Here is a 72089-nt window from a genome sequence, read left to right on the forward strand (position 1 = left end):
ATCCTTGCTCATTGAAACACTCATCGTGACGTCAAACGGAATTCGAATAAGTTGAACTCCAAACTCTTATTTTCTTTCAAATATTGAATCTGTATACATTAAAATGCTCTAGTGACTTAATAGGTACCTCGATTGTGGTATTTTCATACAAAAATTCAATCTTTACTCATTAAAACACTCTTTGGGACGTCAAAGAGAACTCGCATAAGTTCAACTCAAAACTCTCATTTTCTTTCAAAGATTCAATCTTTATACATTAAAAAGTTCAAGTGACATAATAGTTACCCTGATTGAGTTAATTTCATTCAAAGATTCAATCTTTACTCATTAAAACACCCTCCGTGACGTCAAAGTGAAATCGAATTAGTTTAACTCAAAACTCTCATTTTATTTCAAAGATTTGATCTTTGTACATTAAAATGGTCTAGTGACTTCATAGGTACCTTGATTGAGGTGTTTTCATTTAAAGATTCATTCTTTACTCATTAAAACATTCTTCGGGACGTCCAAGGGCACTCGAATAAGTTTAACTCAAAACTCTAATTTCCTTTCCAAGGTTCAATCTTTATACGTTAAAAAGGTCTAGTGACATAATAGGTACCCTGATTGAGGTACTTTCATTCAGAAGGACTCAATCGTTGATCCTTAAAACACTCTTCGCGACTTCATAGGGAACTCGAATAAGTTAAACTCAAAACTTTCATTTTCTTTCAGATATTCAATCTTTAGACATTAAAAAGGTCTAGTGACGTAATACGAACCTTGATTGGGGTAATTTCATTCAAAGATTTAGTTTTTACACTTTAAAACACTCTTCGCGACGTCAAACAAAACTCGAATAAGTTTAACTCAAAACTCTCGTTTTCTTACAAAGATTTAATCTTTATACATTAAAATGGTCTAGTGACATGATAGGTACCTTGATTGAGGTATTTTCATTCAAAGATTCAATCTTAACTCCTTAAAACACCCTTCGTGACGTCAAAGGGAACTCGAATAAGTTTAACTCAAAACTCTTATTTTATACCTTAGAAATGTCTAGTGACATAATAGGTACCTTGATTGAGCTATTTTCATTCAAGGATTCAATCTTTACTCGATAAAACACTGTTCGCGACCTCATAGGGAACTCAAATAAGTTAAACTCAAAACCCTCATTTTTTTCAATGATTCGATCTTTATACATTAAAAAGGTTTAGTGACATAATAAGTACCTTCATTCAAGGATTCAATCTTTACTCTTTAAAACACTCTTCGGGATGTCAAAAGGAACTCGAATAAGTTTAGCTCAAATCTCTCATTTCTTTTTTTTCAAAGATTCAATCTTTAAACATTAAAAAGATCGAGTGACATAATAGGTACCTCCATTGGGAACTCGAGTAAGTTAAATCAAAACCCTCATTTTTTTTTTTCAAAGATTCATTCTTTATACATTAAAAAGGTCTAGTGATACAATACGTACATTGATTGAGGTAATTTCACTGAAAGATTCAATCTACACTCAATGAAACACGCATCGTGACGTCAAAGGGAACTCAAATAAGTTGAACTCAAAACTCCTATTTTCTTTCAACGATTAGTGTTTATACATTAAAATGGTCTAGTGTCGTAATAGGAAACTTGATTGAGGTAGTTTAATTCAAAGATTCAATTTTTACTCGTTAAAACATTATTCGGGACGTCAAAGGGAACTCGAATAAGTTTAGCTCAAAACTCTTGTTTTCTTTCAAAGATTCAATCTTTATAACATAAAAAGGTTCAGTGACATGACAGGTACCTTGATTGAAGTGTTTTCATTCGTAGATTCAATATTTAGTCATTAAAACACTTTTCGTGAATTCATAGGGAACTTGAATAAGTTAAACTCGAAACTCTCATTTTCCTTCAAAGATTCAATCATTATACATTAAAAAGGTCCAGTAGCATAATTGGCATCTTGGTTGAGGTATTTTCATTCAAAGATTCAATATTTAGTCATTAAAACACTTTCACGACTTTATTGTCAACTCGAATAAGTTTAACTCAAAACTCTCATTTTCTTTCAGAGATACAATACTTCTACATTAAAAAGGTCTAGTGACATAATAGTTACCTTGATTGAAGTAATTTCATTCAAAGATTCAATCCTTGCTCATTGAAACACTCATCGTGACGTCAAACGGAATTCGAATAAGTTGAACTCCAAACTCTTATTTTCTTTCAAATATTGAATCTGTATACATTAAAATGGTCTAGTGACTTAATAGGTACCTCGATTGTGGTATTTTCATACAAAAATTCAATCTTTACTCATTAAAACACTCTTTGGGACGTCAAAGGGAACTCGCATAAATTCAACTCAAAACTCTCATTTTCTTTCAAAGATTCAATCTTTATACATTAAAAAGTTCAAGTGACATAATAGGTACCCTGATTGAGTTAATTTCATTCAAAGATTCAATCATTACTCATTAAAACACCCTCCGTGACGTCAAAGCGAATTCGAATTAGTTTAACTCAAAACTCTCATTTTATTTCAAAGATTTGATCTTTGTACATTAAAATGGTCTAGTGACTACATAGGTACCTTGATTGAGGTGTTTTCATTTAAAGATTCATTCTTTACTCATTAAAACATTCTTCGGGACGTCCAAGGGCACTCGAATAAGTTTAACTCAAAACTCTCATTTCCTTTCCAAGGTTCAATCTTTATACGTTAAAAAGGTCTAGTGACATAATAGGTACCCTGATTGAGGTACTTTCATTCAGAAGGATTCAATCTTTGATCATTAAAACACTCTTCGCGACTTCATAGGGAACTCGAATAAGTTAAACTCAAAGCTTTCATTTTCTTTCAGATATTCAATCTTTAGACACTAAAAAGGTCTAGTGACATAATACGAACCTTGATTGGGGTAATTTCATTCAAAGATTTAGTTTTTTACACTTTAAAACACTCTTCGCGACGTCAAACAAAACTCGAATAAGTTTAACTCAAAACTCTCGTTTTCTTACAAAGATTTAATCTTTATACATTAAAATGGTCTAGTGACATGATAGGTACCTTGATTGAGGTATTTTCATTCAAAGATTCAATCTTAACTCGTTAAAACACCCTTCGTGACGACGAAGGGAACTCGAATAAGTTTAACTCAAAACTCTTATTTTATACCTTAGAAATGTCTAGTGACATAATAGGTACCTTGATTGAGCTATTTTCATTCAAGGATTCAATCTTTACTCGATAAAACACTGTTCGCGACCTCATAGGGAACTCAAATAAGTTAAACTCAAAACCCTCATTTTTTTCAATGATTCGATCTTTATACATTAAAAAGGTTTAGTGACATAATAAGTACCTTCATTCAAGGATTCAATCTTTACTCTTTAAAACACTCTTCGGGATGTGAAAAGGAACTCGAATAAGTTTAGCTCAAAACTCTCATTTCTTTTTTTTCAAAGATTCAATCTTTAAACATTAAAAAAATCGAGTGACATAATAGGTACCTCCATTGGGAACTCGAGTAAGTTAAATCAAAACCCTCATTTTTTTTTTCAAAGATTCATTCTTTATACATTAAAAAGGTCTAGTGATACAATACGTACATTGATTGAGGTAATTTCACTGAAAGATTCAATCTACACTCAATGAAACACGCATCGTGACGTCAAAGGGAACTCAAATAAGTTGAACTCAAAACTCCTATTTTCTTTCAACGATTAGTGTTTATACATTAAAATGGTCTAATGTCGTAATAGGAAACTTGATTGAGGTAGTTTAATTCAAAGATTCAATTTTTACTCGTTAAAACATTATTCGGGACGTCAAAGGGAACTCGAATAAGTTTAGCTCAAAACTCTCGTTTTCTTTCAAAGATTCAATCTTTATAACATAAAAAGGTTCAGTGACATGACAGGTACCTTGATTGAAGTGTTTTCATTCGTAGATTCAATATTTAGTCATTAAAACACTTTTCGTGAATTCATAGGGAACTTGAATAAGTTAAACTCGAACCTCTCATTTTCCTTCAAAGATTCAATCTTTATACATTAAAAAGGTCCAGTAGCATAATTGGCATCTTGGTTGAGGTATTTTCATTCAAAGATTCAATATTTAGTCATTAAAACACTTTCACGACTTTATTGTCAACTCGAATAAGTTTAACTCAAAACTCTCATTTTCTTTCAGAGATACAATACTTCTACATTAAAAAGGTCTAGTGACATAATAGTTACCTTGATTGAAGTAATTTCATTCAAAGATTCAATCCTTGCTCATTGAAACACTCATCGTGACGTCAAACGGAATTCGAATAAGTTGAACTCCAAACTCTTATTTTCTTTCAAATATTGAATCTGTACACATTAAAATGGTCTAGTGACTTAATAGGTACCTCGATTGTGGTATTTTCATACAAAAATTCAATCTTTACTCATTAAAACACTCTTTGGGACGTCAAAGGGAACTCGCATAAGTTCAACTCAAAACTCTCATTTTCTTTCAAAGATTCAATCTTTATACATTAAAAAGTTCAAGTGACATAATAGGTACCCTGATTGAGTTAATTTCATTCAAAGATACAATCTTTACTCATTAAAACATCCTCCGTGACGTCAAAGTGAAATCGAATTAGTTTAACTCAAAACTCTCATTTTATTTCAAAGATTTGATCTTTGTACATTAAAATGGTCTAGTGACTTCATAGGTACCTTGATTGAGGTGTTTTCATTTAAAGATTCATTCTTTACTCATTAAAACATTCTTCGGGACGTCCAAGGGCACTCGAATAAGTTTAACTCAAAACTCTCATTTCCTTTCCAAGGTTCAATCTTTATACGTTAAAAAGGTTTAGTGACATAATAGGTACCCTGATTGAGGTACTTTCATTCAGAAGGATTCAATCTTTGATCATTAAAACACTCTTCGCGACTTCATATGGAACTCGAATAAGTTAAACTCAAAACTTTCATTTTCTTTCAGATATTCAATCTTTAGACATTAAAAAGGTCTAGTGACGTAATACGAACCTTGATTGGGGTAATTTCATTCAAAGATTTAGTTTTTTACACTTTAAAACACTCTTCGCGACGTCAAACAAAACTCGAATAAGTTTAACTCAAAACTCTCGTTCTCTTACAAAGATTTAATCTTTATACATTAAAATGGTCTAGTGACATGATAGGTACCTTGATTGAGGTATTTTCATTCAAAGATTCAATCTTAACTCCTTAAAACACCCTTCGTGACGTCAAAGGGAACTCGAATAAGTTTAACTCAAAACTCTTATTTTATACCTTAGAAATGTCTAGTGACATAATAGGTACCTTGATTGAGCTATTTTCATTCAAGGATTCAATCTTTACTCGATAAAACACTGTTCGCGACCTCATAGGGAACTCAAATAAGTTAAACTCAAAACCCTCATTTTTTTCAATGATTCGATCTTTATACATTAAAAAGGTTTAGTGACATAATAAGTACCTTCATTCAAGGATTCAATCTTTACTCTTTAAAACACTCTTCGGGATGTCAAAAGGAACTCGAATAAGTTTAGCTCAAAACTCTCATTTCTTTTTTTTCAAAGATTCAATCTTTAAACATTAAAAAGATCGAGTGACATAATAGGTACCTCCATTGGGAACTCGAGTAAGTTAAATCAAAACCCTCATTTTTTTTTTCAAAGATTCATTCTTTATACATTAAAAAGGTCTAGTGATACAATACGTACATTGATTGAGGTAATTTCACTGAAAGATTCAATCTACACTCAATGAAACACGCATCGTGACGTCAAAGGGAACTCAAATAAGTTGAACTCAAAACTCCTATTTTCTTTCAACGATTAGTGTTTATACATTAAAATGGTCTAGTGTCGTAATAGGAAACTTGATTGAGGTAGTTTAATTCAAAGATTCAATTTTTACTCGTTAAAACATTATTTGGGACGTCAAAGGGAACTCGAATAAGTTTAGCTCAAAACTCTCGTTTTCTTTCAAAGATTCAATCTTTATAACATAAAAAGGTTCAGTGACATGACAGGTACCTTGATTGAAGTGTTTTCATTCGTAGATTCAATATTTAGTCATTAAAACACTTTTCGTGAATTCATAGGGAACTTGAATAAGTTAAACTCGAACCTCTCATTTTCCTTCAAAGATTCAATCTTTATACATTAAAAAGGTCCAGTAGCATAATTGGCATCTTGGTTGAGGTATTTTCATTCAAAGATTCAATATTTAGTCATTAAAACACTTTCACGACTTTATTGTCAACTCGAATAAGTTTAACTCAAAACTCTCATTTTCTTTCAGAGATACAATACTTCTACATTAAAAAGGTCTAGTGACATAATAGTTACCTTGATTGAAGTAATTTCATTCAAAGATTCAATCCTTGCTCATTGAAACACTCATCGTGACGTCAAACGGAATTCGAATAAGTTGAACTCCAAACTCTTATTTTCTTTCAAATATTGAATCTGTATACATTAAAATGGTCTAGTGACTTAATAGGTACCTCGATTGTGGTATTTTCATACAAAAATTCAATCTTTACTCATTAAAACACTCTTTGGGACGTCAAAGGAAACTCGCATAAGTTCAACTCAAAACTCTCATTTTCTTTCAAAGATTCAATCTTTATACATTAAAAAGTTCAAGTGACATAATAGGTACCCTGATTGAGTTAATTTCATTCAAAGATTCAATCTTTACTCATTAAAACACCCTCCGTGACGTCAAAGTGAAATCGAATTAGTTTAACTCAAAACTCTCATTTTATTTCAAAGATTTGATCTTTGTACATTAAAATGGTCTAGTGACTTCATAGGTACCTTGATTGAGGTGTTTTCATTTAAAGATTCATTCTTTACTCATTAAAACATTCTTCGGGACGTCCAAGGGCACTCGAATAAGTTTAACTCAAAACTCTCATTTCCTTTCCAAGGTTCAATCTTTATACGTTAAAAAGGTTTAGTGACATAATAGGTACCCTGATTGAGGTACTTTCATTCAGAAGGATTCAATCTTTGATCATTAAAACACTCTTCGCGACTTCATATGGAACTCGAATAAGTTAAACTCAAAACTTTCATTTTCTTTCAGATATTCAATCTTTAGACATTAAAAAGGTCTAGTGACGTAATACGAACCTTGATTGGGGTAATTTCATTCAAAGATTTAGTTTTTTACACTTTAAAACACTCTTCGCGACGTCAAACAAAACTCGAATAAGTTTAACTCAAAACTCTCGTTTTCTTACAAAGATTTAATCTTTATACATTAAAATGGTCTAGTGACATGATAGGTACCTTGATTGAGGTATTTTCATTCAAAGATTCAATCTTAACTCCTTAAAACACCCTTCGTGACGTCAAAGGGAACTCAAATAAGTTTAACTCAAAACTCTTATTTTATACCTTAGAAATGTCTAGTGACATAATAGGTACCTTGATTGAGCTATTTTCATTCAAGGATTCAATCTTTACTCGATAAAACACTGTTCGCGACCTCATAGGGAACTCAAATAAGTTAAACTCAAAACCCTCATTTTTTTCAATGATTCGATCTTTATACATTAAAAAGGTTTAGTGACATAATAAGTACCTTCATTCAAGGATTCAATCTTTACTCTTTAAAACACTCTTCGGGATGTCAAAAGGAACTCGAATAAGTTTAGCTCAAAACTCTCATTTCTTTTTTTTCAAAGATTCAATCTTTAAACATTAAAAAGATCGAGTGACATAATAGGTACCTCCATTGGGAACTCGAGTAAGTTAAATCAAAACCCTCATTTTTTTTTTCAAAGATTCATTCTTTATACATTAAAAAGGTCTAGTGATACAATACGTACATTGATTGAGGTAATTTCACTGAAAGATTCAATCTACACTCAATGAAACACGCATCGTGACGTCAAAGGGAACTCAAATAAGTTGAACTCAAAACTCCTATTTTCTTTCAACGATTAGTGTTTATACATTAAAATGGTCTAGTGTCGTAATAGGAAACTTGATTGAGGTAGTTTAATTCAAAGATTCAATTTTTACTCGTTAAAACATTATTCGGGATGTCAAAGGGAACTCGAATAAGTTTAGCTCAAAACTCTCGTTTTCTTTCAAAGATTCAATTTTTATAACATAAAAAGGTTCAGTGACATGACAGGTACCTTGATTGAAGTGTTTTCATTCGTAGATTCAATATTTAGTCATTAAAACACTTTTCGTGAATTCATAGGGAACTTGAATAAGTTAAACTCGAAACTCTCATTTTCCTTCAAAGATTCAATCTTTATACATTAAAAAGGTCCAGTAGCATAATTGGCATCTTGGTTGAGGTATTTTCATTCAAAGATTCAATATTTCGTCATTAAAACACTTTCACGACTTTATTGTCAACTCGAATAAGTTTAACTCAAAACTCTCATTTTCTTTCAGAGATACAATACTTCTACATTAAAAAGGTCTAGTGACATAATAGTTACCTTGATTGAAGTAATTTCATTCAAAGATTCAATCCTTGCTCATTGAAACACTCATCGTGACGTCAAACGGAATTCGAATAAGTTGAACTCCAAACTCTTATTTTCTTTCAAATATTGAATCTGTATACATTAAAATGGTCTAGTGACTTAATAGGTACCTCGATTGTGGTATTTTCATACAAAAATTCAATCTTTACTCATTAAAACACTCTTTGGGACGTCAAAGGGAACTCGCATAAGTTCAACTCAAAACTCTCATTTTCTTTCAAAGATTCAATCTTTATACATTAAAAAGTTCAAGTGACATAATAGGTACCCTGATTGAGTTAATTTCATTCAAAGATTCAATCTTTACTCATTAAAACACCCTCCGTGACGTCAAAGTGAAATCGAATTAGTTTAAATCAAAACTCTCATTTTATTTCAAAGATTTGATCTTTGTACATTAAAATGGTCTAGTGACTTCATAGGTACCTTGATTGAGGTGTTTTCATTTAAAGATTCATTCTTTACTCATTAAAACATTCTTCGGGACGTCCAAGGGCACTCGAATAAGTTTAACTCAAAACTCTCATTTCCTTTCCAAGGTTCAATCTTTATACGTTAAAAAGGTTTAGTGACATAATAGGTACCCTGATTGAGGTACTTTCATTCAGAAGGATTCAATCTTTGATCATTAAAACACTCTTCGGGACTTCATAGGGAACTCGAATAAGTTAAACTCAAAACTTTCATTTTCTTTCAGATATTCAATCTTTAGACATTAAAAAGGTCTAGTGACGTAATACGAACCTTGATTGGGGTAATTTCATTCAAAGATTTAGTTTTTTACACTTTAAAACACTCTTCGCGACGTCAAACAAAACTCGAATAAGTTTAACTCAAAACTCTCGTTTTCTTACAAAGATTTAATCTTTATACATTAAAATGGTCTAGTGACATGATAGGTACCTTGATTGAGGTATTTTCATTCAAAGATTCAATCTTAACTCCTTAAAACACCCTTCGTGACGTCAAAGGGAACTCGAATAAGTTTAACTCAAAACTCTTATTTTATACCTTAGAAATGTCTAGTGACATAATAGGTACCTTGATTGAGCTATTTTCATTCAAGGATTCAATCTTTACTCGATAAAACACTGTTTGCGACCTCATAGGGAACTCAAATAAGTTAAACTCAAAACCCTCATTTTTTTCAATGATTCGATCTTTATACATTAAAAAGGTTTAGTGACATAATAAGTACCTTCATTCAAGGATTCAATCTTTACTCTTTAAAACACTCTTCGGGATGTCAAAAGGAACTCGAATAAGTTTAGCTCAAAACTCTCATTTCTTTTTTTTCAAAGATTCAATCTTTAAACATTAAAAAGACCGAGTGACATAATAGGTACCTCCATTGGGAACTCGAGTAAGTTAAATCAAAACCCTCATTTTTTTTTTTCAAAGATTCATTCTTTATACAATAAAAAGGTCTAGTGATACAATACGTACATTGATTGAGGTAATTTCACTGAAAGATTCAATCTACACTCAATGAAACACGCATCGTGACGTCAAAGGGAACTCAAATAAGTTGAACTCAAAACTCCTATTTTCTTTCAACGATTAGTGTTTATACATTAAAATGGTCTAGTGTCGTAATAGGAAACTTGATTGAGGTAGTTTAATTCAAAGATTCAATTTTTACTCGTTAAAACATTATTCGGGACGTCAAAGGGAACTCGAATAAGTTTAGCTCAAAACTCTCGTTTTCTTTCAAAGATTCAATCTTTATAACATAAAAAGGTTCAGTGACATGACAGGTACCTTAATTGAAGTGTTTTCATTCGTAGATTCAATATTTAGTCATTAAAACACTTTTCGTGAATTCATAGGGAACTTGAATAAGTTAAACTCGAAACTCTCATTTTCCTTCAAAGATTCAATCTTTATACATTAAAAAGGTCCAGTAGCATAATTGGCATCTTGGTTGAGGTATTTTCATTCAAAGATTCAATATTTAGTCATTAAAACACTTTCACGACTTTATTGTCAACTCGAATAAGTTTAACTCAAAACTCTCATTTTCTTTCAGAGATACAATACTTCTACATTAAAAAGGTCTAGAGACATAATAGTTACCTTGATTGAAGTAATTTCATTCAAAGATTCAATCCTTGCTCATTGAAACACTCATCGTGACGTCAAACGGAATTCGAATAAGTTGAACTCCAAACTCTTATTTTCTTTCAAATATTGAATCTGTATACATTAAAATGGTCTAGTGACTTAATAGGTACCTCGATTGTGGTATTTTCATACCAAAATTCAATCTTTACTCATTAAAACACTCTATGGGACGTCATAGGGAACTCGCATAAGTTCAACTCAAAACTCTCATTTTCTTTCAAAGATTCAATCTTTATACATTAAAAAGTTCAAGTGACATAATAGGTACCCTGATTGAGTTAATTTCATTCAAAGATTCAATCTTTACTCATTAAAACACCCTCCGTGACGTCAAAGTGAAATCGAATTAGTTTAACTCAAAACTCTCATTTTATTTCAAAGATTTGATCTTTGTACATTAAAATGGTCTAGTGACTTCATAGGTACCTTGATTGAGGTGTTTTCATTTAAAGATTCATTCTTTACTCATTAAAACATTCTTCGGGACGTCCAAGGGCACTCGAATAAGTTTAACTCAAAACTCTCATTTCCTTTCCAAGGTTCAATCTTTATACGTTAAAAAGGTCTAATGACATAATAGGTACCCTGATTGAGGTACTTTCATTCAGAAGGATTCAATCTTTGATCATTAAAACACTCTTCGCGACTTCATAGGGAACTCGAATAAGTTAAACTCAAAACTTTCATTTTCTTTCAGATATTCAATCTTTAGACATTAAAAAGGTCTAGTGAGGTAATACGAACCTTGATTGGGGTAATTTCATTCAAAGATTTAGTTTTTACACTTTAAAACACTCTTCGCGACGTCAAACAAAACTCGAATAAGTTTAACTCAAAACTCTCGTTTTCTTACAAAGATTTAATCTTTATACATTAAAATGGTCTAGTGACATGATAGGTACCTTGATTGAGGTATTTTCATTCAAAGATTCAATCTTAACTCCTTAAAACACCCTTCGTGACGTCAAAGGGAACTCGAATAAGTTTAACTCAAAACTCTTATTTTATACCTTATAAATGTCTAGTGACATAATAGGTACCTTGATTGAGCTATTTTCATTCAAGGATTCAATCTTTACTCGATAAAACACTGTTCGCGACCTCATAGGGAACTCAAATAAGTTAAACTCAAAACCCTCATTTTTTTCAATGATTCGTTCTTTATACATTAAAAAGGTTTAGTGACATAATAAGTACCTTCATTCAAGGATTCAATCTTTACTCTTTAAAACACTCTTCGGGATGTCAAAAGGAACTCGAATAAGTTTAGCTCAAAACTCTCATTTTTTTTTTTTTTCAAAGATTCAATCTTTAAACATTAAAAAGATCGAGTGACATAATAGGTACCTCCACTGGGAACTCGAGTAAGTTAAATCAAAACCCTCATTTTTTTTTTCAAAGATTCATTCTTTATACATTAAAAAGGTCTAGTGATACAATACGTACATTGATTGAGGTAATTTCACTGAAAGATTCAATCTACACTCAATGAAACACGCATCGTGACGTCAAAGGGAACTCAAATAAGTTGAACTCAAAACTCCTATTTTCTTTCAACGATTAGTGTTTATACATTAAAATGGTCTAGTGTCGTAATAGGAAACTTGATTGAGGTAGTTTAATTCAAAGATTCAATTTTTACTCGTTAAAACATTATTCGGGACGTCAAAGGGAACTCGAATAAGTTTAGCTCAAAACTCTCGTTTTCTTTCAAAGATTCAATCTTTATAACATAAAAAGGTTCAGTGACATGACAGGTACCTTGATTGAAGTGTTTTCATTCGTAGATTCAATATTTAGTCATTAAAACACTTTTCGTGAATTCATAGGGAGCTTGAATAAGTTAAACTCGAAACTCTTATTTTCCTTCAAAGATTCAATCTTTATACATTAAAAAGGTCCAGTAGCATAATTGGCATCTTGGTTGAGGTATTTTCATTAAAAGATTCAATATTTAGTCATTAAAACACTTTCACGACTTTATGGTCAACTCGAATAAGTTTAACTCAAAACTCTCATTTTCATTCAGAGATACAATACTTCTACATTAAAAAGGTCTAGTGACATAATAGTTACCTTGATTGAAGTAATTTCATTCAAAGATTCAATCCTTGCTCGTTGAAACACTCATCGTGACATCAAACGGAATTCGAATAAGTTGAACTCCAAACTCTTATTTTCTTTCAAATATTTAATCTGTATGCATTAAAATGGTCTAGTGACTTAATAGGTACCTCGATTGTGGTACTTTCATACAAAAATTCAATCTTTACTCATTAAAACACTCTTTGGGACGTCAAAGGGAACTCGCATAAGTTCAACTCAAAACTCTCATTTTCTTTCAAAGATTCAATCTTTATACATTAAAAAGTTCAAGTGACATAGTAGGTACCCTGATTGAGTTAATTTCATTCAAAGATTCAATCTTTACTCATTAAAACACTCTCCGTGACGTCAAAGTGAAATCGAATTAGTTTAACTCAAAACTCTCATTTTATTTCAAAGATTTGATCTTTGTACATTAAAATGGTCTGGTGACTTCATAGGTACCTTGATAGAGGTGTTTTCATTTAAAGATTCAATCTTTACTCATTAAAACATTCTTCGGGACGTCCAAGGGCACTCGAATAAGTTTAACTCAAAACTCTCATTTCCTTTCCAAGGTTCAATCTTTATACGTTAAAAAGGTCTAGTGACATAATAGGTACCCTGATTGAGGTACTTTCATTCTGAAGGATTCAATCTTTGATCATTAAAACACTCCTCGCGACTTCATAGGGAACTCGAATAAGTTAAACTCAAAACTTTCGTTTTCTTTCAGATATTCAATCTTTAGACATTAAAAAGGTCTAGTGAGGTAATACGAACCTTGATTGGGGTAATTTCATTCAAAGATTTAGTTTTTACACTTTAAAACACTCTTCGCGATGTCAAACAAAACTCGAATAAGTTTAACTCAAAACTCTCGTTTTCTTACAAAGATTTAATCTTTATACATTAAAATGGTCTAGTGACATGATAGGTACCTTGATTGAGGTATTTTCAGTCAAAGATTCAATCTTAACTCCTTAAAACACCCTTCGTGACGTCAAAGGGAATTCGAATAAGTTTAACTCAAAACTCTTATTTTATACCTTAGAAATGTCTAGTGACATAATAGGTACCTTGATTGAGCTATTTTCATTCAGGGATTCAATCTTTACTCGATAAAGCACTCTTCGCGACCTCATAGGGAACTCAAATAAGTTAAACTCAAAACCCTCATTTTTTTCAATGATTCGATCTTTATACATTAAAAAGTTCAAGTGAAATAATAGGTACCCTGATTGAGTTAATTTCATTCAAAGATTCAATCTTTACTCATTAAAACACTCTCCGTGACGTCAAAGTGAAATCGAATTAGTTTAACTCAAAACTTTCATTTTATTTCAAAGATTTGATATTTGTACATTAAAATGGTCTAGTGACATGATAGGTACCTTGACTGAGGTATTTTCATTCAAAGATTCAATCTTAACTCCTTAAAACACCCTTCGTGACGTCAAAGGGAACTCGAATAAGTTTAACTCAAAACTCTTATTTTAAACCTTAAAAATGTCTAGTGACATAATAGGTACCTTGATTGAGCTATTTTCATTCAAGGATTCAATCTTTACTCGATAAAACACTCTTCGCGATTGAATCTTTGAAGGAAAATGAGAGTTTCGAGTTTAACTTATTCAAGTTCCCTATGAATTCACGAAAAGTGTTTTAATGACTAAATATTGAATCTACGAATGAAAACACTGCAATCAAGGTACCTGTCATGTCACTGAACCTTTTTATGTTATAAAGATTGAATCTTTGAAAGAAAACGAGAGTTTTGAGCTAAACTTATTCGAGTTCCCTTTGACGTCCCGAATAATGTTTTAATGAGTAAAAATTGAATCTTTGAATTAAACTACCTCAATCAAGTTTCCTATTACGACACTAGACCATTTTAATGTATAAACACTAATCGTTGAAAGAAAATAGGAGTTTTGAGTTCAACTTATTTGAGTTCCCTTTGACGTCACGATGCGTGTTTCATTGAGTGTAGATTGAATCTTTCAGTGAAATTACCTCAATCAATGTACGTATTGTATCACTAGACCTTTTTAATGTATAAAGAATGAATCTTTGAGAAAAAAAAATGAGGGTTTTGATTTTAACTTACTCGAGTTCCCAATGAAGGTACCTATTATGTCACTCGATCTTTTTAATGTTTAAAGATTGAATCTTTGAAAAAAAAAGAAATGAGAGTTTTGAGCTAAACTTATTTGAGTTCCTTTTGACATCCCGAAGAGTGTTTTAAAGAGTAAGGATTGAATCCTTGAATGAAGGTACTTATTATGTCACTAAACCTTTTTAATGTATAAAGATCGAATCATTGAAAAAAATGAGGGTTTTGAGTTTAACTTATTTGAGTTCCCTATGAGGTCGCGAAGAGTGTTTTATCGAGTAAAGATTGAACCCTTGAATGAAAATAGCTCAATCAAGGTACCTATTATGTCACTAGACATTTTTAAGGTATAAAATAAGAGTTTTGAGTTAAACTTATTCGAGTTCCCTTTGACGTCACGAATGGTGTTTTAAGGAGTTAAGATTGAATCTTTGAATGAAACTACCTCAATCAAGGTATCTATCATGTCACTAGACCATTTTAATGTATAAAGATTAAATCTTTGTAAGAAAACGAGAGTTTTGAGTTAAAGTTATTCGAGTTTTGTTTGACGTCGCGAAGAGTGTTTTAAAGTGTAAAAACTAAATCTTTGAATGAAATTACCCCAATCAAGGTTCGTATTACCTCACTAGACCTTTTTAATGTCTAAAGATTGAATATCTGAAAGAAAACGAAAGTTTTGAGTTTAACTTATTCGAGTTCCCTATGAAGTCGCGAGGAGTGTTTTAATGATTAAAGAGTGAATCCTTCTGAATGAAAGTACCTCAATCAGGGTACCTATTATGTCACTAGACCCTTTTAACGTATAAAGATTGAACCTTGGAAAGGAAATGAGAGTTTTGAGTTAAACTTATTCGAGTGCCCTTGGACGTCCCGAAGAATGTTTTAATGAGTAAAGATTGAATCTTTAAATGAAAACACCTCAATCAAGGTACCTATGAAGTCACTAGACCATTTTAATGTACAAAGATCAAATCTTTGAAATAAAATGAGAGTTTTGAGTTAAACTGATTCGATTTCACTTTGACGTCACGGAGAGTGTTTTAATGAGTAAAGATTGAATCTTTGAATGAAATTAACTCAATCAGGGTACCTATTATGTCACTTGAACTTTTTAATGTATAAAGATTGAATCTTTGAAAGAAAATGAGAGTTTTGAGTTGAACTTATGCGAGTTCCGTTTGAAGTCCCAAAGAGTGTTTTAATGAGTAAAGATTGAATTTTTGTAAGAAAATACCACAATCGAGCTACCTATTAAGTCACTAGACCATTTTAATGTATACAGATTCAATGTTTGAAAGAAAATAAGAGTTTGGAGTTCAACTTATTCGAATTCCGTTTGACGTCACGATGAGTGTTTCAATGAGCAAGGATTGAATCTTTGAATGAAATTACTTCAATCAAGGTAACTATTATGTCACTAGACCTTTTTAATGTCTAAGTATTCTATCTCTGAAAGAAAATGAGAGTTTTGAGTTAAACTTATTCGAGTTGACAATAAAGTCGTGAAAGTGTTTTAATGACTAAATATTGAATCTTTGAATGAAAATATCTCAAACAAGATGCCAATTATGCTACTGGACCTTTTTAATGTATAAAGATTGGATCTTTGAAGGAAAATGAGAGTTTCGAGTTTAACTTATTCAAGTTCCCTATGAATTCACGAAAAGTGTTTTAATGACTAAATATTGAATCTACGAATGAAAACACTGCAATCAAGGTACCTGTCATGTCACTGAACCTTTTTATGTTATAAAGATTGAATCTTTGAAAGAAAACGAGAGTTTTGAGCGAAACTTATTCGAGTTCCCTTTGACGTCCCGAATAATGTTTTAATGAGTAAAAATTGAATCTTTGAATTAAACTACCTCAATCAAGTTTCCTATTACGACACTAGACAATTTTAATGTATAAACACTAATCGTTGAAAGAAAATAGGAGTTTTGAGTTCAACTTATTTGAGTTCCCTTTGACGTCACGATGCGTGTTTCATTGAGTGTAGATTGAATCTTTCAGTGAAATTACCTCAATCAATGTACGTATTGTATCACTAGACCTTTTTAATGTATAAAGAATGAATCTTTGAAAAAAAAAAATGAGGGTTTTGATTTTAACTTACTCGAGTTTCCAATGAAGGTACCTATTATGTCACTCGATCTTTTTAATGTTTAAAGATTGAATCTTTGAAAAAAAAAGAAATGAGAGTTTTGAGCTAAACTTATTCGAGTTCCCTTTGACATCCCGAAGAGTGTTTTAAAGAGTAAGGATTGAATCCTTGAATGAAGGTACTTATTATGTCACTAAACCTTTTTAATGTATAAAGATCGAATCATTGAAAAAAATGAGGGTTTTGAGTTTAACTTATTTGAGTTCCCTATGAGGTCGCGAAGAGTGTTTTATCGAGTAAAGATTGAATCCTTGAATGAAAATAGCTCAATCAAGGTACCTATTATGTCACTAGACATTTTTAAGGTATAAAATAAGAGTTTTGAGTTAAACTTATTCGAGTTCCCTTTGACGTCACGAATGGTGTTTTAAGGAGTTAAGATTGAATCTTTGAATGAAAATACCTCAATCAAGCTACCTATCATGTCACTAGACCATTTTAATGTATAAAGATTAAATCTTTGTAAGAAAACGAGAGTTTTGAGTTAAACTTATTCGAGTTTTGTTTGACGTCGCGAAGAGTGTTTTAAAGTGTAAAAACTAAATCTTTGAATGAAATTACCCCAATCAAGGTTCGTATTACCTCACTAGACCTTTTTAATGTCTAAAGATTGAATATCTGCAAGAAAACGAAAGTTTTGAGTTTAACTTATTCGAGTTCCCTATGAAGTCGCGAGGAGTGTTTTAATGATTAAAGATTGAATCCTTCTGAATGAAAGTACCTCAATCAGGGTACCTATTATGTCACTAGACCTTTCTAACGTATAAAGATTGAACCTTGGAAAGGAAATGAGAGTTTTGAGTTAAACTTATTCGAGTGCCCTTGGACGTCCCGAAGAATGTTTTAATGAGTAAAGATTGAATCTTTAAATGAAAACACCTCAATCAAGGTACCTATGAAGTCACTAGACCATTTTAATGTACAAAGATCAAATCTTTGAAATAAAATGAGAGTTTTGAGTTAAACTAATTCGATTTCACTTTGACGTCACGGAGAGTGTTTTAATGAGTAAAGATTGAATCTTTGAATGAAATTAACTCAATCAGGGTACCTATTATGTCACTTGAACTTTTTAATGTATAAAGATTGAATCTTTGAAAGAAAATGAGAGTTTTGAGTTGAACTTATGCGAGTTCCCTTTGACGTCCCAAAGAGTGTTTTAATGAGTAAAGATTGAATTTTTGTATGAAAATACCACAATCGAGGTACCTATTAAGTCACTAGACCATTTTAATGTATACAGATTCAATATTTGAAAGAAAATAAGAGTTTGGAGTTCAACTTATTCGAATTCCGTTTGACGTCACGATGAGTGTTTCAATGAGCAAGGATTGAATCTTTGAATGAAATTACTTCAATTAAGGTAACTATTATGTCACTAGACCTTTTTAACGTATAAGTATTGTATCTCTGAAAGAAAATGAGAGTTTTGAGTTAAACTTATTCGAGTTGACAATAAAGTCGTGAAAGTGTTTTAATGACTAAATATTGAATCTTTGAATGAAAATACCTCAACCAAGATGCCAATTATGCTACTGGACCTTTTTAATGTATAAAGATTGAATCTTTGAAGGAAAATGAGAGTTTCGAGTTTAACTTATTCAAGTTCCCTATGAATTCACGAAAAGTGTTTTAATGACTAAATATTGAATCTACGAATGAAAACACTGCAATCAAGGTACCTGTCATGTCACTGAACCTTTTTATGTTATAAAGATTGAATCTTTGAAAGAAAACCAGAGTTTTGAGCTAAACTTATTCGAGTTTCCTTTGACGTCCCGAATAATGTTTTAATGAGTAAAAATTGAATCTTTGAATTAAACTACCTCAATCAAGTTTCCTATTACGACACTAGACCATTTTAATGTATAAACACTAATCGTTGAAAGAAAATAGGAGTTTTGAGTTCAACTTATTTGAGTTCCCTTTGACGTCACGATGCGTGTTTCATTGAGTGTAGATTGAATCTTTCAGTGAAATTACCTCAATCAATGTACGTATTGTATCACTAGACCTTTTTAATGTATAAAGAATGAATCTTTGAAAAAAAAAAATGTGGGTTTTGATTTTAACTGACTCGAGTTCCCAATGAAGGTACCTATTATGTCACTCGATCTTTTTAATGTTTAAAGATTGAATCTTTGAAAAAAAAGAAATGAGAGTTTTGAGCTAAACTTATTCGAGTTCCTTTTGACATCCCGAAGAGTGTTTTAAAGAGTAAAGATTGAATCCTTGAATGAAGGTACTTATTATGTCACTAAACCTTTTTAATGTATAAAGATCGAATCATTGAAAAAAATGAGGGTTTTGAGTTTAACTTATTTGAGTTCCCTATGAGGTCGCGAAGAGTGTTTTATCGAGTAAAGATTGAATCCTTGAATGAAAATAGCTCAATCAAGGTACCTATTATGTCACTAGACATTTTTAAGGTATAAAATAAAAGTTTTGAGTTAAACTTATTCGAGTTCCCTTTGGCGTCACGAAGGGTGTTTTAAGGAGTTAAGATTGAATCTTTGAATGAAAATACCTCAATCAAGGTACCTATCGTGTCACTAGACCATTTTAATGTATAAAGATTAAATCTTTGTAAGAAAACGAGAGTTTTGAGTTAAAGTTATTCGAGTTTTGTTTGACGTCGCGAAGAGTGTTTTATAGTGTAAAAACTAAATCTTTGAATGAAATTACCCCAATCAAGGTTCGTATTACCTCACTAGACCTTTTTAATGTCTAAAGATTGAATATCTAAAAGAAAATGAAAGTTTTGAGTTTAACTTATTCGAGTTCCCTATGAAGTCACGAGGAGTGTTTTAATGATTAAAGATTGAATCCTTCTGAATGAAAGTACCTCAATCAGGGTACCTATTATGTCACTAGACCTTTTTAACGTATAAAGATTGAACCTTGGAAAGGAAATGAGAGTTTTGAGTTAAACTTATTCGAGTGCCCTTGGACGTCCCGAAGAATGTTTTAATGAGTAAAGATTGAATCTTTAAATGAAAACACCTCAATCAAGGTACCTATGAAGTCACTAGACCATTTTAATGTACAAAGATCAAATCTTTGAAATAAAATGAGAGTTTTGAGTTAAACTAATTCGATTTCACTTTGACGTCACGGAGAGTGTTTTAATGAGTAAAGATTGAATCTTTGAATGAAATTAACTCAATCAGGGTACCTATTATGTCACTTGAACTTTTTAATGTATAAAGATTGAATCTTTGAAAGAAAATGAGAGTTTTGAGTTGAACTTATGCGAGTTCCCTTTGACGTCCCAAAGAGTGTTTTAATGAGTAAAGATTGAATTTTTGTATGAAAATACCACAATCGAGGTACCTATTAAGTCACTAGACCATTTTAATGTATACAGATTCAATATTTGAAAGAAAATAAGAGTTTGGAGTTCAACTTATTCGAATTCCGTTTGACGTCACGATGAGTGTTTCAATGAGCAAGGATTGAATCTTTGAATGAAATTACTTCAATCAAGGTAACTATTATGTCACTAGACCTTTTTAATGTATAAGTATTGTATCTCTGAAAGAAAATGAGAGTTTTGAGTTAAACTTATTCGAGTTGACAATAAAGTCGTGAAAGTGTTTTAATGACTAAATATTGAATCTTTGAATGAAAATACCTCAACCAAGATGCCAATTATGCTACTGGACCTTTTTAATGTATAAAGATTGAATCTTTGAAGGAAAATGAGAGTTTCGAGTTTAACTTATTCAAGTTCCCTATGAATTCACGAAAAGTGTTTTAATGACTAAATATTGAATCTACGAATGAAAACACTTCAATCAAGGTACCTGTCATGTCACTGAACCTTTTTATGTTATAAAGATTGAATCTTTGAAAGAAAACGAGAGTTTTGAGCTAAACTTATTCGAGTTCCCTTTGACGTCCCGAATAATGTTTTAATGAGTAAAAATTGAATCTTTGAATTAAACTACCTCAATCAAGTTTCCTATTACGACACTAGACCATTTTAATGTATAAACACTAATCGTTGAAAGAAAATAGGAGTTTTGAGTTCAACTTATTTGAGTTCCCTTTGACGTCACGATGCGTGTTTCATTGAGTGTAGATTGAATCTTTCAGTGAAATTACCTCAATCAATGTACGTATTGTATCACTAGACTTTTTTAATGTATAAAGAATGAATCTTTGAAAAAAAAAATGAGGGTTTTGATTTTAACTGACTCGAGTTCCCAATGAAGGTACCTATTATGTCACTCGATCTTTTTAATGTTTAAAGATTGAATCTTTGAAAAAAAAGAAATGAGAGTTTTGAGTTAAACTTATTCGAGTTCCTTTTGACATCCCGAAGAGTGTTTTAAAGAGTAAAGATTGAATCCTTGAATGAAGGTACTTATTATGTCACTAAACCTTTTTAATGTATAAAGATCGAATCATTGAAAAAAATGAGGGTTTTGAGTTTAACTTATTTGAGTTCCCTATGAGGTCGTGAAGCGTGTTTTATCGAGTAAAGATTGAATCCTTGAATGAAAATAGCTCAATCAAGGTACCTATTATGTGACTAGACATTTTTAAGGTATAAAATAAGAGTTTTGAGTTAAACTTATTCGAGTTCCCTTTGACGTCACGAAGGGTGTTTTAAGGAGTTAAGATTGAATCTTTGAATGAAAATACCTCAATCAAGGTACCTATCGTGTCACTAGACCATTTTAATGTATAAAGATTAAATCTTTGTAAGAAAACGAGAGTTTTGAGTTAAAGTTATTCGAGTTTTGTTTGACGTCGCGAAGAGTGTTTTAAAGTGTAAAAACTAAATCTTTGAATGAAATTACCCCAATCAAGGTTCGTATTACCTCACTAGACCTTTTTAATGTCTAAAGATTGAATATCTGAAAGAAAACGAAAGTTTTGAGTTTAACTTATTCGAGTTCCCTATGAAGTCGCGAGGAGTGTTTTAAATATTAAAGATTGAATCCTTCTGAATGAAAGTACCTCAATCAGGGTACCTATTATGTCACTAGACCTTTTTAACGTATAAAGATTGAACCTTGGAAAGGAAATGAGAGTTTTGAGTTAAACTTATTCGAGTGCCCTTGGACGTCCCGAAGAATGTTTTAATGAGTAAAGATTGAATCTTTAAATGAAAACACCTCAATCAAGGTACCTATGAAGTCACTAGACCATTTTAATGTACAAAGATCAAATCTTTGAAATAAAATGAGAGTTTTGAGTTAAACTAATTCGATTTCACTTTGACGTCACGGAGAGTGTTTTAATGAGTAAAGATTGAATCTTTGAATGAAATTAACTCAATCAGGGTACCTATTATGTCACTTGAACTTTTTAATGTATAAAGATTGAATCTTTGAAAGAAAATGAGAGTTTTGAGTTGAACTTATGCGAGTTCCCTTTGACGTCCCAAAGAGTGTTTTAATGAGTAAAGATTGAATTTTTGTATGAAAATACCACAATCGAGGTACCTATTAAGTCACTAGACCATTTTAATGTATACAGATTCAATATTTGAAAGAAAATAAGAGTTTGGAGTTCAACTTATTCGAATTCCGTTTGACGTCACGATGAGTGTTTCAATGAGCAAGGATTGAATCTTTGAATGAAATTACTTCAATCAAGGTAACTATTATGTCACTAGACCTTTTTAATGTATAAGTATTGTATCTCTGAAAGAAAATGAGAGTTTTGAGTTAAACTTATTCGAGTTGACAATAAAGTCGTGAAAGTGTTTTAATGACTAAATATTGAATCTTTGAATGAAAATACCTCAACCAAGATGCCAATTATGCTACTGGACCTTTTTAATGTATAAAGATTGAATCTTTGAAGGAAAATGAGAGTTTCGAGTTTAACTTATTCAAGTTCCCTATGAATTCACGAAAAGTGTTTTAATGACTAAATATTGAATCTACGAATGAAAACACTTCAATCAAGGTACCTGTCATGTCACTGAACCTTTTTATGTTATAAAGATTGAATCTTTGAAAGAAAACGAGAGTTTTGAGCTAAACTTATTCGAGTTCCCTTTGACGTCCCGAATAATGTTTTAATGAGTAAAAATTGAATCTTTGAATTAAACTACCTCAATCAAGTTTCCTATTACGACACTAGACCATTTTAATGTATAAACACTAATCGTTGAAAGAAAATAGGAGTTTTGAGTTCAACTTATTTGAGTTCCCTTTGACGTCACGATGCGTGTTTCATTGAGTGTAGATTGAATCTTTCAGTGAAATTACCTCAATCAATGTACGTATTGTATCACTAGACCTTTTTAATGTATAAAGAATGAATCTTTGAAAAAAAAAAATGAGGGTTTTGATTTTAACTCACTCGAGTTCCCAATGAAGGTACCTATTATGTCACTCGATCTTTTTAATGTTTAAAGATTGAATCTTTGAAAAAAAAAGAAATGAGAGTTTTGAGCTAAACTTATTCGAGTTCCTTTTGACATCCCGAAGAGTGTTTTAAAGAGTAAAGATTGAATCCTTGAATGAAGGTACTTATTATGTCACTAAACCTTTTTAATGTATAAAGATCGAATCATTGAAAAAAATGAGGGTTTTGAGTTTAACTTATTTGAGTTCCCTATGAGGTCGCGAAGAGTGTTTTATCGAGTAAAGATTGAATCCTTGAATGAAAATAGCTCAATCAAGGTACCTATTATGTCACTAGACATTTTTAAGGTATAAAATAAGAGTTTTGAGTTAAACTTATTCGAGTTCCCTTTGACGTCACGAAGGGTGTTTTAAGGACTTAAGATTAAATCTTTGAATGAAAATACCTCAATCAAGGTACCTATCGTGTCACTAGACCATTTTAATGTATAAAGATTAAATCTTTGTAAGAAAACGAGAGTTTTGAGTTAAAGTTATTCGAGTTTTGTTTGATGTCGCGAAGAGTGTTTTAAAGTGTAAAAACTAAATCTTTGAATGAAATTACCCCAATCAAGGTTCGTATTACCTCACTAGACCTTTTTAATGTCTAAAGATTGAATATCTGAAAGAAAACGAAAGTTTTGAGTTTAACTTATTCGAGTTCCCTATGAAGTCGCGAGGAGTGTTTTAATGATTAAAGATTGAATCCTTCTGAATGAAAGTACCTCAATCAGGGTACCTATTATGTCACTAGACCTTTTTAACGTATAAAGATTGAACCTTGGAAAGGAAATGAGAGTTTTGAGTTAAACTTATTCGAGTGCCCTTGGACGTCCCGAAGAATGTTTTAATGAGTAAAGATTGAATCTTTAAATGAAAACACCTCAATCAAGGTACCTATGAAGTCACTAGACCATTTTAATGTACAAAGATCAAATCTTTGAAATAAAATGAGAGTTTTGAGTTAAACTAATTCGATTTCACTTTGACGTCACGGAGAGTGTTTTAATGAGTAAAGATTGAATCTTTGAATGAAATTAACTCAATCAGGGTACTTATTATGTCACTTGAACTTTTTAATGTATAAAGATTGAATCTTTGAAAGAAAATGAGAGTTTTGAGTTGAACTTATGCGAGTTCCCTTTGACGTCCTAAAGAGTGTTTTAATGAGTAAAGATTGAATTTTTGTATAAAAATACCACAATCGAGGTACCTATTAAGTCACTAGACCATTTTAATGTATAGAGATTCAATATTTGAAAGAAAATAAGAGTTTGGAGTTCAACTTATTCGAATTCCGTTTGACGTCACGATGAGTGTTTCAATGAGCAAGGATTGAATCTTTGAATGAAATTACTTCAATTAAGGTAACTATTATGTCACTAGACCTTTTTAATGTATAAGTATTGTATCTCTGAAAGAAAATGAGAGTTTTGAGTTAAACTTATTCGAGTTGACAATAAAGTCGTGAAAGTGTTTTAATGACTAAATATTGAATCTTTGAATGAAAATACCTCAACCAAGATGCCAATTATGCTACTGGACCTTTTTAATGTATAAAGATTGAATCTTTGAAGGAAAATGAGAGTTTCGAGTTTAACTTATTCAAGTTCCCTATGAATTCACGAAAAGTGTTTTAATGACTAAATATTGAATCTACGAATGAAAACACTTCAATCAAGGTACCTGTCATGTCACTGAACCTTTTTATATTATAAAGATTGAATCTTTGAAAGAAAACGAGAGTTTTGAGCTAAACTTATTCGAGTTCCCTTTGACGTCCCGAATAATGTTTTAATGAGTAAAAATTGAATCTTTGAATTAAACTACCTCAATCAAGTTTCCTATTACGACACATGACCATTTTAATGTACAAACACTAATCGTTGAAAGAAAATAGGAGTTTTGAGTTCAACTTATTTGAGTTCCCTTTGACGTCACGATGCGTGTTTCATTGAGTGTAGATTGAATCTTTCAGTGAAATTACCTCAATCAATGTATGTATTGTATCACTAAACCTTTTTAATGTATAAAGAATGAATCTTTGAAAAAAAAAAAATGAGGGTTTTGATTTTAACTCACTCGAGTTCCCAATGAAGGTGCCTATTATGTCACTCGATCTTTTTAATGTTTAAAGATTGAATCTTTGAAAAAAAAGAAATGAGAGTTTTGAGCTAAACTTATTCGAGTTCCTTTTGACATCCCGAAGAGTGTTTTAAAGAGTAAAGATTGAATCCTTGAATGAAGGTACTTATTTTGTCACTAAACCTTTTTAATGTATAAAGATCGAATCATTGAAAAAAATGAGGGTTTTGAGTTTAACTTATTTGAGTTCCCTATGAGGTCGCGAAGAGTGTTTTATCGAGTAAAGATTGAATCCTTGAATGAAAATAGCTCAATCAAGGTACCTATTATGTCACTAGACATTTTTAACGTATAAAATAAGAGTTTTGAGTTAAACTTATTCGAGTTCCCTTTGACGTCACGAAGGGTGTTTTAAGGAGTTAAGATTGAATCTTTGAATGAAAATACCTCAATCAAGGTACCTATCGTGTCACTAGACCATTTTAATGTATAAAGATTAAATCTTTGTAAGAAAACGAGAGTTTTGAGTTAAACTTATTCGAGTTTCGTTTGACGTCGCGAAGAGTGTTTTAAATTGTAAAAACTAAATCTTTGAATGAAATTACCCCAATCAAGGTTCGTATTACCTCACTAGACCTTTTTAATGTCTAAAGATTGAATATCTGAAAGAAAACGAAAGTTTTGAGTTTAACTTATTCGAGTTCCCTATGAAGTCGCGAGGAGTGTTTTAATGATTAAAGATTCAATCCTTCTGAATGAAAGTACCTCAATCAGGGTACCTATTATGTCACTAGACCCTTTTAACGTATAAAGATTGAACCTTGGAAAGGAAATGAGAGTTTTGAGTTAAACTTATTCGAGTGCCCTTGGACGTCCCGAAGAATGTTTTAATGAGTAAAGATTGAATCTTTAAATGAAAACACCTCAATCAAGGTACCTATGAAGTCACTAGACCATTTTAATGTACAAAGATCAAATCTTTGAAATAAAATGAGAGTTTTGAGTTAAACTAATTCGATTTCACTTTGACGTCACGGAGAGTGTTTTAATGAGTAAAGATTGAATCTTTGAATGAAATTAACTCAATCAGGGTACCTATTATGTCACTTGAACTTTTTAATGTATAAAGATTGAATCTTTGAAAGAAAATGAGAGTTTTGAGTTGAACTTATGCGAGTTCCCTTTGACGTCCCAAAGAGTGTTTTAATGAGTAAAGATTGAATTTTTGTATGAAAATACCACAATCGAGGTACCTATTAAGTCACTAGACCATTTTAATGTATACAGATTCAATATTTGAAAGAAAATAAGAGTTTGGAGTTCAACTTATTCGAATTCCGTTTGACGTCACGATGAGTGTTTCAATGAGCAAGGATTGAATCTTTGAATGAAATTACTTCAATCAAGGTAACTATTATGTCACTAGACCTTTTTAATGTATAAGTATTGTATCTCTGAAAGAAAATGAGAGTTTTGAGTTAAACTTATTCGAGTTGACAATAAAGTCGTGAAAGTGTTTTAATGACTAAATATTGAATATTTGAATGAAAATACCTCAACCAAGATGCCAATTATGCTACTGGACCTTTTTAATGTATAAAGATTGAATCTTTGAAGGAAAATGAGAGTTTCGAGTTTAACTTATTCAAGTTCCCTATGAATTCACGAAAAGTGTTTTAATGACTAAATATTGAATCTACGAATGAAAACACTTCAATCAAGGTACCTGTCATGTCACTGAACCTTTTTATGTTATAAAGATTGAATCTTTGAAAGAAAACGAGAGTTTTGAGCTAAACTTATTCGAGTTCCCTTTGACGTCCCGAATAATGTTTTAATGAGTAAAAATTGAATCTTTGAATTAAACTACCTCAATCAAGTTTCCTATTACGACACTAGACCATTTTAATGTATAAACACTAATCGTTGAAAGAAAATAGGAGTTTTGAGTTCAACTTATTTGAGTTCCCTTTGACGTCACGATGCGTGTTTCATTGAGTGTAGATTGAATCTTTCAGTGAAATTACCTCAATCAATGTACGTATTGTATCACTAGACCTTTTTAATGTATAAAGAATGAATCTTTGAAAAAAAAAAATGAGGGTTTTGATTTTAACTCACTCGAGTTCCCAATGAAGGTACCTATTATGTCACTCGATCTTTTTAATGTTTAAAGATTGAATCTTTGAAAAAAAAGGAATGAGAGTTTTGAGCTAAACTTATTCGAGTTCCTTTTGACATCCCGAAGAGTGTTTTAAAGAGTAAAGATTGAATCCTTGAATGAAGGTACTTATTATGTCACTAAACCTTTTTAATGTATAAAGATCGAATCATTGAAAAAAATGAGGGTTCTGAGTTTAACTTATTTGATTTCCCTATGAGGTCGCGAAGCGTGTTTTATCGAGTAAAGATTGAATCCTTGAATGAAAATAGCTCAATCAAGGTACCTATTATGTCACTAGACATTTTTAAGGTATAAAATAAGAGTTTTGAGTTAAACTTATTCGAGTTCCCTTTGACGTCACGAAGGGTGTTTTAAGGAGTTAAGATTGAATCTTTGAATGAAAATACCTCAATCAAGGTACCTATCGTGTCACTAGACCATTTTAATGTATAAAGATTAAATCTTTGTAAGAAAACGACAGTTTTGAGTTAAAGTTATTCGAGTTTTGTTTGACGTCGCGAAGAGTGTTTTAAAGTGTAAAAACTAAATCTTTGAATGAAATTACCCCAATCAAGGTTCGTATTACCTCACTAGACCTTTTTAATGTCTAAAGATTGAATATCTGAAAGAAAACGAAAGTTTTGAGTTTAACTTATTCGAGCTCCCTATGAAGTCGCGAGGAGTGTTTTAATGATTAAAGATTGAATCCTTCTGAATGAAAGTACCTCAATCAGGGTACCTATTATGTCACTAGACCTTTTTAACGTATAAAGATTGAACCTTGGAAAGGAAATGAGAGTTTTGAGTTAAACTTATTCGAGTGCCCTTGGACGTCCCGAAGAATGTTTTAATGAGTAAAGATTGAATCTTTAAATGAAAACACCTCAATCAAGGTACCTATGAAGTCACTAGACCATTTTAATGTACAAAGATCAAATCTTTGAAATAAAATGAGAGTTTTGAGTTAAACTAATTCGATTTCACTTTGACGTCACGGAGAGTGTTTTAATGAGTAAAGATTGAATCTTTGAATGAAATTAACTCAATCAGGGTACCTATTATGTCACTTGAACTTTTTAATGTATAAAGATTGAATCTTTGAAAGAAAATGAGAGTTTTGAGTTGAACTTATGCGAGTTCCCTTTGACGTCCCAAAGAGTGTTTTAATGAGTAAAGATTGAATTTTTGTATGAAAATACCACAATCGAGGTACCTATTAAGTCACTAGACCATTTTAATGTATACAGATTCAATATTTGAAAGAAAATAAGAGTTTGGAGTTCAACTTATTCGAATTCCGTTTGACGTCACGATGAGTGTTTCAATGAGCAAGGATTGAATCTTTGAATGAAATTACTTCAATCAAGGTAACTATTATGTCACTAGACCTTTTTAATGTATAAGTATTGTATCTCTGAAAGAAAATGAGAGTTTTGAGTTAAACTTATTCGAGTTGACAATAAAGTCGTGAAAGTGTTTTAATGACTAAATATTGAATCTTTGAATGAAAATACCTCAACCAAGATGCCAATTATGCTACTGGACCTTTTTAATGTATAAAGATTGAATCTTTGAAGGAAAATGAGAGTTTCGAGTTTAACTTATTCAAGTTCCCTATGAATTCACGAAAAGTGTTTTAATGACTAAATATTGAATCTACGAATGAAAACACTTCAATCAAGGTACCTGTCATGTCACTGAACCTTTTTATGTTATAAAGATTGAATCTTTGAAAGAAAACGAGAGTTTTGAGCTAAACTTATTCGAGTTCCCTTTGACGTCCCGAATAATGTTTTAATGAGTAAAAATTGAATCCTTGAATTAAACTACCTCAATCAAGTTTCCTATTACGACACTAGACCATTTTAATGTATAAACACTAATCGTTGAAAGAAAATAGGAGTTTTGAGTTCAACTTATTTGAGTTCCCTTTGACGTCACGATGCGTGTTTCATTGAGTGTAGATTGAATCTTTCAGTGAAATTACCTCAATCAATGTACGTATTGTATCACTAGACCTTTTTCATGTATAAAGAATGAATCTTTGAAAAAAAAAAATGAGGGTTTTGATTTTAACTCACTCGAGTTCCCAATGAAGGTCCCTATTATGTCACTCGATCTTTTTAATGTTTAAAGATTGAATCTTTGAAAAAAAAGAAATGAGAGTTTTGAGCTAAACTTATTCGAGTTCCTTTTGACATCCCGAAGAGTGTTTTAAAGAGTAAAGATTGAATCCTTGAATGAAGGTACTTATTATGTCACTAAACCTTTTTAATGTATAAAGATCGAATCATTGAAAAAAATGAGGGTTTTGAGTTTAACTTATTTGAGTTCCCTATGAGGTCGCGAAGAGTGTTTTATCGAGTAAAGATTGAATCCTTGAATGAAAATAGCTCAATCAAGGTACCTATTATGTCACTAGACATTTTTAAGGTATAAAATAAGAGTTTTGAGTTAAACTTATTCGAGTTCCCTTTGACGTCACGAAGGGTGTTTTAAGGAGTTAAGATTGAATCTTTGAATGAAAATACCTCAATCAAGGTACCTATCGTGTCACTAGACCATTTTAATGTATAAAGATTAAATCTTTGTAAGAAAACGAGAGTTTTGAGTTAAACTTATTCGAGTTTTGTTTGACGTCGCGAAGAGTGTTTTAAAGTGTAAAAACTAAATCTTTGAATGAAATTACCCCAATCAAGGTTCGTATTACCTCACTAGACCTTTTTAATGTCTAAAGATTGAATATCTGAAAGAAAACGAAAGTTTTGAGTTTAACTTATTCGAATTCCCTATGAAGTCGCGAGGAGTGTTTTAATGATTAAAGATTCAATCCTTCTGAATGAAAGTACCTCAATCAGGGTACCTATTATGTCACTAGACCTTTTTAACGTATAAAGATTGAACCTTGGAAAGGAAATTAGAGTTTTGAGTTAAACTTATTCGAGTGCCCTTGGACGTCCCGAAGAATGTTTTAATGAGTAAAGATTGAATCTTTAAATGAAAACACCTCAATCAAGGTACCTATGAAGTCACTAGACCATTTTAATGTACAAAGATCAAATCTTTGAAATAAAATGAGAGTTTTGAGTTAAACTAATTCGATTTCACTTTGACGTCACGGAGAGTGTTTTAATGAGTAAAGATTGAATCTTTGAATGAAATTAACTCAATCAGGGTACCTATTATGTCACTTGAACTTTTTAATGTATAAAGATGGAATCTTTGAAAGAAAATGAGAGTTTTGAGTTGAACTTATGCGAGTTCCCTTTGACGTCCCAAAGAGTGTTTTAATGAGTAAAGATTGAATTTTTGTATGAAAATACCACAATCGAGGTACCTATTAAGTCACTAGACCATTTTAATGTATACAGATTCAATATTTGAAAGAAAATAAGAGTTTGGAGTTCAACTTATTCGAATTCCGTTTGACGTCACGATGAGTGTTTCAATGAGCAAGGATTGAATCTTTGAATGAAATTACTTCAATCAAGGTAACTATTATGTCACTAGACCTTTTTAATGTATAAGTATTGTATCTCTGAAAGAAAATGAGAGTTTTGAGTTAAACTTATTCGAGTTGACAATAAAGTCGTGAAAGTGTTTTAATGACTAAATATTGAATCTTTGAATGAAAATACCTCAACCAAGATGCCAATTATGCTACTGGACCTTTTTAATGTATAAAGATTGAATCTTTGAAGGAAAATGAGAGTTTCGAGTTTAACTTATTCAAGTTCCCTATGAATTCACGAAAAGTGTTTTAATGACTAAATATTGAATCTACGAATGAAAACACTTCAATCAAGGTACCTGTCATGTCACTGAACCTTTTTATGTTATAAAGATTGAATCTTTGAAAGAAAACGAGAGTTTTGAGCTAAACTTATTCGAGTTCCCTTTGACGTCCCGAATAATGTTTTAATGAGTAAAAATTGAATCTTTGAATTAAACTACCTCAATCAAGTTTCCTATTACGACACTAGACCATTTTAATGTATAAATACTAATCGTTGAAAGAAAATAGGAGTTTTGAGTTCAACTTATTTGAGTTCCCTTTGACGTCACGATGCGTGTTTCATTGAGTGTAGATTGAATCTTTCAGTGAAATTACCTCAATCAATGTACGTATTGTATCACTAGACCTTTTTAATGTATAAAGAATGAATCTTTGAAAAAAAAAATGAGGGTTTTGATTTTAACTCACTCGAGTTCCCAATGAAGGTACCTATTATGTCACTCGATCTTTTTAATGTTTAAAGATTGAATCTTTGAAAAAAAAGAAATGAGAGTTTTGAGCTAAACTTATTCGAGTTCCTTTTGACATCCCGAAGAGTGTTTTAAAGAGTAAAGATTGAATCCTTGAATGAAGGTACTTATTATGTCAGTAAACCTTTTTAATGTATAAAGATCGAATCATTGAAAAAAATGAGGGTTTTGAGTTTAACTTATTTGAGTTCCCTATGAGGTCGCGAAGAGTGTTTTATCGAGTAAAGATTGAATCCTTGAATGAAAATAGCTCAATCAAGGTACCTATTATGTCACTAGACATTTTTAAGGTATAAAATAAGAGTTTTGAGTTAAACTTATTCGAGGTCCCTTTGACGTCACGAAGGGTGTTTTAAGGAGTTAAGATTGAATCTTTGAATGAAAATACCTCAATCAAGGTACCTATCGTGTCACTAGACCATTTTAATGTATAAAGATTAAATCTTTGTAAGAAAACGAGAGTTTTGAGTTAAACTTATTCGAGTTTTGTTTGACGTCGCGAAGAGTGTTTTAAAGTGTAAAAACTAAATCTTTGAATGAAATTACCCCAATCAAGGTTCGTATTACCTCACTAGACCTTTTTAATGTCTAAAGATTGAATATCTGAAAGAAAACGAAAGTTTTGAGTTTAACTTATTCGAGTTCCCTATGAAGTCGCGAATTCAATCCTTCTGAATGAAAGTACCTCAATCAGGGTACCTATTATGTCACTAGACCCTTTTAACGTATAAAGATTGAACCTTGGAAAGGAAATGAGAGTTTTGAGTTAAACTTATTCGAGTGCCCTTGGACGTCCCGAAGAATGTTTTAATGAGTAAAGATTGAATCTTTAAATGAAAACACCTCAATCAAGGTACCTATGAAGTCACTAGACCATTTTAATGTACAAAGATCAAATCTTTGAAATAAAATGAGAGTTCTGAGTTAAACTAATTCGATTTCACTTTGACGTCACGGAGAGTGTTTTAATGAGTAAAGATTGAATCTTTGAATGAAATTAACTCAATCAGGGTACCTATTATGTCACTTGAACTTTTTAATGTATAAAGATTGAATCTTTGAAAGAAAATGAGAGTTTTGAGTTGAACTTATGCGAGTTCCCTTTGACGTCCCAAAGAGTGTTTTAATGAGTAAAGATTGAATTTTTGTATGAAAATACCACAATCGAGGTACCTATTAAGTCACTAGACCATTTTAATGTATACAGATTCAATATTTGAAAGAAAATAAGAGTTTGGAGTTCAACTTATTCGAATTCCGTTTGACGTCACGATGAGTGTTTCAATGAGCAAGGATTGAATCTTTGAATGAAATTTCTTCAATCAAGGTAACTATTATGTCACTAGACCTTTTTAATGTATAAGTATTGTATCTCTGAAAGAAAATGAGAGTTTTGAGTTAAACTTATTCGAGTTGACAATAAAGTCGTGAAAGTGTTTTAATGACTAAATATTGAATCTTTGAATGAAAATACCTCAACCAAGATGCCAATTATGCTACTGGACCTTTTTAATGTATAAAGATTGAATCTTTGAAGGAAAATGAGAGTTTCGAGTTTAACTTATTCAAGTTCCCTATGAATTCACGAAAAGTGTTTTAATGACTAAATATTGAATCTACGAATGAAAACACTTCAATCAAGGTACCTGTCATGTCACTGAACCTTTTTATGTTATAAAGATTGAATCTTTGAAAGAAAACGAGAGTTTTGAGCTAAACTTATTCGAGTTCCCTTTGACGTCCCGAATAATGTTTTAATGAGTAAAAATTGAATCTTTGAATTAAACTACCTCAATCAAGTTTCCTATTACGACACTAGACCATTTTAATGTATAAACACTAATCGTTGAAAGAAAATAGGAGTTTTGAGTTCAACTTATTTGAGTTCCCTTTGACGTCACGATGCGTGTTTCATTGAGTGTAGATTGAATCTTTCAGTGAAATTACCTCAATCAATGTACGTATTGTATCACTAGACCTTTTTCATGTATAAAGAATGAATCTTTGAAAAAAAAAAATGAGGGTTTTGATTTTAACTCACTCGAGTTCCCAATGAAGGTCCCTATTATGTCACTCGATCTTTTTAATGTTTAAAGATTGAATCTTTGAAAAAAAAGAAATGAGAGTTTTGAGCTAAACTTATTCGAGTTCCTTTTGACATCCCGAAGAGTGTTTTAAAGAGTAAAGATTGAATCCTTGAATGAAGGTACTTATTATGTCACTAAACCTTTTTAATGTATAAAGATCGAATCATTGAAAAAAATGAGGGTTTTGAGTTTAACTTATTTGAGTTCCCTATGAGGTCGCGAAGAGTGTTTTATCGAGTAAAGATTGAATCCTTGAATGAAAATAGCTCAATCAAGGTACCTATTATGTCACTAGACATTTTTAACGTATAAAATAAGAGTTTTGAGTTAAACTTATTCGAGTTCCCTTTGACGTCACGAAGGGTGTTTTAAGGAGTTAAGATTGAATCTTTGAATGAAAATACCTCAATCAAGGTACCTATCGTGTCACTAGACCATTTTAATGTATAAAGATTAAATCTTTGTAAGAAAACGAGAGTTTTGAGTTAAACTTATTCGAGTTTTGTTTGACGTCGCGAAGAGTGTTTTAAAGTGTAAAAACTAAATCTTTGAATGAAATTACCCCAATCAAGGTTCGTATTACCTCACTAGACCTTTTTAATGTCTAAAGATTGAATATCTGAAAGAAAACGAAAGTTTTGAGTTTAACTTATTCGAGTTCCCTATGAAGTCGCGAATTCAATCCTTCTGAATGAAAGTACCTCAATCAGGGTACCTATTATGTCACTAGACCCTTTTAACGTATAAAGATTGAACCTTGGAAAGGAAATGAGAGTTTTGAGTTAAACTTATTCGAGTGCCCTTGGACGTCCCGAAGAATGTTTTAATGAGTAAAGATTGAATCTTTAAATGAAAACACCTCAATCAAGGTACCTATGAAGTCACTAGACTATATTAATGTACAAAGATCAAATCTTTGAAATAAAATGAGAGTTTTGAGTTAAACTAATTCGATTTCACTTTGACGTCACGGAGAGTGTTTTAATGAGTAAAGATTGAATCTTTGAATGAAATTAACTCAATCAGGGTACCTATTATGTCACTTGAACTTTTTAATGTATAAAGATTGAATCTTTGAAAGAAAATGAGAGTTTTGAGTTGAACTTATGCGAGTTCCCTTTGACGTCCCAAAGAGTGTTTTAATGAGTAAAGATTGAATTTTTGTATGAAAATACCACAATCGAGGTACCTATTAAGTCACTAGACCATTTTAATGTATACAGATTCAATATTTGAAAGAAAATAAGAGTTTGGAGTTCAACTTATTCGAATTCCGTTTGACGTCACGATGAGTGTTTCAATGAGCAAGGATTGAATCTTTGAATGAAATTTCTTCAATCAAGGTAACTATTATGTCACTAGACCTTTTTAATGTATAAGTATTGTATCTCTGAAAGAAAATGAGAGTTTTGAGTTAAACTTATTCGAGTTGACAATAAAGTCGTGAAAGTGTTTTAATGACTAAATATTGAATCTTTGAATGAAAATACCTCAACCAAGATGCCAATTATGCTACTGGACCTTTTTAATGTATAAAGATTGAATCTTTGAAGGAAAATGAGAGTTTCGAGTTTAACTTATTCAAGTTCCCTATGAATTCACGAAAAGTGTTTTAATGACTAAATATTGAATCTACGAATGAAAACACTTCAATCAAGGTACCTGTCATGTCACTGAACCTTTTTATGTTATAAAGATTGAATCTTTGAAAGAAAACGAGAGTTTTGAGCTAAACTTATTCGAGTTTCCTTTGACGTCCCGAATAATGTTTTAATGAGTAAAAATTGAATCTTTGAATTAAACTACCTCAATCAAGTTTCCTATTACGACACTAGACCATTTTAATGTATAAACACTAATCGTTGAAAGAAAATAGGAGTTTTGAGTTCAACTTATTTGAGTTCCCTTTGACGTCACGATGCGTGTTTCATTGAGTGTAGATTGAATCTTTCAGTGAAATTACCTCAATCAATGTACGTATTGTATCACTAGACCTTTTTCATGTATAAAGAATGAATCTTTGAAAAAAAAAAATGAGGGTTTTGATTTTAACTCACTCGAGTTCCCAATGAAGGTACCTATTATGTCACTCGATCTTTTTAATGTTTATAGATTGAATCTTTGAAAAAAAAGAAATGAGAGTTTTGAGCTAAACTTATTCGAGTTCCTTTTGACATCCCGAAGAGTGTTTTAAAGAGTAAAGATTGAATCCTTGAATGAAGGTACTTATTATGTCACTAAACCTTTTTAATGTATAAAGATCGAATCATTGAAAAAAATGAGGGTTTTGAGTTTAACTTATTTGAGTTCCCTATGAGGTCGCGAAGAGTGTTTTATCGAGTAAAGATTGAATCCTTGAATGAAAATAGCTCAATCAAGGTACCTATTATGTCACTAGACATTTTTAAGGTATAAAATAAGAGTTTTGAGTTAAACTTATTCGAGTTCCCTTTGACGTCACGAAGGGTGTTTTAAGGAGTTAAGATTGAATCTTTGAATGAAAATACCTCAATCAAGGTACCTATCGTGTCACTAGACCATTTTAATGTATAAAGATTAAATCTTTGTAAGAAAACGAGAGTTTTGAGTTAAACTTATTCGAGTTTTGTTTGACGTCGCGAAGAGTGTTTTAAAGTGTAAAAACTAAATCTTTGAATGAAATTACCCCAATCAAGGTTCGTATTACCTCACTAGACCTTTTTAATGTCTAAAGATTGAATATCTGAAAGAAAACGAAAGTTTTGAGTTTAACTTATTCGAGTTCCCTATGAAGTCGCGAATTCAATCCTTCTGAATGAAAGTACCTCAATCAGGGTACCTATTATGTCACTAGACCCATTTAACGTATAAAGATTGAACCTTGGAAAGGAAATGAGAGTTTTGAGTTAAACTTATTCGAGTGCCCTTGGACGTCCCGAAGAATGTTTTAATGAGTAAAGATTGAATCTTTAAATGAAAACACCTCAATCAAGGTACCTATGAAGTCACTAGACTATTTTAATGTACAAAGATCAAATCTTTGAAATAAGATGAGAGTTTTGAGTTAAACTAATTCGATTTCACTTTGACGTCACGGAGAGTGTTTTAATGAGTAAAGATTGAATCTTTGAATGAAATTAACTCAATCAGGGTACCTATTATGTCACTTGAACTTTTTAATGTATAAAGATTGAATCTTTGAAAGAAAATGAGAGTTTTGAGTTGAACTTATGCGAGTTCCCTTTGACGTCCCAAAGAGTGTTTTAATGAGTAAAGATTGAATTTTTGTATGAAAATACCACAATCGAGGTACCTATTAAGTCACTAGACCATTTTAATGTATACAGATTCAATATTTGAAAGAAAATAAGAGTTTGGAGTTCAACTTATTCGAATTCCGTTTGACGTCACGATGAGTGTTTCAATGAGCAAGGATTGAATCTTTGAATGAAATTTCTTCAATCAAGGTAACTATTATGTCACTAGACCTTTTTAATGTATAAGTATTGTATCTCTGAAAGAAAATGAGAGTTTTGAGTTAAACTTATTCGAGTTGACAATAAAGTCGTGAAAGTGTTTTAATGACTAAATATTGAATCTTTGAATGAAAATACCTCAACCAAGATGCCAATTATGCTACTGGACCTTTTTAATGTATAAAGATTGAATCTTTGAAGGAAAATGAGAGTTTCGAGTTTAACTTATTCAAGTTCCCTATGAATTCACGAAAAGTGTTTTAATGACTAAATATTGAATCTACGAATGAAAACACTTCAATCAAGGTACCTGTCATGTCACTGAACCTTTTTATGTTATAAAGATTGAATCTTTGAAAGAAAACGAGAGTTTTGAGCTAAACTTATTCGAGTTCCCTTTGACGTCCCGAATAATGTTTTAATGAGTAAAAATTGAATCTTTGAATTAAACTACCTCAATCAAGTTTCCTATTACGACACTAGACCATTTTAATGTATAAACACTAATCGTTGAAAGAAAATAGGAGTTTTGAGTTCAACTTATTTGAGTTCCCTTTGACGTCACGATGCGTGTTTCATTGAGTGTAGATTGAATCTTTCAGTGAAATTACCTCAATCAATGTACGTATTGTATCACTAGACCTTTTTCATGTATAAAGAATGAATCTTTGAAAAAAAAAAATGAGGGTTTTGATTTTAACTCACTCGAGTTCCCAACGAAGGTACCTATTATGTCACTCGATCTTTTTAATGTTTAAAGATTGAATCTTTGAAAAAAAAGAAATGAGAGTTTTGAGCTAAACTTATTCGAGTTCCTTTTGACATCCCGAAGAGTGTTTTAAAGAGTAAAGATTGAATCCTTGAATGAAGGTACTTATTATGTCACTAAACCTTTTTAATGTATAAAGATCGAATCATTGAAAAAAATGAGGGTTTTGAGTTTAACTTATTTGAGTTCCCTATGAGGTCGCGAAGAGTGTTTTATCGAGTAAAGATTGAATCCTTGAATGAAAATAGCTCAATCAAGGTACCTATTATGTCACTAGACATTTTTAAGGTATAAAATAAGAGTTTTGAGTTAAACTTATTCGAGTTCCCTTTGACGTCACGAAGGGTGTTTTAAGGAGTTAAGATTGAATCTTTGAATGAAAATACCTCAATCAAGGTACCTATCGTGTCACTAGACCATTTTAATGTATAAAGATTAAATCTTTGTAAGAAAACGAGAGTTTTGAGTTAAACTTATTCGAGTTTTGTTTGACGTCGCGAAGAGTGTTTTAAAGTGTAAAAACTAAATCTTTGAATGAAATTACCCCAATCAAGGTTCGTATTACCTCACTAGACCTTTTTAATGTCTAAAGATTGAATATCTGAAAGAAAACGAAAGTTTTGAGTTTAACTTATTCGAGTTCCCTATGAAGTCGCGAATTCAATCCTTCTGAATGAAAGTACCTCAATCAGGGTACCTATTATGTCACTAGACCCTTTTAACGTATAAAGATTGAACCTTGGAAAGGAAATGAGAGTTTTGAGTTAAACTTATTCGAGTGCCCTTGGACGTCCCGAAGAATGTTTTAATGAGTAAAGATTGAATCTTTAAATGAAAACACCTCAATCAAGGTACCTATGAAGTCACTAGACCATTTTAATGTACAAAGATCAAATCTTTGAAATAAAATGAGAGTTTTGAGTTAAACTAATTCGATTTCACTTTGACGTCACAGAGAGTGTTTTAATGAGTAAAGATTGAATCTTTGAATGAAATTAACTCAATCAGGGTACCTATTATGTCACTTGAACTTTTTAATGTATAAAGATTGAATCTTTCAAAGAAAATGAGAGTTTTGAGTTGAACTTATGCGAGTTCCCTTTGACGTCCCAAAAAGTGTTTTAATGAGTAAAGATTGAATTTTTGTATGAAAATACCACAATCGAGGTACCTATTAAGTCACTAGACCATTTTAATGTATACAGATTCAATATTTGAAAGAAAATAAGAGTTTGGAGTTCAACTTATTCGAATTCCGTTTGACGTCACGATGAGTGTTTCAATGAGCAAGGATTGAATCTTTGAATGAAATTACTTCAATCAAGGTAACTATTATGTCACTAGACCTTTTTAATGTATAAGTATTGTATCTCTGAAAGAAAATGAGAGTTTTGAGTTAAACTTATTCGAGTTGACAATAAAGTCGTGAAAGTGTTTTAATGACTAAATATTGAATCTTTGAATGAAAATACCTCAACCAAGATGCCAATTATGCTACTGGACCTTTTTAATGTATAAAGATTGAATCTTTGAAGGAAAATGAGAGTTTCGAGTTTAACTTATTCAAGTTCCCTATGAATTCACGAAAAGTGTTTTAATGACTAAATATTGAATCTACGAATGAAAACACTTCAATCAAGGTACCTGTCATGTCACTGAACCTTTTTATGTTATAAAGATTGAATCTTTGAAAGAAAACGAGAGTTTTGAGCTAAACTTATTCGAGTTCCCTTTGACGTCCCGAATAATGTTTTAATGAGTAAAAATTGAATCTTTGAATTAAACTACCTCAATCAAGTTTCCTATTACGACACTAGACCATTTTAATGTATAAACACTAATCGTTGAAAGAAAATAGGAGTTTTGAGTTCAACTTATTTGAGTTCCCTTTGACGTCACGACGCGTGTTTCATTGAGTGTAGATTGAATCTTTCAGTGAAATTACCTCAATCAATGTACGTATTGTATCACTAGACCTTTTTCATGTATAAAGAATGAATCTTTGAAAAAAAAAAATGAGGGTTTTGATTTTAACTCACTCGAGTTCCCAATGAAGGTACCTATTATGTCACTCGATCTTTTTAATGTTTAAAGATTGAATCTTTGAAAAAAAAGAAATGAGAGTTTTGAGCTAAACTTATTCGAGTTCCTTTTGACATCCCGAAGAGTGTTTTAAAGAGTAAAGATTGAATCCTTGAATGAAGGTACTTATTATGTCACTAAACCTTTTTAATGTATAAAGATCGAATCATTGAAAAAAATGAGGGTTTTGAGTTTAACTTATTTGAGTTCCCTATGAGGTCGCGAAGAGTGTTTTATCGAGTAAAGATTGAATCCTTGAATGAAAATAGCTCAATCAAGGTACCTATCATGTCACTAGACATTTTTAAGGTATAAAATAAGAGTTTTGAGTTAAACTTATTCGAGTTCCCTTTGACGTCACGAAGGGTGTTTTAAGGAGTTAAGATTGAATCTTTGAATGAAAATACCTCAATCAAGGTACCTATCGTGTCACTAGACCATTTTAATGTATAAAGATTAAATCTTTGTAAGAAAACGAGAGTTTTGAGTTAAACTTATTCGAGTTTTGTTTGACGTCGCGAAGAGTGTTTTAAAGTGTAAAAACTAAATCTTTGAATGAAATTACCCCAATCAAGGTTCGTATTACCTCACTAGACCTTTTTAATGTCTAAAGATTGAATATCTGAAAGAAAACGAAAGTTTTGAGTTTAACTTATTCGAGTTCCCAATGAAGTCGCGAGGAGTGTTTTAATGATTAAAGATTCAATCCTTCTGAATGAAAGTACCTCAATCAGGGTACCTATTATGTCACTAGACCTTTTTAACGTATAAAGATTGAACCTTGGAAAGGAAATGAGAGTTTTGAGTTAAACTTATTCGAGTGCCCTTGGACGTCCCGAAGAATGTTTTAATGAGTAAAGATTGAATCTTTAAATGAAAACAACTCAATCAAGGTACCTATGAAGTCACTAGACCATTTTAATGTACAAAGATCAAATCTTTGAAATAAAATGAGAGTTTTGAGTTAAACTAATTCGATTTCACTTTGACGTCACGGAGAGTGTTTTAATGAGTAAAGATTGAATCTTTGAATGAAATTAACTCAATCAGGGTACCTATTATGTCACTTGAACTTTTTAATGTATAAAGATTGAATCTTTGAAAGAAAATGAGAGTTTTGAGTTGGACTTATGCGAGTTCCCTTTGACGTCCCAAAGAGTGTTTTAATGAGTAAAGATTGAATTTTTGTATGAAAATACCACAATCGAGGTACCTATTAAGTCACTAGACCATTTTAATGTATACAGATTCAATATTTGAAAGAAAATAAGAGTTTGGAGTTCAACTTATTCGAATTCCGTTTGACGTCACGATGAGTGTTTCAATGAGCAAGGATTGAATCTTTGAATGAAATTACTTCAATCAAGGTAACTATTATGTCACTAGACCTTTTTAATGTATAAGTATTGTATCTCTGAAAGAAAATGAGAGTTTTGAGTTAAACTTATTCGAGTTGACAATAAAGTCGTGAAAGTGTTTTAATGACTAAATATTGAATCTTTGAATGAAAATACCTCAACCAAGATGCCAATTATGCTACTGGACCTTTTTAATGTATAAAGATTGAATCTTTGAAGGAAAATGAGAGTTTCGAGTTTAACTTATTCAAGTTCCCTATGAATTCACGAAAAGTGTTTTAATGACTAAATATTGAATCTACGAATGAAAACACTTCAATCAAGGTACCTGTCATGTCACTGAACCTTTTTATGTTATAAAGATTGAATCTTTGAAAGAAAACGAGAGTTTTGAGCTAAACTTATTCGAGTTCCCTTTGACGTCCCGAATAATGTTTTAATGAGTAAAAATTGAATCTTTGAATTAAACTACCTCAATCAAGTTTCCTATTACGACACTAGACCATTTTAATGTATAAACACCAATCGTTGAAAGAAAATAGGAGTTTTGAGTTTAACTTATTTGAGTTCCCTTTGACGTCACGATGCGTGTTTCATTGAGTGTAGATTGAATCTTTCAGTGAAATTACCTCAATCAATGTACGTATTGTATCACTAGACCTTTTTAATGTATAAAGAATGAATCTTTGAAAAAAAAAAATGAGGGTTTTGATTTTAACTTACTCGAGTTCCCAATGAAGGTACCTATTATGTCACTCGATCTTTTTAATGTATAAAGATTGAATCTTTGAAAAAAAAGAAATGAGAGTTTTGAGCTAAACTTATTCGAGTTCCTTTTGACATCCCGAAGAGTGTTTTAAAGAGTAAAGATTGAATCCTTGAATGAAGGTACTTATTATGTCACTAAACCTTTTTAATGTATAAAGATCGAATCAATGAAAAAAATGAGGGTTTTGAGTTTAACTTATTTGAGTTCCCTATGAGGTCGCAAAGTGTGTTTTATCGAGTAAAGATTGAATTCTTGAATGAAAATAGCTCAATCAAGGTACCTATTATGTCACTAGACATTTTTAAGGTATAAAATAAGAGTTTTGAGTTAAACTTATTCGAGTTCCCTTTGACGTCACGAAGGGTGTTTTAAGGACTTAAGATTGAATCTTTGAATGAAAATGCCTCAATCAAGGTACCTATCGTGTCACTAGACCATTTTAATGTATAAAGATTAAATCTTTGTAAGAAAACGAGAGTTTTGAGTTAAAGTTATTCGAGTTTTTTTTGACGTCGCGAAGAGTGTTTTAAAGTGTAAAAACTAAATCTTTGAATGAAATTACCCCAATCAAGGTTCGTATTACCTCACTAGACCTTTTTAATGTCTAAAGATTGAATATCTGAAAGAAAACGAAAGTTTTGAGTTTAACTTATTCGAGTTCCCTATGAAGTCGTGAGGAGTGTTTTAATGATTAAAGAGTGAATCCTTCTGAATGAAAGTACCTCAATCAGGGTACCTATTATGTCACTAGACCTTTTTAACGTATAAAGATTGAACCTTGGAAAGGAAATGAGAGTTTTGAGTTAAACTTATTCGAGTGCCCTTGGACGTCCCGAAGAATGTTTTAATGAGTAAAGATTGAATCTTTAAATGAAAACACCTCAATCAAGGTACCTATGAAGTCACTAGACCATTTTAATGTACAAAGATCAAATCTTTGAAATAAAATGAGAGTTTTGAGTTAAACTAATTCGATTTCACTTTGACGTCACAGAGAGTGTTTTAATGAGTAAAATCTTTGAATGAAATTAACTCAATCAGGGTACCTATTATGTCACTTGAACTTTTTAATGTATAAAGATTGAATCTTTGAAAGAAAATGAGAGTTTTGAGTTGAACTTATGCGAGTTCCCTTTGACGTCCCAAAGAGTGTTTTAATGAGTAAAGATTGAATTTTTGTATGAAAATACCACAATCGAGGTACCTATTAAGTCACTAGACCATTTTAATGTATAGAGATTCAATATTTGAAAGAAAATAAGAGTTTGGAGTTCAACTTATTCGAATTCCGTTTGACGTCATGATGAGTGTTTCAATGAGCAAGGATTGAATCTTTGAATGAAATTACTTCAATCAAGGTAACTATTATGTCACTAGACCTTTTTAATGTATAAGTATTGTATCTCTAAAAGAAAATGAGAGTTTTGAGTTAAACTTATTCGAGTTGACAATAAAGTCGTGAAAGTGTTTTAATGACTAAATATTGAATCTTTGAATGAAAATACCTCAACCAAGATGCCAATTATGTTACTGGACCTTTTTAATGTATAAAGATTGAATCTTTGAAGGAAAATGAGAGTTTCGAGTTTAACTTATTCAAGTTCCCTATGAATTCACGAAAAGTGTTTTAATGACTAAATATTGAATCTACGAATGAAAACACTTCAATCAAGGTACCTGTCATGTCACTGAACCTTTTTATGTTATAAAGATTGAATCTTTGAAAGAAAACGAGAGTTTTGAGCTAAACTTATTCGAGTTCCCTTTGACGTCCCGAATAATGTTTTAATGAGTAAAAATTGAATCTTTGAATTAAACTACCTCAATCAAGTTTCCTATTACGACACTAGACCATTTTAATGTATAAACACCAATCGTTGAAAGAAAATAGGAGTTTTGAGTTTAACTTATTTGAGTTCCCTTTGACGTCACGATGCGTGTTTCATTGAGTGTAGATTGAATCTTTCAGTGAAATTACCTCAATCAATGTACGTATTGTATCACTAGACCTTTTTAATGTATAAAGAATGAATCTTTGAAAAAAAAAAATGAGGGTTTTGATTTTAACTTACTCGAGTTCCCAATGAAGGTACCTATTATGTCACTCGATCTTTTTAATGTATAAAGATTGAATCTTTGAAAAAAAAGAAATGAGAGTTTTGAGCTAAACTTATTCGAGTTCCTTTTGACATCCCGAAGAGTGTTTTAAAGAGTAAAGATTGAATCCTTGAATGAAGGTACTTATTATGTCACTAAACCTTTTTAATGTATAAAGATCGAATCAATGAAAAAAATGAGGGTTTTGAGTTTAACTTATTTGAGTTCCCTATGAGGTCGCAAAGTGTGTTTTATCGAGTAAAGATTGAATCCTTGAATGAAAATAGCTCAATCAAGGTACCTATTATGTCACTAGACATTTTTAAGGTATAAAATAAGAGTTTTGAGTTAAACTTATTCGAGTTCCCTTTGACGTCACGAAAGGTGTTTTAAGGACTTAAGATTGAATCTTTGAATGAAAATGCCTCAATCAAGGTACCTATCGTGTCACTAGACCATTTTAATGTATAAAGATTAAATCTTTGTAAGAAAACGAGAGTTTTGAGTTAAAGTTATTCGAGTTTTTTTTGACGTCGCGAAGAGTGTTTTAAAGTGTAAAAACTAAATCTTTGAATGAAATTACCCCAATCAAGGTTCGTATTACCTCACTAGACCTTTTTAATGTCTAAAGATTGAATATCTGAAAGAAAACGAAAGTTTTGAGTTTAACTTATTCGAGTTCCCTATGAAGTCGCGAGGAGTGTTTTAATGATTAAAGAGTGAATCCTTCTGAATGAAAGTACCTCAATCAGGGTACCTATTATGTCACTAGACCTTTTTAACGTATAAAGATTGAACCTTGGAAAGGAAATGAGAGTTTTGAGTTAAACTTATTCGAGTGCCCTTGGACGTCCCGAAGAATGTTTTAATGAGTAAAGATTGAATCTTTAAATGAAAACACCTCAATCAAGGTACCTATGAAGTCACTAGACCATTTTAATGTACAAAGATCAAATCTTTGAAATAAAATGAGAGTTTTGAGTTAAACTAATTCGATTTCACTTTGACGTCACAGAGAGTGTTTTAATGAGTAAAATCTTTGAATGAAATTAACTCAATCAGGGTACCTATTATGTCACTTGAACTTTTTAATGTATAAAGATTGAATCTTTGAAAGAAAATGAGAGTTTTGAGTTGAACTTATGCGAGTTCCCTTTGACGTCCCAAAGAGTGTTTTAATGAGTAAAGATTGAATTTTTGTATGAAAATACCACAATCGAGGTACCTATTAAGTCACTAGACCATTTTAATGTATAGAGATTCAATATTTGAAAGAAAATAAGAGTTTGGAGTTCAACTTATTCGAATTCCGTTTGACGTCACGATGAGTGTTTCAATGAGCAAGGATTGAATCTTTGAATGAAATTACTTCAATCAAGGTAACTATTATGTCACTAGACCTTTTTAATGTATAAGTATTGTATCTCTGAAAGAAAATGAGAGTTTTGAGTTAAACTTATTCGAGTTGACAATAAAGTCGTGAAAGTGTTTTAATGACTAAATATTGAATCTTTGAATGAAAATACCTCAACCAAGATGCCAATTATGCTACTGGACCTTTTTAATGTATAAAGATTGAATCTTTGAAGGAAAATGAGAGTTTCGAGTTTAACTTATTCAAGTTCCCTATGAATTCACGAAAAGTGTTTTAATGACTAAATATTGAATCTACGAATGAAAACACTTCAATCAAGGTACCTGTCATGTCACTGAACCTTTTTATGTTATAAAGATTGAATCTTTGAAAGAAAACGAGAGTTTTGAGCTAAACTTATTCGAGTTCCCTTTGACGTCCCGAATAATGTTTTAATGAGTAAAAATTGAATCTTTGAATTAAACTACCTCAATCAAGTTTCCTATTACGACACTAGACCATTTTAACGTATAAACACTAATCGTTGAAAGAAAATAGGAGTTTTGAGTTCAACTTATTTGAGTTCCCTTTGACGTCACGATGCGTGTTTCATTGAGTGTAGATTGAATCTTTCAGTGAAATTACCTCAATCAATGTACGTATTGTATCACTAGACCTTTTTAATGTATAAAGAATGAATCTTTGAAAAAAAAAAATGAGTGTTTTGATTTTAACTTACTCGAGTTCCCATTGAAGGTACCTATTATGTCACTCGATCTTTTTAATGTTTAAAGATTGAATCTTTGAAAAAAAAGAAATGAGAGTTTTGAGCTAAACTTATTCGAGTTCCTTTTGACATCCCGAAGAGTGTTTTAAAGAGTAAAGATTGAATCCTTGAATGAAGGTACTTATTATGTCACTAAACTTTTTTAATGTATAAAGATCGAATCATTGAAAAAAATGAGGGTTTTGAGTTTAACTTATTTGAGTTCCCTATGAGGTCGCGAAGAGTGTTTTATCGAGTAAAGATTGAATCCTTGAATGAAAATAGCTCAATCAAGGTACCTATTATGTCACTAGACATTTTTAAGGTATAAAATAAGAGTTTTGAGTTAAACTTATTCGAGTTCCCTTTGACGTCACGAAGGGTGTTTTAAGGACTTAAGATTGAATCTTTGAATGAAAATACCTCAATCAAGGTACCTATCATGTCACTAGACCATTTTAATGTATAAAGATTAAATCTTTGTAAGAAAACGAGAGTTTTGAGTTAAACTTATTCGAGTTTTGTTTGACGTCGCGAAGAGTGTTTTAAAGTGTAAAAACTAAATCTTTGAATGAAATTACCCCAATCAAGGTTCGTATTACCTCACTAGACCTTTTTAATGTCTAAAGATTGAATATATGAAAGAAAACGAAAGTTTTGAGTTTAACTTATTCGAATTCCCTATGAAGTCGCGAGGAGTGTTTTAATGATTAAAGATTGAATCCTTCTGAATGAAAGTACCTCAATCAGGGTACCTATTATGTCACTAGACCTTTTTAACGTATAAAGATTGAACCTTGGAAAGGAAATGAGAGTTTTGAGTTAAACTTATTCGAGTGCCCTTGGACGTCCAGAAGAATGTTTTAATGAGTAAAGATTGAATCTTTAAATGAAAACACCTCAATCAAGGTACCTATGAAGTCACTAGACCATTTTAATGTACGAAGATCAAATCTTTGAAATAAAATGAGAGTTTTGAGTTAAACTAATTCGATTTCACTTTGACGTCACGGAGAGTGTTTTAATGAGTAAAGATTGAATCTTTGAATGAAATTAACTCAATCAGGGTACCTATTATGTCACTTGAACTTTTTAATATATAAAGATTGAATCTTTGAAAGAAAATTAGAGTTTTGAGTTGAACTTATGCGAGTTCCCTTTGACGTCCCAAAGAGTGTTTTAATGAGTAAAGATTGAATTTTTGTATGAAAATACCACAATCGAGGTACCTATTAAGTCACTAGACCATTTTAATGTATACAGATTCAATATTTGAAAGAAAATAAGAGTTTGGAGTTCAACTTATTCGAATTCCGTTTGACGTCACGATGAGTGTTTCAATGAGCAAGGATTGAATCTTTGAATGAAATTACTTCAATCAAGGTAACTATTATGTCACTAGACCTTTTTAATGTATAAGTATTGTATCTCTGAAAGAAAATGAGAGTTTTGAGTTAAACTTATTCGAGTTGACAATAAAGTTGTGAAAGTGTTTTAATGACTAAATATTGAATCTTTGAATGAAAATACCTCAACCAAGATGCCAATTATGCTACTGGACCTTTTTAATGTATAAAGATTGAATCTTTGAAGGAAAATGAGAGTTTCGAGTTTAACTTATTCAAGTTCCTTATGAATTCACGAAAAGTGTTTTAATGACTAAATATTGAATCTACGAATGAAAACACTTCAATCAAGGTACCTGTCATGTCACTGAACCTTTTTATGTTATAAAGATTGAATCTTTGAAAGAAAACGAGAGTTTTGAGCTAAACTTATTCGAGTTCCCTTTGACGTCCCGAATAATGTTTTAATGAGTAAAAATTGAATCTTTGAATTAAACTACCTCAATCAAGTTTCCTATTACGACACTAGACCATTTTAATGTATAAACACCAATCGTTGAAAGAAAATAGGAGTTTTGAGTTTAACTTATTTGAGTTCCCTTTGAGGTCACGATGCGTGTTTCATTGAGTGTAGATTGAATCTTTCAGTGAAATTACCTCAATCAATGTACGTATTGTATCACTAGACCTTTTTAATGTATAAAGAATGAATCTTTGAAAAAAAAAAATGAGGGTTTTTATTTTAACTTACTCGAGTTCCCAATAAAGGTACCTATTATGTCACTCGATCTTTTTAATGTTTTGAGATTGAATCTTTGAAAAAAAAGAAATGAGAGTTTTGAGCTAAACTTATTCGAGTTCCTTTTGACATCCCGAAGAGTGTTTTAAAGAGTAAAGATTGAATCCTTGAATGAAGGTACTTATTATGTCACTAAACCTTTTTAATGTATAAAGATCGAATCATTGAAAAAAATGAGGGCTTTGAGTTTAACTTATTTGAGTTCCCTATGAGGTCGCGAAGAGTATTTTATCGAGTAAAGATTGAATCCTTGAATGAAAATAGCTCAATCAAGGTACCTATTATGTCACTAGACATTTTTAAGGTATAAAATAAGAGTTTTGAGTTAAACTTATTCGAGTTCCCTTTGACGTCACGAAGGGTGTTTTAAGGAGTTAAGATTGAATCTTTGAATGAAAATACCTCAATCAAGGTACCTATCATGTCACTAGACCATTTTAATGTATAAAGATTAAATCTTTGTAAGAGAACGAGAGTTTTGAGTTAAACTTATTCGAGTTTTGTTTGACGTCGCGAAGAGTGTTTTAAAGTGTAAAAACTAAATCTTTGAATGAAATTACCCCAATCAAGGTTCGTATTACCTCACTAGACCTTTTTAATGTCTAAAGATTGAATATCTGGAAGAAAACGAAAGTTTTGAGTTTAACTTATTCGAGTTCCCTATGAAGTCGCGAGGAGTGTTTTAATGATTAAAGATTGAATCCTTCTGAATGAAAGTACGTCAATCAGGGTACCTATTATGTCACTAGACCTTTTTAACGTATAAAGATTGAACCTTAGAAAGGAAATGAGAGTTTTGAGTTAAACTTATTCGAGTGCCCTTGGACGTCCCGAAGAATGTTTTAATGAGTAAAGATTGAATCTTTAAATGAAAACACCTCAATCAAGGTACCTATGAAGTCACTAGACCATTTTAATGTACAAAGATCAAATCTTTGAAATAAAATGAGAGTTTTGAGTTAAACGAATTCGATTTCACTTTGACGTCACAGAGAGTGTTTTAATGAGTAAAATCTTTGAATGAAATTAACTCAATCAGGGTACCTATTATGTCACTTGAACTTTTTAATGTATAAAGATTGAATCTTTGAAAGAAAATGAGAGTTTTGAGTTGAACTTATGTGAGTTCCCTTTGACGTCCCAAAGAGTGTTTTAATGAGTAAAGATTGAATTTTTGTATGAAAATACCACAATCGAGGTACCTATTAAGTCACTAGACCATTTTAATGTATAGAGATTCAATATTTGAAAGAAAATAAGAGTTTGGAGTTCAACTTATTCGAATTCCGTTTGACGTCACGATGAGTGTTTCAATGAGCAAGGATTGAATCTTTGAATGAAATTACTTCAATCAAGGTAACTATTATGTCACTAGACCTTTTTAATGTATAAGTATTGTATCTCTGAAAGAAAATGAGAGTTTTGAGTTAAACTTATTCGAGTTGACAATAAAGTCGTGAAAGTGTTTTAATGACTAAATATTGAATCTTTGAATGAAAATACCTCAACCAAGATGCCAATTATGCTACTGAACCTTTTTAATGTATAAAGATTGAATCTTTGAAGGAAAATGAGAGTTTCGAGTTTAACTTATTCAAGTTCCCTATGAATTCACGAAAAGTGTTTTAATGACTAAATATTGAATCTACGAATGAAAACACTTCAATCAAGGTACCTGTCATGTCACTGAACCTTTTTATGTTATAAAGATTGAATCTTTGAAAGAAAACGAGAGTTTTGAGCTAAACTTATTCGAGTTCCCTTTGACGTCCCGAATAATGTTTTAATGAGTAAAAATTGAATCTTTGAATTAAACTACCTCAATCAAGTTTCCTATTACGACACTAGACCATTTTAACGTATAAACACTAATCGTTGAAAGAAAATAGGAGTTTTGAGTTCAACTTATTTGAGTTCCCTTTGACGTCACGATGCGTGTTTCATTGAGTGTAGATTGAATCTTTCAGTGAAATTACCTCAATCAATGTACGTATTGTATCACTAGACCTTTTTAATGTATAAAGAATGAATCTTTGAAAAAAAAAAATGAGTGTTTTGATTTTAACTTACTCGAGTTCCCATTGAAGGTACCTATTATGTCACTCGATCTTTTTAATGTTTAAAGATTGAATCTTTGAAAAAAAAGAAATGAGAGTTTTGAGCTAAACTTATTCGAGTTCCTTTTGACATCCCGAAGAGTGTTTTAAAGAGTAAAGATTGAATCTTTGAATGAAGGTACTTATTATGTCACTAAACTTTTTTAATGTATAAAGATCGAATCATTGAAAAAAATGAGGGTTTTGAGTTTAACTTATTTGAGTTCCCTATGAGGTCGCGAAGAGTGTTTTATCGAGTAAAGATTGAATCCTTGAATGAAAATAGCTCAATCAAGGTACCTATTATGTCACTAGACATTTTTAAGGTATAAAATAAGAGTTTTGAGTTAAACTTATTCGAGTTCCCTTTGACGTCACGAAGGGTGTTTTAAGGACTTAAGATTGAATCTTTGAATGAAAATACCTCAATCAAGGTACCTATCGTGTCACTAGACCATTTTAATGTATAAAGATTAAATCTTTGTAAGAAAACGAGAGTTTTGAGTTAAACTTATTCGAGTTTTGTTTGACGTCGCGAAGAGTGTTTTAAAGTGTAAAAACTAAATCTTTGAATGAAATTACCCCAATCAAGGTTCGTATTACCTCACTAGACCTTTTTAATGTCTAAAGATTGAATATATGAAAGAAAACGAAAGTTTTGAGTTTAACTTATTCGAATTCCCTATGAAGTCGCGAGGAGTGTTTTAATGATTAAAGATTGAATCCTTCTGAATGAAAGTACCTCAATCAGGGTACCTATTATGTCACTAGACCTTTTTAACGTATAAAGATTGAACCTTGGAAAGGAAATGAGAGTTTTGAGTTAAACTTATTCGAGTGCCCTTGGACGTCCAGAAGAATGTTTTAATGAGTAAAGATTGAATCTTTAAATGAAAACACCTCAATCAAGGTACCTATGAAGTCACTAGACCATTTTAATGTACGAAGATCAAATCTTTGAAATAAAATGAGAGTTTTGAGTTAAACTAATTCGATTTCACTTTGACGTCACGGAGAGTGTTTTAATGAGTAAAGATTGAATCTTTGAATGAAATTAACTCAATCAGGGTACCTATTATGTCACTTGAACTTTTTAATATATAAAGATTGAATCTTTGAAAGAAAATTAGAGTTTTGAGTTGAACTTATGCGAGTTCCCTTTGACGTCCCAAAGAGTGTTTTAATGAGTAAAGATTGAATTTTTGTATGAAAATACCACAATCGAGGTACCTATTAAGTCACTAGACCATTTTAATATATACAGATTCAATATTTGAAAGAAAATAAGAGTTTGGAGTTCAACTTATTCGAATTCCGTTTGACGTCACGATGAGTGTTTCAATGAGCAAGGATTGAATCTTTGAATGAAATTACTTCAATCAAGGTAACTATTATGTCACTAGACCTTTTTAATGTATAAGTATTGTATCTCTGAAAGAAAATGAGAGTTTTGAGTTAAACTTATTCGAGTTGACAATAAAGTTGTGAAAGTGTTTTAATGACTAAATATTGAATCTTTGAATGAAAATACCTCAACCAAGATGCCAATTATGCTACTGGACCTTTTTAATGTATAAAGATTGAATCTTTGAAGGAAAATGAGAGTTTCGAGTTTAACTTATTCAAGTTCCTTATGAATTCACGAAAAGTGTTTTAATGACTAAATATTGAATCTACGAATGAAAACACTTCAATCAAGGTACCTGTCATGTCACTGAACCTTTTTATGTTATAAAGATTGAATCTTTGAAAGAAAACGAGAGTTTTGAGCTAAACTTATTCGAGTTCCCTTTGACGTCCCGAATAATGTTTTAATGAGTAAAAATTGAATCTTTGAATTAAACTACCTCAATCAAGTTTCCTATTACGACACTAGACCATTTTAATGTATAAACACCAATCGTTGAAAGAAAATAGGAGTTTTGAGTTTAACTTATTTGAGTTCCCTTTGAGGTCACGATGCGTGTTTCATTGAGTGTAGATTGAATCTTTCAGTGAAATTACCTCAATCAATGTACGTATTGTATCACTAGACCTTTTTAATGTATAAAGAATGAATCTTTGAAAAAAAAAAATGAGGGTTTTTATTTTAACTTACTCGAGTTCCCAATGAAGGTACCTATTATGTCACTCGATCTTTTTAATGTTTTGAGATTGAATCTTTGAAAAAAAAGAAATGAGAGTTTTGAGCTAAACTTATTCGAGTTCCTTTTGACATCCCGAAGAGTGTTTTAAAGAGTAAAGATTGAATCCTTGAATGAAGGTACTTATTATGTCACTAAACCTTTTTAATGTGTAAAGATCGAATCATTGAAAAAAATGAGGGCTTTGAGTTTAACTTATTTGAGTTCCCTATGAGGTCGCGAAGAGTATTTTATCGAGTAAAGATTGAATCCTTGAATGAAAATAGCTCAATCAAGGTACCTATTATGTCACTAGACATTTTTAAGGTATAAAATAAGAGTTTTGAGTTAAACTTATTCGAGTTCCCTTTGACGTCACGAAGGGTGTTTTAAGGAGTTAAGATTGAATCTTTGAATGAAAATACCTCAATCAAGGTACCTATCATGTCACTAGACCATTTTAATGTATAAAGATTAAATCTTTGTAAGAGAACTAGAGTTTTGAGTTAAACTTATTCGAGTTTTGTTTGACGTCGCGAAGAGTGTTTTAAAGTGTAAAAACTAAATCTTTGAATGAAATTACCCCAATCAAGGTTCGTATTACCTCACTAGACCTTTTTAATGTCTAAAGATTGAATATCTGGAAGAAAACGAAAGTTTTGAGTTTAACTTATTCGAGTTCCCTATGAAGTCGCGAGGAGTGTTTTAATGATTAAAGATTGAATCCTTCTGAATGAAAGTACGTCAATCAGGGTACCTATTATGTCACTAGACCTTTTTAACGTATAAAGATTGAACCTTGGAAAGGAAATGAGAGTTTTGAGTTAAACTTATTCGAGTGCCCTTGGACGTCCCGAAGAATGTTTTAATGAGTAAAGATTGAATCTTTAAATGAAAACACCTCAATCAAGGTACCTATGAAGTCACTAGACCATTTTAATGTACAAAGATCAAATCTTTGAAATAAAATGAGAGTTTTGAGTTAAACTAATTCGATTTCACTTTGACGTCACAGAGAGTGTTTTAATGAGTAAAATCTTTGAATGAAATTAACTCAATCAGGGTACCTATTATGTCACTTGAACTTTTTAATGTATAAAGATTGAATCTTTGAAAGAAAATGAGAGTTTTGAGTTGAACTTATGCGAGTTCCCTTTGACGTCCCAAAGAGTGTTTTAATGAGTAAAGATTGAATTTTTGTATGAAAATACCACAATCGAGGTACCTATTAAGTCACTAGACCATTTTAATGTATAGAGATTCAATATTTGAAAGAAAATAAGAGTTTGGAGTTCAACTTATTCGAATTCCGTTTGACGTCACGATGAGTGTTTCAATGAGCAAGGATTGAATCTTTGAATGAAATTACTTCAATCAAGGTAACTATTATGTCACTAGACCTTTTTAATGTATAAGTATTGTATCTCTGAAAGAAAATGAGAGTTTTGAGTTAAACTTATTCGAGTTGACAATAAAGTCGTGAAAGTGTTTTAATGACTAAATATTGAATCTTTGAATGAAAATACCTCAACCAAGATGCCAATTATGCTACTGGACCTTTTTAATGTATAAAGATTGAATCTTTGAAGGAAAATGAGAGTTTCGAGTTTAACTTATTCAAGTTCCCTATGAATTCACGAAAAGTGTTTTAATGACTAAATATTGAATCTACGAATGAAAACACTTCAATCAAGGTACCTGTCATGTCACTGAACCTTTTTATGTTATAAAGATTGAATCTTTGAAAGAAAACGAGAGTTTTGAGCTAAACTTATTCGAGTTCCCTTTGACGTCCCGAATAATGTTTTAATGAGTAAAAATTGAATCTTTGAATTAAACTACCTCAATCAAGTTTCCTATTACGACACTAGACCATTTTAACGTATAAACACTAATCGTTGAAAGAAAATAGGAGTTTTGAGTTCAACTTATTTGAGTTCCCTTTGACGTCACGATGCGTGTTTCATTGAGTGTAGATTGAATCTTTCAGTGAAATTACCTCAATCAATGTACGTATTGTATCACTAGACCTTTTTAATGTATAAAGAATGAATCTTTGAAAAAAAAAAATGAGTGTTTTGATTTTAACTTACTCGAGTTCCCATTGAAGGTACCTATTATGTCACTCGATCTTTTTAATGTTTAAAGATTGAATCTTTGAAAAAAAAGAAATGAGAGTTTTGAGCTAAACTTATTCGAGTTCCTTTTGACATCCCGAAGAGTGTTTTAAAGAGTAAAGATTGAATCTTTGAATGAAGGTACTTATTATGTCACTAAACTTTTTTAATGTATAAAGATCGAATCATTGAAAAAAATGAGGGTTTTGAGTTTAACTTATTTGAGTTCCCTATGAGGTCGCGAAGAGTGTTTTATCGAGTAAAGATTGAATCCTTGAATGAAAATAGCTCAATCAAGGTACCTATTATGTCACTAGACATTTTTAAGGTATAAAATAAGAGTTTTGAGTTAAACTTATTCGAGTTCCCTTTGACGTCACGAAGGGTGTTTTAAGGACTTAAGATTGAATCTTTGAATGAAAATACCTCAATCAAGGTACCTATCGTGTCACTAGACCATTTTAATGTATAAAGATTAAATCTTTGTAAGAAAACGAGAGTTTTGAGTTAAACTTATTCGAGTTTTGTTTGACGTCGCGAAGAGTGTTTTAAAGTGTAAAAACTAAATCTTTGAATGAAATTACCCCAATCAAGGTTCGTATTACCTCACTAGACCTTTTTAATGTCTAAAGATTGAATATATGAAAGAAAACGAAAGTTTTGAGTTTAACTTATTCGAATTCCCTATGAAGTCGCGAGGAGTGTTTTAATGATTAAAGATTGAATCCTTCTGAATGAAAGTACCTCAATCAGGGTACCTATTATGTCACTAGACCTTTTTAACGTATAAAGATTGAACCTTGGAAAGGAAATGAGAGTTTTGAGTTAAACTTATTCGAGTGCCCTTGGACGTCCAGAAGAATGTTTTAATGAGTAAAGATTGAATCTTTAAATGAAAACACCTCAATCAAGGTACCTATGAAGTCACTAGACCATTTTAATGTACGAAGATCAAATCTTTGAAATAAAATGAGAGTTTTGAGTTAAACTAATTCGATTTCACTTTGACGTCACGGAGAGTGTTTTAATGAGTAAAGATTGAATCTTTGAATGAAATTAACTCAATCAGGGTACCTATTATGTCACTTGAACTTTTTAATATATAAAGATTGAATCTTTGAAAGAAAATTAGAGTTTTGAGTTGAACTTATGCGAGTTCCCTTTGACGTCCCAAAGAGTGTTTTAATGAGTAAAGATTGAATTTTTGTATGAAAATACCACAATCGAGGTACCTATTAAGTCACTAGACCATTTTAATGTATACAGATTCAATATTTGAAAGAAAATAAGAGTTTGGAGTTCAACTTATTCGAATTCCGTTTGACGTCACGATGAGTGTTTCAATGAGCAAGGATTGAATCTTTGAATGAAATTACTTCAATCAAGGTAACTATTATGTCACTAGACCTTTTTAATGTATAAGTATTGTATCTCTGAAAGAAAATGAGAGTTTTGAGTTAAACTTATTCGAGTTGACAATAAAGTTGTGAAAGTGTTTTAATGACTAAATATTGAATCTTTGAATGAAAATACCTCAACCAAGATGCCAATTATGCTACTGGACCTTTTTAATGTATAAAGATTGAATCTTTGAAGGAAAATGAGAGTTTCGAGTTTAACTTATTCAAGTTCCTTATGAATTCACGAAAAGTGTTTTAATGACTAAATATTGAATCTACGAATGAAAACACTTCAATCAAGGTACCTGTCATGTCACTGAACCTTTTTATGTTATAAAGATTGAATCTTTGAAAGAAAACGAGAGTTTTGAGCTAAACTTATTCGAGTTCCCTTTGACGTCCCGAATAATGTTTTAATGAGTAAAAATTGAATCTTTGAATTAAACTACCTCAATCAAGTTTCCTATTACGACACTAGACCATTTTAATGTATAAACACTAATCGTTGAAAGAAAGTAGGAGTTTTGAGTTCAACTTATTTGAGTTCCCTTTGACGTCACGATGCGTGTTTCATTGAGTGTAGATTGAATCTTTCAGTGAAATTACCTCAATCAATGTACGTATTGTATCACTAGACCTTTTTAATGTATAAAGAATGAATCTTTGAAAAAAAAAAATAAGGGTTTTTATTTTAACTTACTCGAGTTCCCAATGAAGGTACCTATTATGTCAGTCGATCTTTTTAATGTTTTGAGATTGAATCTTTGAAAAAAAAGAAATGAGAGTTTTGAGCTAAACTTATTCGAGTTCCTTTTGACATCCCGAAGAGTGTTTTAAAGAGTAAAGATTGAATCCTTGAATGAAGGTACTTATTATGTCACTAAACCTTTTTAATGTATAAAGATCGAATCATTGAAAAAAATGAGGGCTTTGAGTTTAACTTATTTGAGTTCCCTATGAGGTCGCGAAGAGTATTTTATCGAGTAAAGATTGAATCCTTGAATGAAAATAGCTCAATCAAGGTACCTATTATGTCACTAGACATTTTTAAGGTATAAAATAAGAGTTTTGAGTTAAACTTATTCGAGTTCCCTTTGACGTCACGAAGGGTGTTTTAAGGAGTTAAGATTGAATCTTTGAATGAAAATACCTCAATCAAGGTACCTATCGTGTCACTAGACCATTTTAATGTATAAAGATTAAATCTTTGTAAGAGAACGAGAGTTTTGAGTTAAACTTATTCGAGTTTTGTTTGACGTCGCGAAGAGTGTTTTAAAGTGTAAAAACTAAATCTTTGAATGAAATTACCCCAATCAAGGTTCGTATTACCTCACTAGACCTTTTTAATGTCTAAAGATTGAATATCTGGAAGAAAACGAAAGTTTTGAGTTTAACTTATTCGAGTTCCCTATGAAGTCGCGAGGAGTGTTTTAATGATTAAAGATTGAATCCTTCTGAATGAAAGTACGTCAATCAGGGTACCTATTATGTCACTAGACCTTTTTAACGTATAAAGATTGAACCTTGGAAAGGAAATGAGAGTTTTGAGTTAAACTTATTCGAGTGCCCTTGGACGTCCCGAAGAATGTTTTAATGAGTAAAGATTGAATCTTTAAATGAAAACACCTCAATCAAGGTACCTATGAAGTCACTAGACCATTTTAATGTACAAAGATCAAATCTTTGAAATAAAATGAGAGTTTTGAGTTAAACTAATTCGATTTCACTTTGACGTCACGGAGAGTGTTTTAATGAGTAAAGATTGAATTTTTGAATGAAATTAACTCAATCAGGGTACCTATTATGTCACTTGAACTTTTTAATGTATAAAGATTGAATCTTTGAAAGAAAATGAGAGTTTTGAGTTGAACTTATGCGAGTTCCCTTTGACGTCCCAAAGAGTGTTTTAATGAGTAAAGATTGAATTTTTGTATGAAAATACCACAATCGAGGTACCTATTAAGTCACTAGACCATTTTAATGTATACAGATTCAATATTTGAAAGAAAATAAGAGTTTGGAGTTCAACTTATTCGAATTCCGTTTGACGTCACGATGAGTGTTTCAATGAGCAAGGATTGAATCTTTGAATGAAATTACTTCAATCAAGGTAACTATTATGTCACTAGACCTTTTTAATGTATAAGTATTGTATCTCTGAAAGAAAATGAGAGTTTTGAGTTAAACTTATTCGAGTTGACAATAAAGTCGTGAAAGTGTTTTAATGACTAAATATTGAATCTTTGAATGAAAATACCTCAACCAAGATGCCAATTATGCTACTGAACCTTTTTAATGTATAAAGATTGAATCTTTGAAGGAAAATGAGAGTTTCGAGTTTAACTTATTCAAGTTCCCTATGAATTCACGAAAAGTGTTTTAATGACTAAATATTGAATCTACAAATGAAAACACTTCAATCAAGGTACCTGTCATGTCACTGAACCTTTTTATGTTATAAAGATTGAATCTTTGAAAGAAAACGAGAGTTTTGAGCTAAACTTATTCGAGTTCCCTTTGACGTCCCGAATAATGTTTTAATGAGTAAAAATTGAATCTTTGAATTAAACTACCTCAATCAAGTTTCCTATTACGACACTAGACCATTTTAACGTATAAACACTAATCGTTGAAAGAAAATAGGAGTTTTGAGTTCAACTTATTTGAGTTCCCCTTGACGTCACGATGCGTGTTTCATTGAGTGTAGATTGAATCTTTCAGTGAAATTACCTCAATCAATGTACGTATTGTATCACTAGACCTTTTTAATGTATAAAGAATGAATCTTTGAAAAAAAAAAATGAGTGTTTTGATTTTAACTTACTCGAGTTCCCATTGAAGGTACCTATTATGTCACTCGATCTTTTTAATGTTTAAAGATTGAATCTTTGAAAAAAAAGAAATGAGAGTTTTGAGCTAAACTTATTCGAGTTCCTTTTGACATCCCGAAGAGTGTTTTAAAGAGTAAAGATTGAATCTTTGAATGAAGGTACTTATTATGTCACTAAACTTTTTTAATGTATAAAGATCGAATCATTGAAAAAAATGAGGGTTTTGAGTTTAACTTATTTGAGTTCCCTATGAGGTCGCGAAGAGTGTTTTATCGAGTAAAGATTGAATCCTTGAATGAAAATAGCTCAATCAAGGTACCTATTATGTCACTAGACATTTTTAAGGTATAAAATAAGAGTTTTGAGTTAAACTTATTCGAGTTCCCTTTGACGTCACGAAGGGTGTTTTAAGGACTTAAGATTGAATCTTTGAATGAAAATACCTCAATCAAGGTACCTATCGTGTCACTAGACCATTTTAATGTATAAAGATTAAATCTTTGTAAGAAAACGAGAGTTTTGAGTTAAACTTATTCGAGTTTTGTTTGACGTCGCGAAGAGTGTTTTAAAGTGTAAAAACTAAATCTTTGAATGAAATTACCCCAATCAAGGTTCGTATTACCTCACTAGACCTTTTTAATGTCTAAAGATTGAATATATGAAAGAAAACGAAAGTTTTGAGTTTAACTTATTCGAATTCCCTATGAAGTCGCGAGGAGTGTTTTAATGATTAAAGATTGAATCCTTCTGAATGAAAGTACCTCAATCAGGGTACCTATTATGTCACTAGACCTTTTTAACGTATAAAGATTGAACCTTGGAAAGGAAATGAGAGTTTTGAGTTAAACTTATTCGAGTGCCCTTGGACGTCCAGAAGAATGTTTTAATGAGTAAAGATTGAATCTTTAAATGAAAACACCTCAATCAAGGTACCTATGAAGTCACTAGACCATTTTAATGTACGAAGATCAAATCTTTGAAATAAAATGAGAGTTTTGAGTTAAACTAATTCGATTTCACTTTGACGTCACGGAGAGTGTTTTAATGAGTAAAGATTGAATCTTTGAATGAAATTAACTCAATCAGGGTACCTATTATGTCACTTGAACTTTTTAATATATAAAGATTGAATCTTTGAAAGAAAATTAGAGTTTTGAGTTGAACTTATGCGAGTTCCCTTTGACGTCCCAAAGAGTGTTTTAATGAGTAAAGATTGAATTTTTGTATGAAAATACCACAATCGAGGTACCTATTAAGTCACTAGACCATTTTAATGTATACAGATTCAATATTTGAAAGAAAATAAGAGTTTGGAGTTCAACTTATTCGAATTCCGTTTGACGTCACGATGAGTGTTTCAATGAGCAAGGATTGAATCTTTGAATGAAATTACTTCAATCAAGGTAACTATTATGTCACTAGACCTTTTTAATGTATAAGTATTGTATCTCTGAAAGAAAATGAGAGTTTTGAGTTAAACTTATTCGAGTTGACAATAAAGTTGTGAAAGTGTTTTAATGACTAAATATTGAATCTTTGAATGAAAATACCTCAACCAAGATGCCAATTATGCTACTGGACCTTTTTAATGTATAAAGATTGAATCTTTGAAGGAAAATGAGAGTTTCGAGTTTAACTTATTCAAGTTCCTTATGAATTCACGAAAAGTGTTTTAATGACTAAATATTGAATCTACGAATGAAAACACTTCAATCAAGGTACCTGTCATGTCACTGAACCTTTTTATGTTATAAAGATTGAATCTTTGAAAGAAAACGAGAGTTTTGAGCTAAACTTATTCGAGTTCCCTTTGACGTCCCGAATAATGTTTTAATGAGTAAAAATTGAATCTTTGAATTAAACTACCTCAATCAAGTTTCCTATTACGACACTAGACCATTTTAATGTATAAACACTAATCGTTGAAAGAAAGTAGGAGTTTTGAGTTCAACTTATTTGAGTTCCCTTTGACGTCACGATGCGTGTTTCATTGAGTGTAGATTGAATCTTTCAGTGAAATTACCTCAATCAATGTACGTATTGTATCACTAGACCTTTTTAATGTATAAAGAATGAATCTTTGAAAAAAAAAAATGAGGGTTTTTATTTTAACTTACTCGAGTTCCCAATGAAGGTACCTATTATGTCAGTCGATCTTTTTAATGTTTTGAGATTGAATCTTTGAAAAAAAAGAAATGAGAGTTTTGAGCTAAACTTATTCGAGTTCCTTTTGACATCCCGAAGAGTGTTTTAAAGAGTAAAGATTGAATCCTTGAATGAAGGTACTTATTATGTCACTAAACCTTTTTAATGTATAAAGATCGAATCATTGAAAAAAATGAGGGCTTTGAGTTTAACTTATTTGAGTTCCCTATGAGGTCGCGAAGAGTATTTTATCGAGTAAAGATTGAATCCTTGAATGAAAATAGCTCAATCAAGGTACCTATTATGTCACTAGACATTTTTAAGGTATAAAATAAGAGTTTTGAGTTAAACTTATTCGAGTTCCCTTTGACGTCACGAAGGGTGTTTTAAGGAGTTAAGATTGAATCTTTGAATGAAAATACCTCAATCAAGGTACCTATCATGTCACTAGACCATTTTAATGTATAAAGATTAAATCTTTGTAAGAGAACGAGAGTTTTGAGTTAAACTTATTCGAGTTTTGTTTGACGTCGCGAAGAGTGTTTTAAAGTGTAAAAACTAAATCTTTGAATGAAATTACCCCAATCAAGGTTCGTATTACCTCACTAGACCTTTTTAATGTCTAAAGATTGAATATCTGGAAGAAAACGAAAGTTTTGAGTTTAACTTATTCGAGTTCCCTATGAAGTCGCGAGGAGTGTTTTAATGATTAAAGATTGAATCCTTCTGAATGAAAGTACGTCAATCAGGGTACCTATTATGTCACTAGACCTTTTTAACGTATAAAGATTGAACCTTGGAAAGGAAATGAGAGTTTTGAGTTAAACTTATTCGAGTGCCCTTGGACGTCCCGAAGAATGTTTTAATGAGTAAAGATTGAATCTTTAAATGAAAACACCTCAATCAAGGTACCTATGAAGTCACTAGACCATTTTAATGTACAAAGATCAAATCTTTGAAATAAAATGAGAGTTTTGAGTTAAACTAATTCGATTTCACTTTGACGTCACGGAGAGTGTTTTAATGAGTAAAGATTGAATCTTTGAATGAAATTAACTCAATCAGGGTACCTATTATGTCACTTGAACTTTTTAATGTATAAAGATTGAATCTTTGAAAGAAAATGAGAGTTTTGAGTTGAACTTATGCGAGTTCCCTTTGACGTCCCAAAGAGTGTTTTAATGAGTAAAGATTGAATTTTTGTATGAAAATACCACAATCGAGGTACCTATTAAGTCACTAGACCATTTTAATGTATACAGATTCAATATTTGAAAGAAAATAAGAGTTTGGAGTTCAACTTATTCGAATTCCGTTTGACGTCACGATGAGTGTTTCAATGAGCAAGGATTGAATCTTTGAATGAAATTACTTCAATCAAGGTAACTATTATGTCACTAGACCTTTTTAATGTATAAGTATTGTATCTCTGAAAGAAAATGAGAGTTTTGAGTTAAACTTATTCGAGTTGACAATAAAGTCGTGAAAGTGTTTTAATGACTAAATATTGAATCTTTGAATGAAAATACCTCAACCAAGATGCCAATTATGCTACTGGACCTTTTTAATGTATAAAGATTGAATCTTTGAAGGAAAATGAGAGTTTCGAGTTTAACTTATTCAAGTTCCCTATGAATTCACGAAAAGTGTTTGAATGACTAAATATTGAATCTACGAATGAAAACACTTCAATCAAGGTACCTGTCATGTCACTGAACCTTTTTATGTTATAAAGATTGAATCTTTGAAAGAAAACGAGAGTTTTGAGCTAAACTTATTCGAGTTCCCTTTGACGTCCCGAATAATGTTTTAATGAGTAAAAATTGAATCTTTGAATTAAACTGCCTCAATCAAGTTTCCTATTACGACACTAGACCATTTTAATGTATAAACACTAATCGTTGAAAGAAAATAGGAGTTTTGAGTTCAACTTATTTGAGTTCCCTTTGACATCACGATGCGTGTTTCATTGAGTGTAGATTGAATCTTTCAGGGAAATTACCTCAATCAATGTACGTATTGTATCACTAGAACTTTTTAATTTATAAAGAATGAATCTTTGAAAAAAAAAAATGAGGGTTTTGATTTTAACTTACTCGAGTTCCCAATGAAGGTACCTATTATGTCACTCGATCTTTTTAATGTTTAAAGATTGAATCTTTGAAAAAAAAGAAATGAGAGTTTTGAGCTAAACTTATTCGAGTTCCTTTTGCCATCCCGAAGAGTGTTTTAAAGAGTAAAGATTGAATCCTTGAATGAAGGTACTTATTATGTCACTAAATCTTTTTAATGTATAAAGATCGAATCATTGAAAAAAATGAGGGTTTTGAGTTTAACTTATTTGAGTTCCCTATGAGGTCGCGAAGAGTGTTTTATCGAGTAAAGATTGAATCCTTGAATGAAAATAGCTCAATCAAGGTACCTATTATGTCACTAGACATTTTTAAGGTATAAAATAAGAGTTTTGAGTTAAACTTATTCGAGTTCCCTTTGACGTCACTAAGGGTGTTTTAAGGAGTTAAGATTGAATCTTTGAATGAAAATACCTCAATCAAGGTACCTATCATGTCACTAGACAATTTTAATGTGTAAAGATTAAATCTTTGTAAGAAAACGAGAGTTTTGAGTTAAACTTATTCGAGTTTTGTTTGACATCGCGAAGAGTGTTTTAAAGTGTAAAAACTAAATCTTTGAATGAAATTACCCCAATCAAGGTTCGTATTACCTCACTAAACCTTTTTAATGTCTAAAGATTGAATATCTGAAAGAAAACGAAAGTTTTGAGTTTAACTTATTCGAGTTCCCTATGAAGTCGCGAGGAGTGTTTTAATGATTAAAGATTGAATCCTTCTGAATGAAAGTACGTCAATCAGGGTACCTATTATGTCACTAGACCTTTTTAACGTATAAAGATTGAACCTTGGAAAGGAAATGAGAGTTTTGAGTTAAACTTATTCGAGTGCCCTTGGACGTCCCGAAGAATGTTTTAATGAGTAAAGATTGAATCTTTAAATGAAAACACCTCAATCAAGGTACCTATGAAGTCACTAGACCATTTTAATGTACAAAGATCAAATCTTTGAAATAAAATGAGAGTTTTGAGTTAAACTAATTCGATTTCACTTTGACGTCACGGAGAGTGTTTTAATGAGTAAAGATTGAATCTTTGAATGAAATTAACTCAATCAGGGTACCTATTATGTCACTTGAACTTTTTAATGTATAAAGATTGAATCTTTGAAAGAAAATGAGAATTTTGAGTTGAACTTATGCGAGTTCCCTTTGACGTCCCAAAGAGTGTTTTAATGAGTAAAGATTGAATTTTTGTATGAAAATACCACAATCGAGGTACCTATTAAGTCACTAGACCATTTTAATGTATACAGATTCAATATTTGAAAGAAAATAAGAGTTTGGAGTTCAACTTATTCGAATTCCGTTTGACGTCACGATGAGTGTTTCAATGAGCAAGGATTGAATCTTTGAATGAAATTACTTCAATCAAGGTAACTATTATGTCACTAGACCTTTTTAATGTATAAGTATTGTATCTCTGAAAGAAAATGAGAGTTTTGAGTTAAACTTATTCGAGTTGACAATAAAGTCGTGAAAGTGTTTTAATGACTAAATATTGAATCTTTGAATGAAAATACCTCAACCAAGATGCCAATTATGCTACTGGACCTTTTTAATGTATAAAGATTGAATCTTTGAAGGAAAATGAGAGTTTCGAGTTTAACTTATTCAAGTTCCCTATGAATTCACGAAAAGTGTTTGAATGACTAAATATTGAATCTACGAATGAAAACACTTCAATCAAGGTACCTGTCATGTCACTGAACCTTTTTATGTTATAAAGATTGAATCTTTGAAAGAAAACGAGAGTTTTGAGCTAAACTTATTCGAGTTCCCTTTGACGTCCCGAATAATGTTTTAATGAGTAAAAATTGAATCTTTGAATTAAACTACCTCAATCAAGTTTCCTATTACGACACTAGACCATTTTAATGTATAAACACTAATCGTTGAAAGAAAATAGGAGTTTTAAGTTCAACTTATTTGAGTTCCCTTTGACGTCACGATGCGTGTTTCATTGAGTGTAGATTGAATCTTTCAGTGAAATTACCTCAATCAATGTACGTATTGTATCACTAGACCTTTTTAATGTATAAAGAATGAATCTTTGAAAAAAAAAAAATGAGTGTTTTGATTTTAACTTACTCGAGTTCCCAATGAAGGTACCTATTATGTCACTCGATCTTTTTAATGTTTAAAGATTGAATCTTTGAAAAAAAAGAAATGAGAGTTTTGAGCTAAACTTATTCGAGTTCCTTTTGACATCCCGAAGAGTGTTTTAAAGAGTAAAGATTGAATCCTTGAATGAAGGTACTTATTATGTCACTAAACCTTTTTAATGTATAAAGATCGAATCATTGAAAAAAATGAGGGCTTTGAGTTTAACTTATTTGAGTTCCCTATGAGGTCGCGAAGAGTGTTTTATCGAGTAAAGATTGAATCCTTGAATGAAAATAGCTCAATCAAGGTACCTATTATGTCACTAGACATTTTTAAGGTATAAAATAAGAGTTTTGAGTTAAACTTATTCGAGTTCCCTTTGACATCACGAAGGGTGTTTTAAGGAGTTAAGATTGAATCTTTGAATGAAAATACCTCAATCAAGGTACCTATCATGTCACTAGACCATTTTAATGTATAAAGATTAAATCTTTGTAAGAGAACGAGAGTTTTGAGTTAAACTTATTCGAGTTTTGTTTGACGTCGCGAAGAGTGTTTTAAAGTGTAAAAACTAAATCTTTGAATGAAATTACCCCAATCAAGGTTTGTATTACCTCACTAGACCTTTTTAATGTCTAAAGATTGAATATCTGAAAGAAAACGAAAGTTTTGAGTTTAACTTATTCGAGTTCCCTATGAAGTCGCGAGGAGTGTTTTAATGATTAAAGATTGAATCCTTCTGAATGAAAGTACCTCAATCAGGGTACCTATTATGTCACTAGACCTTTTTAACGTATAAAGATTGAACCTTGGAAAGGAAATGAGAGTTTTGAGTTAAACTTATTCGAGTGCCCTTGGACGTCCCGAAGAATGTTTTAATGAGTAAAGATTGAATCTTTAAATGAAAACACCTCAATCAAGGTACCTATGAAGTCACTAGACCATTTTAATGTACAAAGATCAAATCTTTGAAATAAAATGAGAGTTTTGAGTTAAACTAATTCGATTTCACTTTGACGTCACGGAGAGTGTTTTAATGAGTAAAGATTAAATCATTGAATGAAATTAACTCAATCAGGGTACCTATTATGTCACTTGAACTTTTTAATGTATAAAGATTGAATCTTTGAAAGAAAATGAGAGTTTTGAGTTGAACTTATGCGAGTTCCCTTTGACGTCCTAAAGAGTGTTTTAATGAGTAAAGATTGAATTTTTGTATGAAAATACCACAATCGAGGTACCTATTAAGTCACTAGACCATTTTAATGTATACAGATTCAATATTTGAAAGAAAATAGGAGTTTGGAGTTCAACTTATTCGAATTCCGTTTGACGTCACAATGAGTGTTTCAATGAGCAAGGATTGAATCTTTGAATGAAATTACTTCAATCAAGGTAACTATTATGTCACTAGACCTTTTTAATGTATAAGTATTGTATCTCTGAAAGAAAATGAGAGTTTTGAGTTAAACTTATTCGAGTTGACAATAAAGTCGTGAAAGTGTTTTAATGACTAAATATTGAATCTTTGAATGAAAATACCTCAACCCAGATGCCAATTATGCTACTGGACCTTTGAATCTTTGAAGGAAATGAGAGTTTCGAGTTTTAACTTATTCAAGTTCCCTATGAATTCACGAAAAGTGTTTTAATGACTAAATATTGAATCTACGAATGAAAACACTTCAATCAAGGTACCTGTCATGTCACTGAACCTTTTTATGTTATAAAGATTGAATATTTGAAAGAAAACGAGAGTTTTGAGCTAAACTTATTCGAGTCCCCTTTGACGTCCCGAATAATGTTTTAATGAGTAAAAATTGAATCTTTGAATTAAACTACCTCAATCAAGTTTCCTATTACGACACTAGACCATTTTAATGTATAAACACTAGTCGTTGAAAGAAAATAGGAGTTTTGAGTTCAACTTATTTGAGTTCCCTTTGACGTCACGATGCGTGTTTCATTGAGTGTAGATTGAATCTTTCAGTGAAATTACCTCAATCAATGTACGTATTTTATCACTAGACCTTTTTAATGTATAAAGAATGAATCTTTGAAAAAAAAAAATGAGGGTTTTGATTTTAACTTACTCGAGTTCCCAATGAAGGTACCTATTATGTCACTCGATCTTTTTAATGTTTAAAGATTGAATCTTTGAAAAAAAAAGAAATGAGAGTTTTGAGCTAAACTTATTCGAGTTCCTTTTGACATCCCGAAGAGTGTTTTAAAGAGTAAAGATTGAATCCTTGAATGAAGGTACTTATTATGTCACTAAATCTTTTTAATGTATAAAGATCGAATCATTGAAAAAAATGAGGGTTTTGAGTTTAACTTATTTGAGTTCCCTATGAGGTCGCGAAGAGTGTTTTATCGAGTAAAGATTGAATCCTTGAATGAAAATAGCTCAATCAAGGTACCTATTATGTCACTAGACATTTTTAAGGTATAAAATAAGAGTTTTGAGTTAAACTTATTCGAGTTCCCTTTGACGTCACGAAGGGTGTTTTAAGGAGTTAAGATTGAATCTTTGAATGAAAATACCTCAATCAAGGTACCTATCATGTCACTAGACAATTTTAATGTATAAAGATTAAATCTTTGTAAGAAAACGAGAGTTTTGAGTTAAACTTATTCGAGTTTTGTTTGACATCGCGAAGAGTGTTTTAAAGTGTAAAAACTAAATCTTTGAATGAAATTACCCCAATCAAGGTTCGTATTACCTCACTAGACCTTTTTAATGTCTAAAGATTGAATATCTGAAAGAAAACGAAAGTTTTGAGTTTAACTTATTCGAGTTCCCTATGAAGTCGCGAGGAGTGTTTTAATGATTAAAGATTGAATCCTTCTGAATGAAAGTACGTCAATCAGGGTACCTATTATGTCACTAGACCTTTTTAACGTATAAAGATTGAACCTTGGAAAGGAAATGAGAGTTTTGAGTTAAACTTATTCGAGTGCCCTTGGACGTCCCGAAAAATGTTTTAATGAGTAAAGATTGAATCTTTAAATGAAAACACCTCAATCAAGGTACCTATGAAGTCACTAGACCAATTTAATGTACAAAGATCAAATCTTTGAAATAAAATGAGAGTTTTGAGTTAAACTAATTCGATTTCACTTTGACGTCACGGAGAGTGTTTTAATGAGTAAAGATTGAATCTTTGAATGAAATTAACTCAATCAGGGTACCTATTATGTCACTTGAACTTTTTAATGTATAAAGATTGAATCTGTGAAAGAAAATGAGAGTTTTGAGTTGAACTTATGCGAGTTCCCTTTGACGTCCCAAAGAGTGTTTTAATGAGTAAAGATTGAATTTTTGTATGAAAATACCACAATCGAGGTACCTATTAAGTCACTAGACCATTTTAATGTATACAGATTCAATATTTGAAAGAAAATAAGAGTTTGGAGTTCAACTTATTCGAATTCCGTTTGACGTCACGATGAGTGTTTCAATGAGCAAGGATTGAATCTTTGAATGAAATTACTTCAATCAAGGTAACTATTATGTCACTAGACCTTTTTAATGTATAAGTATTATATCTCTGAAAGAAAATGAGAGTTTTGAGTTAAACTTATTCGAGTTGACAATAAAGTCGTGAAAGTGTTTTAATGACTAAATATTGAATCTTTGAATGAAAATACCTCAACCAAGATGCCAATTATGCTACTGGACCTTTTTAATGTATAAAGATTGAATCTTTGAAGGAAAATGAGAGTTTCGAGTTTAACTTATTCAAGTTCCCTATGAATTCACGAAAAGTGTTTTAATGACTAAATATTGAGTCTACGAATGAAAACACTTCAATCAAGGTACCTGTCATGTCACTGAACCTTTTTATGTTATAAAGATTGAATCTTTGAAAGAAAACGAGAGTTTTGAGCTAAACTTATTCGAGTTCCCTTTGACGTCCCGAATAATGTTTTAATGAGTAAAAATTGAATCTTTGAATTAAACTACCTCAATCAAGTTTCCTATTATGACACTAGACCATTTTAATGTGTAAACACTAATCGTTGAAAGAAAAAAGGAGTTTTGAGTTCAACTTATTTGAGTTCCCTTTGACGTCACGATGCGTGTTTCATTGAGTGTAGATTGAATCTTTCAGTGAAATTACCTCAATCAATGTACGTATTGTATCACTAGACCTTTTTAATGTATAAAGAATGAATCTTTGAAAAAAAAAAAATGAGGGTTTTAATCTTAACTTACTCGAGTTCCCAATGAAGGTACCTATTATGTCACTCGATCTTTTTAATGTTTAAAGATTGAATCTTTGAAAAAAAAGAAATGAGAGTTTTGAGCTAAACTTATTCGAGTTCCTTTTGACATCCCGAAGAGTGTTTTAAAGAGTAAAGATTGAATCCTTGAATGAAGGTACTTATTATGTCACTAAACCTTTTTAATGTATAAAGATCGAATCGTTGAAAAAAATGAGGGTTTTGAGTTTAACTTATTTGAGTTCCCTATGAGGTCGCGAAGAGTGTTTTATCTAGTAAAGATTGAATCCTTGAATGAAAATAGCTCAATCAAGGTACCTATTATGTCACTAGACATTTTTAAGGTATAAAATAAGAGTTTTGAGTTAAACTTATTCGAGTTCCCTTTGACGTCACGAAGGGTGTTTTAAGGAGTTAAGATTGAATCTTTGAATGAAAATACCTCAATCAAGGTACCTATCATGTCACTAGACAATTTTAATGTATAAAGATTAAATCTTTGCAAGAAAACGAGAGTTTTGAGTTAAACTTATTCGAGTTTTGTTTGACATCGCGAAGAGTGTTTTAAAGTGTAAAAACTGAATCTTTGAATGAAATTACCCCAATCAAGGTTCGTATTACCTCACTAGACCTTTTTAATGTCTAAAGATTGAATATCTGAAAGAAAACGAAAGTTTTGAGTTTAACTTATTCGAGTTCCCTATGAAGTCGCGAGGAGTGTTTTAATGATTAAAGATTGAATCCTTCTGAATGAAAGTACCTCAATCAGGGTACCTATTATGTCACTAGACCTTTTTAACGTATAAAGATTGAACCTTGGAAAGGAAATGAGAGTTTTGAGTTAAACCTATTCGAGTGCCCTTGGACGTCCCGAAAAATGTTTCAATGTGTAAAGATTGAATCTTTAAATGAAAACACCTCAATCAAGGTACCTATGAAGTCACTAGACCATATTAATGTACAAAGATCAAATCTTTGAAATAAAATGAGAGTTTTGAGTTAAACTAATTCGATTTCACTTTGACGTCACGGAGAGTGTTTTAATGAGTAAAGATTGAATCTTTGAATGAAATTAACTCAATCAGGATACCTATTATGTCACTTGAACTTTTTAATGTATAAAGATTGAATCTTTGAAAGAAAATGAGAGTTTTGAGTTGAACTTATGCGAGTTCCCTTTGACGTCCCAAAGAGTGTTTTAATGAGTAAAGATTGAATTTTTGTATGAAAATACCACAATCGAGGTACCTATTAAGTCACTAGACCATTTTAATGTATACAGATTCAATATTTGAAAGAAAATAAGAGTTTGGAGTTCAACTTATTCGAATTCCGTTTGACGTCACGATGAGTGTTTCAATGAGCAAGGATTGAATCTTTTAATGAAATTACTTCAATCAAGGTAACTATTATGTCACTAGACCTTTTTAATGTATAAGTATTGTATCTCTGAAAGAAAATGAGAGTTTTGAGTTAAACTTATTCGAGTTGACAATAAAGTCGTGAAAGTGTTTTAATGACTAAATATTGAATCTTTGAATGAAAATACCTCAACCAAGATGCCAATTATGCTACTGGACCTTTTTAATGTATAAAGATTGAATCTTTGAAGGAAAATGAGAGTTTCGAGTTTAACTTATTCAAGTTCCCTATGAATTCACGAAAAGTGTTTTAATGACTAAATATTGAATCTACGAATGAAAACACTTCAATCAAGGTACCTGTCATGTCACTGAACCTTTTTATGTTATAAAGATTGAATCTTTGAAAGAAAACGAGAGTTTTGAGCTAAACTTATTCGAGTTCCCTTTGACGTCCCGAATAATGTTTTAATGAGTAAAAATTGAATCTTTGAATTAAACTACCTCAATCAAGTTTCCTATTACGACACTAGACCATTTTAATGTATAAACACAAATCGTTGAAAGAAAATAGGAGTTTTGTGTTCAACTTATTTGAGTTCCCTTTGACGTCACGATGCGTGTTTCATTGAGTGTAGATTGAATCTTTCAGTGAAATTACCTCAATCAATGTACGTATTGTATCGCAAGACCTTTTTAATGTATAAAGAACGAATCTTTGAAAAAAAAAAAATGAGGGTTTTAATCTTAACTTACTCGAGTTCCCAATGAAGGTACCTATTATGTC

This window comes from Cornus florida, unplaced genomic scaffold (assembly GCF_030987335.1).
Source record: "Cornus florida cultivar Cherokee Brave unplaced genomic scaffold, ASM3098733v1 CherokeeBrave_3.0.0_Hap2_Chr06, whole genome shotgun sequence".
Taxonomy (NCBI): domain Eukaryota; kingdom Viridiplantae; phylum Streptophyta; class Magnoliopsida; order Cornales; family Cornaceae; genus Cornus; species Cornus florida.